Source organism: Phyllobates terribilis, unplaced genomic scaffold, assembly GCF_046119375.1.
Source record: "Phyllobates terribilis strain yellow unplaced genomic scaffold, ASM4611937v1 Scaffold_8__6_contigs__length_399053987, whole genome shotgun sequence".
Lineage (NCBI taxonomy): Eukaryota > Metazoa > Chordata > Amphibia > Anura > Dendrobatidae > Phyllobates > Phyllobates terribilis.
This window is the reverse complement of record NW_027362768.1, coordinates 159,203,771-159,275,859: the sequence shown is the minus strand read 5'-3', so window position 1 is coordinate 159,275,859 and position 72,089 is coordinate 159,203,771. Positions and strand designations below refer to the sequence as shown.

Genomic DNA, 72,089 nt, shown 5'->3' with positions numbered 1-72,089 from the left:
TATTGTAATAGCCCCCAAATAGCCCTCCATAAAGTATACTGCACTCCCCATACTCCTCCATATAATATGATGCACTCCCCATAGTCCTCCATATAGTAAAATGCACTCCCTATAGTCCTCCATATAGCATAATTCACTCCTAATAGTCCTCCATATAGTATAATGCATTCCCCATAGTCCTCCATATAGTATAATACACTCCCCATAGTCCTCCATAGAGTATAATGCACTGCCCATATTCCTCTATATAGTATAATGCACTCCCCATAGTCCTCCATATAGTATAATACACTCCCCATAGTCCATAGAGTAGAATGCACTCCCCATAGTCCTCTATATAGTATAATGCACTCCCCATAGTCCTCCATATTGTATAATGCACTTCCTATAGTCCTCCATATAGTATAATGCACTCCCATAGTCCTCCATATTGTATAATGCACTTCCCATAGTCCTCCATATAGTATAATGCACTCCCCATAGTCCTCCATATAGTATAATGCACTCCCCATAGTCCTCCATATAGTATAATGCACTCCCCATAGTCCTCTATATAGTATAATGCACTCCCCATAGTCCTCCATATAGTATAATGCACTCCCCATAGTCCTCCATATAGTATAATGCACTCCCCATAGTCCTCCATATTGTATAATGCACTCCCCATAGTCCTCCATATAGTATAATACACTCCCCATACTCCTCCATACAGTATTCTGACCACCACAATGTTCTCACTGATTTAAACAAAAAAGTACAATACTCACCTCTCCTCTTCTTTCCCCTTCTGTCCGGTCTCTGCAGCGAGCGTTCTGAAGCTACGTACATCTCAGTGCAGCGGGCGTCATGTAGTGATGTCATTGCGCCCACTGCGCTGAGACGTCAAGACGCCGAAGAAGTATGATAGGGGAGGGAGTGTCAACTGATGCTCCCTCTTTCATCATTGCTTTCAACTGTATCGGCAATGATACATTGTAATCATTCATGATACATTGTAATCATTCATGTCTTCACTATTGACATCATATTTTTTTTCAGTTTTTTAGTTTTCCACTGACGGATGGCTGCACAGTCGGGATCCAGGTCTTGCTCTTTACAGTAAGAGCAGTGGAGTTCTCTGCCACTCGATGTTATGATGGCTGATTTATTTCACACCTATAAGAAGGTCCAAGATCTTTTTCTTCAGAAAAATTTAAATTTGCATTCAGTAAATTCTGCTGATGGGCCATTGATCCAGGGATATATGCTGATTGCGGTATGGGAGCCTGGAAGGAATTTTTTACCTAATTTTCGGCAAATATCATACTTCTGCTTTCTTAGGAATTATAGATTGGGGATGATGAATCTGTGACTTTTTTTGAGCCTCATCAACTATGTGATATAATGATACATTGTAATCTGCCCTGAATTCACTGCTGATCAGCAGAAATACGTTGTAATCACACACGTTTCTACTCATTTTTAATACTGATACATTGTTATTATCTATATATCTGGAACATAAAGCTATGCATCCAGGCCATATAATGTAGAAAAGGCTTTACATGATATGAAATCTTGCCCCTTTCTCCTACAGACATCCCGCGCATTACAATCTTATCCCATAGAGATCAGTTTTCTCATACGATGCCGTGATCCTCGGTTAGGATTTGCTACTGAAATCCCTTCACCTTTGGTGTAAAATTGTTTGTGCTTGATGAACACTTAAGTCGTATCAGACGTGGGAAGCATTAGGATTGAAGTTTGCGTGCGCTGGTTTCTAAAAAATAAAAATCAATAGTACTGTGAATTTGAGGGTGACCTTTACCAGCCCTGGGCATGAACACATTGGCCCGGATGGTGCACTGGGAAAATCACAGGCGGTTTAACGTGCCGAGACACAATAGCAACCTTTATAATTAGGAAAAGGGCAATGTTGGCAACGTGATTCACCCCACTGACTCACTGAAGGTTCCTCCTTTCCTCTATGGCAAATATTAGTATTAGTAACTACCATGAAATCATTGCCAGGAACCATTTACAGCGCAAAATATATGATTTATTTATTAGGATTTTTTGCTTAACCGTTCCAATAAAAATATCCTGCCTGGTGTGGAACAAATGTCTCCAAAGGCCTAAAGATGACCGAAGCATAAGTCACAGCCCAGCAAATATACGGACTCTAACAAGACAAATGTCTATGAATGGTGGTCAGGAGTGGAGTCGTTGATTTTCTTAATGTATCATTGCTACCTTATAAGATAATTAAATTTCACTAGTGATCAGTAGTAGAGTCCTGGTTGATTGCAATGCATCACTATTGACTATTAGTGCACACGTGTATTGTTACAATGTATCGGTATTGACCAGCGATGCAGACCCTGATGCTTAGAATGTATCACTAGTGGCCAGTAGTGGAGTTATAAATGATTACAATGTATCGGTCACCAGGTTTTTGCTTCTCCATCTGAGAGTAGCATGATGTAGAGGCTGAGACCTAAATTCCAGCAATTTTTCACTTACTGGGCTGCTTGCTTCATTTTGCTAAAATCCCCATTGTATCTGCCGCAGATCTAGCAGTTCTCTGAATGTTGAGCTCTGCATAACCCCACCCACACCACAGATTGGCTGCTTTCTGTGTGCACTGTGTATAGGCAGAAAACTGCCAATCAGTGGTGGGGGCGTCATTATACAGAGATCATGACTCTGTAGGACTACATGGCAGCAGGTTTACAAGTGCTCTATTGATAATCTCCTGCTGTTAAAACTGTGATTTTATCAAATTACAGCAAGCAGACCAGTAAGTGAAACATCATTGGAATCAGGGACTCTACATTATGCTGCTCTCCGATTAGGTGGCAAAAACTTGGTGACAGTTTCCTTTTATGGGATGATTGTAAGTAATGGCTAATAGTAGCGCTATGCATGATTACTATGTATCAATGATGGCCAGGAGTAGAGTCCTGGATGTTTGTAATGTGTCACTTTTGACCAATAGTGAAAACATGGATGATTGCAATGCACTGGTGTTGACCAGCGATGTAGAGCTGAATACTTTCGATGTATCAGTAGTGGCCAGCAGTGGAATTATGGATGTTGTTGGCACTGCGGAATACAGCCAGGTCCTTTCAATATTACAGCGCTAAGAATCCAGCTATTTAAAACTGTGGTTTATCCGTCACATGGATCACATATAATTGCGCTGAAAATTCTGCCATTCCTGACCTCCATTAAAATTTTGTTTCAGTGTGTCAGCGAAGTTATTGACACGAGGTCGCTGTTAAAAATAGTTACCTACAGGCCAGCTATTTAAAACTGTTGATTGTCCGTCACACGGATCACATATATTTGCGCTGAAAATATTGCCATTTCTGGCCTCCATTAAAATTTTGTTTCAGTGTGTCAGCGAAGTTATTGACTCCAGTTTGCTGTTAAAAATAGTTAACTACAGGCCAGCTATTTAAAACTGTTGTTTGTCCATCACACGGATCACATATAAGTTCACTCCAAATTCAGCCATTTGTAGTGAGCGTGGAAGATACTGTCCTCCATTTAAAGTGGGCAAGGCATGTGGCAAGGGACGGGGAACTGGACGTGATGGTGATGGCGCATGCAGAGGCTGAGGCCGTGGGCAAGCCGAAATTGTGCCACAACAAACACCCACAACTTCTCACTCGACCTTCTTGTCCCAATTAATAGGGGACCGCAGAATACCACTATTGAACCCACAGCAGTGTGAAAAGGTTATTGGTTGGATAGCAGATAATGCTTCCAGTCACTTAGCCACCACCCCCCTGTCTTCCACACGGTCAAGTCTCAGTAGCCGTGAGTCTGGATCGCATATTCCTCACACTGATCCTCTTCCTCCCACCATGCCGAATGCCCGGAGACAACTGATCCCACACTTTGACACTCTGAAGAGCTGTTTACTTTTACATTTATAGATTTGGGCCTCTCGCCCGGTCCACTTGAAATGGGGCAAGAGGAGATCGCATGTAGCGATGCCCAAATATTTGAGCAGCCACAGTCACACGAAGGCGATGGTGGGAAAGTGTCACAAGAGGTGGACGATGATGAGACAAAATTGGCAGAAAGTCAGGAGGAGGACCGGGGTGCGGAAGTGGAAGACGAGGTGGTGGATGATATAGTAACTAACCCAACCTGGCAGGAGGACATGTAGAGCGAGGACAGGAGCACACAGGGGGAGGGAGGCAGAGCACCCCAACAGGCTGGAGGAAGTAGTGTGGTGGCCACAGACAGAAGGCAGGCAACCGTTCCCCGTAACACCAACACGAAGGAAGTTGCCAGTAAAACTGTTAGGTCTTCCCGAGTCTGGTTGTTTTTTAAAGACTCTGCCGATAACCCCAAAAAGGCCATTTGCAACACCTGCCAGGCCAGAATCAGCAGGGGTGGTAAAACGACCAGCCTGACCACCACCAGCATGATCAGGCACATGGCAGCAAAGCACCCGACTTTGTGGGCCGAACCCCAGGGTCCAGGGACATTGTCTGCGGGTGACAACACTGCTTCTTCCGCTGTTGTGCATGCGAGACAATCCCCTGTTCATAGTACATGCGAAGATGCCTCCTGCCCTGTACCTGTCGTTGCATACTCTCAACTAGCACCATCAGCAAGCACGTCCATGTCCTTGTCCCAGCGCAGCATTCAGTTGTCCATACCCCAGTCCTTGGAACGCAAGCGCAAATACGCAGCCTAAACTCCACAGGCCACACTAAAAAAATTCCCACATTTCGCGACTACTTGCACTCGAAATGTTGCATTTTAGGCTCGTGGAGACGGAAGCTTTCCGCAACTGGATGGCGGCGGCCGTCCCTCGGTACTCGGTCCCCAGCCGCCACTATTTCTCCCGGTGTGCCATTCCCGCATTACACATGCACGTGTCCCACAACATTAGCCGTGGCCTCAACAATGCAGTTACTGGGAAAGTCCACCTAACCACGGACACGTGGACAAGTACTTGTGGGCAGGGACGGTACATCTCGCTGACGGCACACTGAGTTAACATAGTGGAAGCCGGGACCCAGTCGGACCTTGGGACGGAACACATCCTCCCGACGCCGAGGATTGCGGGCCCTAAGTCAATCAGGGTTGCCCCCACAGTCTACAGCTCCTGCACCTCATCCTCCTCAGCCTCCTCCTCCTCTTCAGCCTCCATCTCTGAAATGACCACATCAGTCACAAGCTGGAAGCACTGCAGTACTGCCTCAGCTAACAGCAACAGGCTGTGCTGAAGGTAATATACTTAGGTGACAAACCGCACAATGCTGAAGAGTTGTGGACAGCTCTGAAAGAGCAAGCAGATCTGTGGCTGACACCGCTGAACTTACATCCAGGCATGGTCGTGTGTGACAATGGCCGGAACCTGGTGGCGGCTCTGAGGCGAGGCGAGCTCACACACGTACCATGCCTGGCCCATGTGCTTAACCTCGTGGTTCAGCGGTTTCTCAAAACCTACCCGGAGCTGCTGGATCTGCTTGTCAAAGTACGTCGCCTGTGTGCCCATTTTAGAACGTCAGCTACAACTTCCGCCGCCCTTGCCGTTTTTCAGCAGCGTTTGCAGCTTCCCGCTCAACGACTGGTGTGTGATGTCCCCACGCATTGGAACTCTACACTGCAGATGTTGGGAAGGATTTGTGAGCAGAAGAGGGCAGTTGTTGAGTACCAGCATCAACAAGGCCGTCGCTATTGAGTTCAGACTCCACATATAAGACCTCAGGAGTGGACATGGGTGTCAGACATCTGTACCATCTTCCAAAACTTTGAGGACTCCACCAAGATGGTGAGTGGCGATGACGCCATAATTAGCGTCACCATCCCGCTTCTCTGTCTTCTGAAACGCTCTCTGCTCACAATCAAAGAGGATGCATTGCAGGCGGAGCACGATGAGATGGAGCAAGGAACCATACAGGGTGATTACACACTGCTCAGCCTCATCTCATCCCAACGTGGATTGGGTGACAATGAGGAAGAGGAGGAGGAGGAAGAAGGACAGGAGCTAGTTTCATGCGCTATAGACGGTACTACCTGCACAACTGTCATACTGTCTGGCCAGCGTGGATGGCCTGAGGACAGGGAGGAGGAGGAGGTGGAGGAGGAGGAGAGCATGGTCAGTCGTCCTCTTGGTGAGGACACGAAAGTCTTGCCTGTTAGCAGTCTGGCACGCATGACTGAGTTTACGTTACGCTGCCTTTCCCGTGACCCTCGCGTTCTCAAAATTTTGGGTGACTGTCATTACTGATTGGTGACACTTCTAGACCCACGCTACAAGAACTTTACATCTCTTATTCCTGAGGCGGACAGGTCTACAAAAATGGGGCTGTACCAGAAGGCCCTTGTTGCAGAACTATTAAAAAAATTCCCATCTGAAAACGCTGGCGGCAGAGGGCACAGTTCGTTGGACAACCAAGGAGTACAGACGAGAGAGACACAACTCCAATCCAGCAGAGGCAGAGGAACACTGTCAAAGTTCTGGGAGAGTTTTCTTAGCCCCTCCCATCGCACAGGCACTGAGGTGCGGGGTACTCTCACAAGGAGTGCAAAGTTTGGGAAGATGCTGAGGGAGTACCTTGCTGACCGTACCAACGTCCTCCATGATTCCTCTGTGTCTTATAATTATTGGGTATCCAAGCTGGATACGTGGAATGAACTGGCTCTCTATGCCTTGGAGGTCCTGGCCTGCCCTGCCGCCAGCGTTTTATCAGAGCGGGTTTTTAGTGCCGCTGGTGGAATTATAACTGATAAGCGCATCCGCCTGTCAACTGAAAATGCTGACAGGCTGACTCTTATAAAAATGAACAAGGGCTGGATTGGGCCAGACTTCTCAACACCACCGAATGATAGCAGCGTAACATAAACTCAAATCCAGTGTCTTTTTTTGGGAGGTGTATTCCCATGCACCTCTTCACACCCACATATGGGTATACACTTCCTGATTTTGGCTATTTGCTCTTGTCCTCCTCCTTCTCCTCATCCTCCACCACCATAACAGCAGGGTGACCGTGGTCCGTGATGCAACACCCACATAATTTTTTGAAAGGGTGTTTATGATGCCCATAAAAAAATTTTTTTATACAGTATGTTCATGTATACCCCCCAGGGGTAAATGTTTGTCAGCCCAAACACTTAGTGCATGGGCATTACAAGTATAGGAGACCCGCTCCTTTCTAATGGGAACATTTTTTTATGAGGCCCTCCTCCACGTCTTTTCCAAGGTGCATTGGCGTGCCTCCCAATTTTTTTTTCAGCTCTTGCATTCACTGCATAGGCCAACACTATGGGAGACCCACTTCCTAATAATAGGAACATTTTTTCATGAGGCCCTCCACGTCTCTTCCAAGGGGCATTGGAGTGCCTCCCAATTTCTTTTTCAGCCCTTGCATTCACTGCATAGGCCAACACTATGGGAGACCCACTTCCTAATAATGGGAACATTGTTTTCAGGAGGCTCTCCTCTAAACCTCTTCAAAGGGGTATTGGGGTGCGTCCAAATTTTCAAAGGGGCATTGGGGTGCGTCCAAATTTTCAAAGAGGTATTGGGGTGCGCCAAAATTTTGGGCAGACCTGCCACTCACTGCATACGCAAGAACAGTATAGGAGACCCACTCTTTAGTAATGGGAGCAACAAAGCATAGCCGGCTGATGGCTCTCTAAGAATAGCGAGGGCCGACTGCTGGCCCTTTAAGAATAGTAAAGGCTGCCTGATGGCCCTATAAAAATAGGCTTTGTGACTTTCAGAGTCCCTCCTTCATAAATGAAACAGGATGTGTCTGATCATGTCTCACACACCACATGGGTAGTTAAAGTTGTAAAATGTTAAAATGACATTTCCCTGTGAATGCATTTGTCACGGTTGAAAGCAATGCAAAAGTGCAAAAACGCATCAAAAACGCAATGTGTGAACATAGCCCAAGGTGTGGAGGAGTATTTTTGTTTTTGGTTATTTATTTTGCCTTATATACAAGTCATTACCCTGGAAAGGATGTTCCTTAACATATTTCCCAGGAAAATCCATTTTGGTTTCGTTTTTGTATGTTTTATTGTGAGTCCGTAAAAGTGGTGTAATACTCTGACCACGTTGCTGACAGCAGTGACCTGGGAGTCAGAGATGCTTCCAGGGGTCTTCCCCATGCTGTTCCCATGTCCTTTGAGCACTGTTCCCATCGATTTGGGCAATTTTTAGGCCCTCTGCAGACCGCCGGGGGGAGCTGCCTGAAAAATGCTCGAGTTTCCCATAGACTTACATTGGGCTCGACCCGAGCAACGAGTACCCGAGCATTTTATTGCTCGCTCATCACTAATTACAATGTATCAATATTTGTATTGAGGGATTGAAAACATTCCAAGATTTATGTAGAGATACAGTATATTGTATCTATGATGCATTGAGAGCAACCAAACTAATGAGCTGTTCACTCTAAGAGCATCTCAAGATGCAAATATAAATGCCCAAGATATTTGCTTGAGTGTGCATCTTAGCTGGATGCAATATTTGTGGTTAATGAAGGATTTTTATCTATTTTTATGGCAGATAGGCTTTGACCTTGTGTTTTTAACTTCTATACAAATAGGGAAAAATTAGAAATATTTTATCTTTGTTCCTCTCCTTTTCTTTTTTTTTTTCAACCATAGCACTTGCCCTCAATGAAGCAGTTGTATATACGGAGGGGGTGCAGAATTCACAGCTGCACACAAGCCACCTCGGTATTATAAAGGGCACACAGTAGGGACCTGAAGCATCGCTGTGCGTCTCAGTCATAAAGATTGCATGTCACCCTGTCATTGATTCTGACTCTGTTGAGATTATTTAGCCTTGGAGGATCACATCAGTTACGACAAAATGGTGCCAAGGGAGGTTATTATATTTTGTCACCCTTCAGGCCATGCAGCAGCTCCAGACACTGACAATTGACGCCTCCTGGGGTGGAATATTCAGGACGGTCGGTCCTAATAACTATACATTTAATATCCTGACACTTGCACCCAGCAAGCAGAAGTGGTACTGTGAAATAAAGGCACTTACCAAGTGATTCTGTGTCGTCTGTAAGGAATAATACTGAGACTACTAAGAGAAGTGACACAGTACCGTTTATAAGGGCACTGTAACGAATATAGGGAAGTGGTATTGTGTCATTTGTAAGGACAATATGGAGAGAAGTGACTCTGATCACTCTATACTGGTAAATATTGATACTCTTAGTATTGTGCAGGGTTCACCTTAAATAAACTCATCTTGTCACAGGGTGTAGATACGCACTGCCGAGTGTTATACGTAGGAATCAATAATCATTTCCTCTCACCGGTGACCTTTTACTGCTGTCATATCACGTACTCTACATACAACCACGGCCTCCAGCTTGTGTCTCGTACTTCATTCTCCATTTCCTGTGATAATAAATGAGCAACCAGTGGAATACGCGCCTCCGGATGTGTTGGTATAAAGAAAAGGATGAAATCAATGACCTGTAGGAACCTAAAAAGTTTTAAAATTACTCTAAATAATCCCCCAAAAAAGAACATAAGTTATATTTTAATGCAATTTACTGTAATTGTTTTCACCTACCTCGAAACCTTCACATTCCTGACAAATGTGGTGTAGTATTATAGTAGTTACATTCTTGCACATACAATACAGACTAAATGTTTGGACACACCTTCTCATTTAAAGATTTTTCTGTATTTTCATGACTATGAAAATTGTACATTCACACTGAAGGCATCAAAACTATGAATTAACACATGTGGAATTATATACTTAACAAAAAAGTGTGAAACAACTGAAAATATGTCTTATATTCTAGGTTCTTCAAAGTAGCCACCTTTTGCTTTGATGACTGCTTTGTACACTCTTGGCATTCTCTTGATGAGCTTCAAGAGGTAGTCACCGGAAATGGTTTTCACTTCACAGGTGTGCCCTGTCAGGTTTCATAAGTGGGATTTCTTGCCTTATAAATGGGGTTGGGACCATCAGTTGTGTTGTGCAGAAGTCTGGTGGATACACAGCTGATAGTCCTACTGAATAGACTGTTAGAATTTGTATTATGGCAAGAAAAAGCAGCTAAGTAAAGAAAAATGAGTGGCCATCATTACTTTAAGAAATGAAGGTCAGTCAGTCCGAAAAATTGGGCAAACTTTGAAAGTGTCCCCAAGTGCAGTTGCAAAAACCATCAAGCGCTACAAAGAAACTGGCTCACATGAGGACCGCCCCAGGAAAGGAAGACCAAGAGTCACCTCTGCTTCTGAGGATAAGTTTATCCGAGTCACCAGCCTCAGAAATCGCAGGTTAACAGCAGCTCAGATTAGAGACCAGGTCAATGCCACACAGAGTTCTAGCAGCAGACACATCTCTACAACAACTGTTAAGAGGAGACTTTGTGCAGCAGGCCTTCATGGTAAAATAGCTGCTAGGAAACCACTGCTAAGGACAGGCAACAAGCAGAAGAGACTTGCTTGGGCTAAAGAACACAAGGAATGGACATTAGACCAGTGGAAATCTGTGCTTTGGTCTGATGAGTCCAAATTTGAGATCTTTGGTTCCAACCACCATGTCTTTGTGCGACGCAGAAAAGGTGAACGGATGGACTCTACATGCCTGGTTCCCACCGTGAAGCATGGAGGAGGAGGTGTGATGGTGTGGGGGTGCTTTGCTGGTGACACTATTGGGGATTTATTCAAAATTGAAGGCATACTGAACCAGCATGGCTACCACAGCATCTTGCAGCGGCATGCTATTCCATCCAGTTTGCGTTTAGTTGGACCATCATTTATTTTTCAACAGGACAATGACCCCAAACACACCTCCAGGCTGTGTAAGGGCTATTTGCCCAAGAGGGAGAGTGATGGGGTGCTACGCCAGATGACCTGGCCTCCACAGTCACCAGACCTGAACCCAATCGAGATGGTTTGGGGTGAGCTGGACCGCAGAGTGAAGGCAAAAGGGCCAACAAGTGCTAAGCATCTCTGGGAACTCCTTCAAGATTGTTGGAAGACCATTTCCGGTGACTACCTCTTGAAGCTCATCAAGAGAATGCCAAGAGTGTGCAAAGCAGTCATCAAAGAAAAAGGTGGCTACTTTGAAGAACCTAGAATAGAAGACATATTTTCAGTTGTTTCACACTTTTTTGTTAAGTATATAATTCCACATGTGTTAATTCATAGTTTTGATGCCTTCGGTGTGAATGTACAATTTTCAAAGTCATGAAAATACAGAAAAATCTTTAAATGAGGTGTGTCCAAACTTTTGGTCTGTACCGTAGGTGGCAGTATTATAGTACTGTAGTTATATTCTTGTACATAGGGGCAGTGTCTGGGGGTTTAGCTATTTTACCATTCAATTACACTGACATCACCTCTTCAATAGTTGTAGATTGTGAATTAGTAGGACATTTTGTTTCAGTTTCGTATTGTTCTTTAATGAATGGATATAATAGAAATACAAAATAAAGATTTCTTACAGACAGGACACACAACATCTTCAAGTAGAAAATCACACATTTTATGGCAAAAATCCTGTATAAATTTTCCGGCAGTGATAAAGATTGTCCCTCATCTATAGGTATGCATTCCCGTTCATTATAGATGACACACTGAGATGTTACATTTTATTTGCTTCCATGTGTCTACGGATGAGATCTCCTGAGCTTGTTCCATAATTGCTTATTTCCATAAACTCCACATGAAGAAGAGTTAATCTCTTCACTTCAGATCTTGGTTGGTCGACTCCATAGCCACAAATTTCATTTCGTTCTGGACAGTCCCGGAGGTGATACTTCCATCCCTCACTTTATTCCGGAACATGAAAGGGAAAGCTTTCTTAAAGGACTTCCTAAAGCTGGCACCCATGAACCCGTAGACAATGGGGTTGATGGACGAATTGGCATAAGACATACAATTGGCCCAGGTTTTTATTTTATAGGTAGCATAGTTGGCTTGAAATCCTGGGTAGAATCCTTGGAAGAGGCTGAATAGCTGAATGGGTCCCCAGCAGACGGTGAAGAGCAGAACAATCACTATCACCATTTTGGATATTTTGCTCCTCATGGCGATGGTTCTCTCAGAGAGCAGCTGCACCTGGAAGGACGGAGAAAAGTTTCAGAATAACTTCTAAATATAATCTGTATGGAAAACTGGGTCAACTATAAATGCTGTTCAATTACTTTAAGGTGCATACTGTATATAGGGAGGCTATGTGGGGGCACATACTGTATATAGGATGGCTATGTGAAGGCTCATACTGTATATAGGAAGGCTATGTGAAGGCTCATACTGTATATAGGAAGGCTATGTGGGGGCCCATACTGTATATAAAGAGGATATGTGAGGGCTCATATTGTATATAGAGAGATTATGTGGTGGCTCATACTATATATAGGGTGGCTATGTTGGGGCTCATAGTGTATATAGGAGGTTATGTGGGGGATTATACTGTATATGAGGGAACTCATACTGTATATAGGGTGGCTGTGTGGGGGCCCATACTGTATATAGGAGGCTATGTGAGGGCTCATATTGTATATAGAGAGGCTATGTGGGGGCTCATACTATATATAGGGTGGCTATGTTGGGGCTGATAATGTATTTAGGGGGGTTATGTGTGGGCTCATACTGTATATGAGGGAACTCATACTGTATATAGGGTGGCTATGTGGGGGCTCATACTGTTTATAGGGGGCTTTATGTGGGCTCATACTGTATATTGAGGGGCTGTGTGTGGGTTCATACTGGATATGATGGGGCTGTGTGTGGACTTATACTATAGGGGTTGTGTGGGGGCTAATGCTGTATATAGGAAGGCTATGTAAGGGCTCATGCTGTATATAGGGGGCTGTGTGGGGCTAATACAGTATATAGGGGGATATGTGAGGGCTCATACTGTATATAGGGGGCTGTGTGCTGGTTAATACGGTATAGAGGGGGGTGTCAGGATACTTAATTCTGCTCAGTATTAAGTGAAACAATTAATATTAGTATAAAATCATAATTATAATTAATTTATTAATATTGAGCAGAATTAATTTCAGCCTATTGGTTCAGCTCTCCACATCAGTCATGGTCTTTCATATGGCCCCTTGGGAAAATTCATTGCCCACTCCTGGTCTACAGCATCGAAATCTGTGAGATTAAATAGTTTAAACATTATCTCCAATAACTTGCAGGGGGCAGCAGTGATGTGAGGTCAGAGCTACGGAGAATTGTAAATGCAGCTCTGGATGTGACTAGAGAATACACAGCGTTGTGGTAATTGATGCAATGTGTTTCTGCAGTACTGGTCCCACTGTAACCCCCCTGTACAGTCACCTGATAGTTGTTGTCTATGGGCTCCACCACCGGTCGTCCGACCCTCTTCAGCATTAACGAGTAGCACAGACAGATGGTCAACAATGGCAGAAGGTAGACGGCAAGGAACTGGTAGAGGATACAAGCTTTCTTCAGGGTGTCTGATGGAAACTGCTCTATGCAGTAGGTTCTTGGCCCGTACCAGTAACCAATCTGGATCTTTTGGTAAGGAATGATGGGAGTGGACAGCAGCAAGGACCCTGTGGGGGGAGACACAGACATATTGTGGTATACTCTATATACAGTACCAGTCAGAGGTTTGGACACACCTATTCATGAAACGGTTTTACTTGTTCTTATTGGAATGTGGACATTGTTGATTCAGACTGAAGGCAGCAAAACCTCAAAAGCACACGTATGTAACCAAGGAATAAAAAACATGTGTGAAAGAATATATGTAAAACCTTAGTAATCCTCAATGTTATCCTAATGACAGAGTTACACCCCCTTGGCATTTTCTTAAGCAGCTTCATCAGGTCGTCACCTGGAATGGCGTCCAATGAACAGGTCGTCTTGTCAGCAGCTCATTTGTGGAATCACCGGACTTCAGAAAGTGTTTGCGACCATCAGGTGTGTTTTGCAGCGGCCGTGTTAGTGCACAACCCCATACAGTGCTGAGCTCTATCCCATAACTCCACAACTATTCTAAGCCAGAATATGGCAATAATCGCTCAATTAAAGAAAAGAAACAGCAGTTCATCATTTAAGACATGACGGTAAGTCAACCCATAAAATTGCTAAAACCTTGAAGGTATCCTTAAGTGAAGTCTTAAAAAAAATCAACCATTATGATGAAACTGGCTCTCCTGAGGACCTCCTCAAAAAAAGAATACCAATAATTACCTCTGCTGCAGAGGATAAGTTCATCAGAGTTAACAGCTTAAAAAAACACAAATGAACAGCACCTCAGATATCAGCCCTCATAAATGATGCACAAACATCAAGTAGGAGACACATCTCAACATCATCTGTCCAGAAGAGAATGGCCTTTAGGGTCGAATTGAAGGAGAAGGATGGAGTACTGGGTCAGTGACAAGGCCTCCACAATTACCGACAACAACCCAATCGAGGTGGTTTGGGATGAGTTGAATGCAGAGTGGAGGCTAAGCCGCCAACAAGTGCTCAGCACCTCTGGATCTCCTTCAAGACTGTTGGAAGCCATTCCAGGTGAGGAACTAATAAAGATGCTTAAGAGAATGCCAAGGGGTGTAAAGCTAACATCAGAGTACAAGGAGGGTAACTGAGGAATCTAAGGTTTAACACACTTTCTGGTTTGTTTCACAAGTGTCTCTTTACTCCTTGTTTCCATATGTGTTCCTCTGTGGTTTTGCTACTTTCAGTCTGAATATACAATGTACACATTCCATTAAGAACAAAGAAAATCAGTAATTGCCTGAACAGCTGTGTCCAAACTTTTGACCAGTACTGTAATATAGACTGAAAGCATGACTGTCCAGAGTGTCCAGACACTAAACAGAGAGACTGCACAGGAGGAAGAGACTTCACGCAATGATTATGTGCGTTCAAGTGACTGCACACAGCGGCTGCATGGAAGATAGAGATAGCATACAGTGACTGCACCACAGGAGGAAGAGACTGCAAATAGTGGCTGCACAAGAGGAAGAGACTGCAGTGACTACATCAGATAAAGAGACTGCTCACAGTGATTGTTGAGGAAGAAGAGATTGCACACAGTGACTGCACAGGAGGAGGAGACTGCACACAGTGACTGTACAGGAGGAAGAGACTGCACACAGTGACTGCACAGGAGGAAGAGACTGCACACAGTGACTGCACAGGAGGAAGAGACTGCTCATAGTGACTGTAGAGGAAGAAGAGATTGCACACAGTGACTGCACAGGAGGAGGAGACTGCACACAGTAACTGTACAGGAGGAAGAGACTGCACACAGTGACTGCACAGGAGGAGGAGACTGCACACAGTGACTGTACAAGAGGAGGAGACTGCACACAGTGACTGTACAGGAGGAGGGGACTGCACACAGTGACTGCACAGTAGGAGGAGACTGCACACAGTGACTGCACAGGAGGAGGAGACTGCACACAGTGACTGTACAGGAGGAAGAGACTGCAAACAGTGACTGCTCAGGAGGAGAAGACTGCACACAGTGACTGTACAGGAGGAGGAGACTGCACACAGTGACTGTACAGGAGGAAGCGACTGCACACAGTGACTGCACAGGAGGAAAAGAATGCACACAGTGACTGTACAGGAGGAGGAGACTGCACACAGTGACTGCACAGGAGGAAGAGACTACACACAGTGACTGTAGAGGAAGAAGAGATTGCACACAGTGACTGCACAGGAGGAGACTGCACACAGTGACTGTACAGGAGGAAGAGACTGCACACAGTGACTGCACAGGAGGAGGAGACTGCACACAGTGACTGCACAGGAGGAGGAGACTGCACACAGTGACTGTACAGGAGGAAGAGACTGCACACAGTGACTGCTCAGGAGGAGAAGACTGCACACAGTGACTGTACAGGAGGAGGAGACTGCACACAGTGACTGTACAGGAGGAGGAGACTGCACACAGTGACTGTATAAGAGGAGGAGACTGCACACAGTGACTGTACAGGAGGAGGGGACTGCACACAGTGACTGCACAGTAGGAGGAGACTGCACACAGTGACTGCACAGGAGGAGGAGACTGCACACAGTGACTGTACAGGAGGAAGAGACTGCACACAGTGACTGCTCAGGAGGAGAAGACTGCACACAGTGACTGTACAGGAGGAGGAGACTGCACACAGTGACTGTACAGGAGGAAGCGACTGTGTAGCACCCTGAGGATTCGGCTGCTACAGGGGTATTGCACCTCAACCCAGAGGTGTGATATTCCACTCCCGGGTAAGGATGGAGTGTGGATCTGAGCTCGGTAGGCTGCATGCACTACACACATCCCATTTCCGAGGAACAGACCAACGGTACTCCCACTTAGAAATGTGCAGGTACGACCGAGTCTGTTCCTGGCTGGAGTGGGAGGGGGGTGGTACATCCCAAGTAGTGTAGGGGCAGATAGGGGGAGCAGCCTGGGTAAAGATAGGAGCTCATTGGGTGCTGGTCACCTGAGCTCACACATAGAGGGTGTATATAAGGTGGGCACCAACTAAGAACAGGGTCAGATGCAGAGAACAGGTCAGATGCAGAGAACAAGCCAGTTGGAGACAGCAAGACAGCTGCAGAGGAGCAGACAGCAAGCAGAGAGGAAGTCAGCCTGCAGCAAGGGAGAAGAGAGACCCTGAGTGAGAGAGGAGCAGAGAAGGAGTACCCAGAGGGGAGAACAGAGAGGACCCAAGATCCCAAATTAAAGCACCGGGTGAGGAGTCGGCACAGGGTACCGGAACCCAAGCTGGTGGGGGCAGAAAACACACCCTAGCCAGAGACCGGAGGCCGTGGGCAGCATCTGCCACGGCCACCCATCACATCCACCCCGAAGGCACACCACATGAAGGGTCAGGGAACCCAAGGCCAAGGGTGTCCCAACAGAAGGCCCGAGGGAGCTGGACCTAGGTGGATCACTGGTGGGGACGGCCAGAGAACGGGACAGAAGGAGAGCTCAGGGCCACGCTCCGGACTTGTTTGGGGGTTGGCTGGATCCAGGACCTGGTGGACGCAGCACGGCTCGGGTGGTCACTCGGAGCTGGAGTGACCAGTACAACATCTGCAGTAAGTAAACACCCTTAACTGCACAACCCGACTCTGTCTTCATTGCCGTCTGCACTGCACCACCACAACCCCCATCCTCTGCACCTGTCCTCCCTGAGGCTATACCCCTCCCGTTGGGGGTTATCCCACCAAGCTGCGCACCCACCATCAGCCTCAGCGGACCCTGCTGCAGCGGCGGCCACAGTGACCGCATCACAACGGGTGGCGTAGTCGACACAAAAGAACTCTTAACAACATCTGTAGGACTGCCACATAACACTGAGCTTGACGCCCTGGGCACGGGGCCGGGTCACAGCCGCTCGGAGACTACAACCCCCCATCTGATCCGGTGCCGGGTATTCCCCTCAAAAAGGAATATGTCCCAGGGGGCGCGTCAACTTTGGCGTAGTCGGCAGGATTACGTGCCCGCAACAACCGGGTACTGCGTGCCTGAAGAAAAGTGCAAGTTTACCTCAGAAAGAAGTCTCCCGCCGGTTCCGGAGGGTCCACGCCATCGGACTCCATCACCAGTCGTTTCCCGCCGATTGTCCGCCATTTCCAACTTGTTCCCGCCATCTGCAGAGTTTCCCGCCACTGGGCGACTCTTCCCGCCAAAACCGCAGATTTCCCGCCTTGGAAGAGCAGCGGACGCCATTATGGGCGTGCCAAAGGAGGGCAAGAGGCCACCTCCCATCGTGGGCCAGGACAGAAAATGGCGCCAAAAGTGGAAACCGCCCCCACCAACAGAGACTGTGATGCTGGAGGTGTCTGTCAGCGTGAAAGAACTACCCCTGGAGCTGACAGTCACCGAGTTGCCCCGGGACCGCCCTCGAAGTGGGAGGAGACGAAAGAAAAGAGCGAAGATGGGTGCCGCCTGGAGCAGTCTGGAGCGAGCGGACCCGGAGGCAAGAGGTCTAACGAGGAGTAGCGGAGGAGCTCACCCGGAGATGTCCAGAGAGCAGAGCAGCACCGGCCCGCTGGCCAGGAGCCTGCTGGAAGAAGAGCAGAGCAGCACCGACCCGTTGGTCAGGAGCCTGCTAGACACCACGACCCCACTAGGCCTAGTGGAGGTCCTTGCACAGCTCCCCCGAGACCGGGAGTGTGCACAGACTGCCCTGGAGGGCCTCGCACGGAGGATGGCCCGGGTACAGCGCGAGATACTGGCGGAGTGGAGCCGGGAGATGACCCAGCAAGCAGAGACCAGTCAACGGAGCACGCTACCCTGGAAGAGGAAGCAGACCGCCTCTGAGGATGGCGCGGGAGGACCCAAGGCCGGAGACGACGCCGAGAAGGGAGCCGAACGCATGGAGGCAGGTAAAGGGGACGCCTATACCCCAAGCCGAGAAACCGCTCACCTGCCCCAGCTCCCCGTCGCAGAGCCCGAAAGTCCCCCTGCTGTGCCCGTAGCCGCCATGTCACCGCTATGGACTAGGCCCCGACCGGAAGCCGCCGCAGCGACCCCTGTGACGTCACGCGCCTCGACCCGGAGCGTGACAAAGCAGGAAATACCACCAGCCTGGTCGCAAGGCCTAGTACCCCCGGGCGCCGCATCACCAACAGCGCCCCCTACCTCCGAGGAGCCTCCGGCCTGGCCGCAAGGCCAGGTAGCCCAGGGTGCCGCCGTCCTAACGGTGCCCTTCACCTTCCAGGTGCCCCAGGCCTGGCCGCAAGGCCTGGGCAACCCGGGCGCCACCACCACCGCGCCCGCACCCGCAAAATCAAGGGTGCCGCATCTGGGAGAGGACTTGTTCAGCCAGCTCACATGGCCGGACGGGCGGCCCTTCATCTGGCCCGAAGGATACCATGAGCTGGAACGGCAGCAGAAACTAAGACCCCTGGATGAACCCCTGATTCCGGCTCCGAAGCCCGTGGCACGGATCTCGCCCCCGCTAGCGGAAGCACAGTTTGAGTGGGACCCCACCGGAGAAGATCTAATGGGGTTCACTCAGGAAACTAGGGCAGCTGCAGCAGAGCGCGCTGAGTGTTGCCGACAGCAGCTCGAAGAGTTCGCGAGGGAGCGGAGAGAGAGGCGGGTCCGGGAACAACAGGCCCAAATAAGGAGCGCCGAGCAAAAGAGCCGGACCAGGAGGGACCCCCGTGCAGCGCACAGTCCCCGTACCACCGGGACTGTAATCAAGTTTAACCAGCAGCACGGGTGGGGCTTTATCAGAGACAACAACACCCTCGGCGACGTCTTTGTCACGCGCAGAGACGTGGAGTCCCATCTGCCGGAGGGGCACAGAGGTCGTGACCTCTACATCGGAGACGAGGTCACCTTCACCCGGCACAAGTGTGCCAAAGGACCTTACGCCCTCCACGTACACCGCTTGACGGAGGAGGAGTTGCGGTACGGGGAGGAGGAGCCAGAGGACCCGGACGGGTCTGAAGCAACACCATATCACCAAGAAAAAGCAGGAGGGAGCCGTCGTTGAGGACGGGAGTAGAGACTGTATATAGTTGCCCGTCGGGGCACAGTGAACCGTTGCTGCTAAAATAGTCCCCGTTGGGACCAGTGAACTGTTTACCCGTTAACCCCTTCATCCTACAGGCTGAGGACTGTGAGCAGCCATTCCCTTCCCTCTACCTGGCCGAGGACTGAGAGCGGCCAACTTCCCTGTATATAGTTGCGCTTCCTAAAGCGCCCCCTACCGGTTTTATAGGAAAATCAGTTTTTCTAAGAGACTGTCGCACTTTTCCCGGACACACGTTGCACAGTGTCCGGAGGAGGAACCTGAAACAAGAGACGACGAGAATGTTATATGAAAAGTTTTATATATATAATGTTTTATATGTTTTATTATGTTTATATAAAAATTTTGTATGTTTTGGTGTTTTTGTCTTTACAGCCCGAGGACGTGCTGTGATTTACCGGGGGGGAATGTAGCACCCTGAGGATTCGGCTGCTACAGGGGTATTGCACCTCAACCCAGAGGTGTGATATTCCACTCCCGGGTAAGGATGGAGTGTGGATCTGAGCTCGGTAGGCTGCATGCACTACACACATCCCATTTCCGAGGAACAGACCAACGGTACTCCCACTTAGAAATGTGCAGGTACGACCGAGTCTGTTCCTGGCTGGAGTGGGAGGGGGGTGGTACATCCCAAGTAGTGTAGGGGCAGATAGGGGGAGTAGCCTGGGTAAAGATAGGAGCTCATTGGGTGCTGGTCACCTGAGCTCACACATAGAGGGTGTATATAAGGTGGGCACCAACTAAGAACAGGGTCAGATGCAGAGAACAGGTCAGATGCAGAGAACAAGCCAGTTGGAGACAGCAAGACAGCTGCAGAGGAGCAGACAGCAAGCAGAGAGGAAGTCAGCCTGCAGCAAGGGAGAAGAGAGACCCTGAGTGAGAGAGGAGCAGAGAAGGAGTACCCAGAGGGGAGAACAGAGAGGACCCAAGATCCCAAATTAAAGCACCGGGTGAGGAGTCGGCACAGGGTACCGGAACCCAAGCTGGTGGGGGCAGAAAACACACCCTAGCCAGAGACCGGAGGCCGTGGGCAGCATCTGCCACGGCCACCCATCACATCCACCCCGAAGGCACACCACATGAAGGGTCAGGGAACCCAAGGCCAAGGGTGTCCCAACAGAAGGCCCGAGGGAGCTGGACCTAGGTGGATCACTGGTGGGGACGGCCAGAGAACGGGACAGAAGGAGAGCTCAGGGCCACGCTCCGGACTTGTTTGGGGGTTGGCTGGATCCAGGACCTGGTGGACGCAGCACGGCTCGGGTGGTCACTCGGAGCTGGAGTGACCAGTACAACATCTGCAGTAAGTAAACACCCTTAACTGCACAACCCGACTCTGTCTTCATTGCCGTCTGCACTGCACCACCACAACCCCCATCCTCTGCACCTGTCCTCCCTGAGGCTATACCCCTCCCGTTGGGGGTTATCCCACCAAGCTGCGCACCCACCATCAGCCTCAGCGGACCCTGCTGCAGCGGCGGCCACAGTGACCGCATCACAACGGGTGGCGTAGTCGACACAAAAGAACTCTTAACAACATCTGTAGGACTGCCACATAACACTGAGCTTGACGCCCTGGGCACGGGGCCGGGTCACAGCCGCTCGGAGACTACAACCCCCCATCTGATCCGGTGCCGGGTATTCCCCTCAAAAAGGAATATGTCCCAGGGGGCGCGTCAACTGCACACAGTGACTGCACAGGAGGAGAAGAATGCACACAGTGACTGTACAGGAGGAGGAGACTGCACACAGTGACTGCACAGGAGGAAGAGACTACACACAGTGACTGCACACAGTGACTGTACAGGAGGAGGAGACTGCACACAGTGACTGCACAGGAGTAGACTGCACACAGTGACTGTACAGGAGGAGGAGACTGCACACAGTGACTGCACAGGAGTAGGAGACTGCACACAGTGACTGCACAGGAGGAGTAGACTGCACACAGTGACTGTACAGGAGGAGGAGACTGCACACAGTGACTGCACAGGAGTAGGAGACTGCACACAGTGACTGTACAGGAGGAGGAGACTGCACACAGTGACTGTACAGGAGGAGGAGACTGCACACAGTGACTGTACAGGAGGAGGAGACTGCACACACTTAGAGATGAGTAAATCCATTCGATGCAAATCAGAATTTGTGTCGAATGTTTGGAAATTCATTGGAGCCAGTGAAGCCCTCCCTGTAAGTGTTGTGTTCGGGTTGTGAAGGTCATTCTCAGGTCTTACCTATCCAGATGCAGATGCTGACAATCATGGCCACTTTGGGAGTGCGGTGCCTCAATGACCTCAGTGGATACAATGTAGCGTAGCAGCGGTCTGCGCTCATCGCTGTCAGAGTGATGCACGTGGCCTGGACTGTGACCTGCGATCACAGAGAAGAGACGCGGCACGTCATATCGATGCAGTGAATGATCACGATTGCAGCTACAAGACCTTTACAGAGGGATCCATACAATAGACTTTATTTCTCACCATTTTTAATATTTCTGCTTGCTGTTAGTGAATAGAAACATTCTTGGTTACTTCAAGAGGCTGAAGATCTATATAGTCTAAAATTGGAATTGTACTTTCAACATATTTTGCACATATCAGTAGAGCAATAGAATATGAGAAACTTTGTAATATATCCTAGCAGAGAGATTTACTTCTGTCCCTACCTATCAGCCACTTCTCCCCCTGCCTCCTGGACTTATCATCCACGCTGAAAAAGTTACTAAAATCAGGCAGCAATCTGTGGAGGAGGAGTGAGGAGCAGAGAGCGAAAACAGAGGGAGACACACACAGATCGTGCTGAGCTTTGTAACCAGTCTTCTACCTCAGAGGTCCCCAACCGCCGGTCCGCGGACCAGGACCGGGCCGTTGGGGTTTTTCAGCCAGTCCGCGGGGAGAGGGGGCCCCTCCAGCCTCCAGCAGGGCCGCCATCAGGGCATGACTGCCCTGACTCCAGTATGGGGCCCGGCCGGTAGGAGCCCCCTCGGAGCCCCCCTCTTGTGCGTCTCTCTCCTCATGGGGCCCCCGGCCGCATGCTAAGCGCCGGGTCCGGGACATCTTAGCGCTGCGCTGCTGCGGCAGCACCTTCATGATTCCCCTGACTTCCGGTCATGTGACGGCGCCGTCACATGGCCGGAAGTCAGGAGAACCTGGTGTCAGCGATTTGGACGAGCGCCAGGATTCTGCAGGGATCGCATGGGGGTAAGTATAACAAGTTTTATTTTTTTTTAAATACAATTAACTAGGAGTGGGGGGAATGGGAGATGCACATGGGGGAAGGGGAGAGATGAGAGATGCACATGGGGGAGGGGAGAGATGAGAGATCCACATGGGGGGGAGGGGAGAGATGAGAGATGCACATGGGGGAGGGGAGAGATGAGAGATCCACATGGGGGGGAGGGGAGAGATGAGAGATGCACATGGGGGAGGGGAGAGATGAGAGATCCACATGGGGGGGAGGGGAGAGATGAGAGATGCACATGGGAGGGAGGGGAGAGATGAGAGATGCACATGGGGGGAGGGGAGAGATGAGAGATGCACATGGGAGGGAGGGGAGAGATGAGAGATGCACGGGGGGGTGAGAGATGCACGGGGGGGTGAGAGATGCACGGGGGGATGAGAGATGCACGGGGGGTGGATGAGAGATGCACGGGGGGGGTGAGAGATGCACGGGGGGGTGAGAGATGCACGGGGGGTGGATGAGAGATGCACGGGGGGGATGAGAGATGCACGGGGGGTGGATGAGAGATGCACGGGGGGGTGAGAGATGCACGGGGGGGGTGAGAGATGCACGGGGGGGTGAGAGATGCACGGGGGGTGGATGAGAGATGCACGGGGGGGTGAGAGATGCACGGGGGGGATGAGAGATGCACGGAGGGGATGAGAGATGCACGGAGGGGATGAGAGATGCACGGGGGGTGGATGAGAGATGCACGGAGGGGGATGAGAGATGCACGGAGGGGGATGAGAGATGCACGGAGGGGGATGAGAGATGCACGGGGGGTGGATGAGAGATGCACGGAGGGGGATGAGAGATGCACGGGGGGTGGATGAGAGATGCACGGAGGGGGATGAGAGATGCACGGAGGGGGATGAGAGATGCACGGAGGGGGATGAGAGATGCACGGGGGTGAGCTGCACATGGGGGGGTGAGAGATGCACATGGGGGGGTTATGTTTACATAACTTTGTTGCCTTATGAAGGGCGGGGGGGGCCCCCAAAAATTTCTTGCACAGGGGCCCACTACAGTCTGTGTCCGCCCCTGGGATGAAGTAAATGCAGCTGAACAGCAGCTGTCAGGACAGCTGCCCTGTCCTGCTGCAGGGCGTGATGGGGCCTCAGTGATGCAGCTCCTGGCACAGCACATTATGTGGGGCTCCTGGCATAGCTCCTGGCGGGGACCTGGTCTACACTATATGATAAGTATGCACTAAACTCCAAATCCCTCCATTACCCCGCCCCCATATGACCAAAGCCCCGCCCACCCCACCCCCTCCTTGCTGGGCCATGGAAAAATGATCTTGCTTCAAGCCGGTCCCTGGTGCAAAAAAGGTTGGGGACCACTGTTCTACCTCACCCCAAAGCAGCATTCACAGCTACACTGCTCAGTGCTGCTGTATAATATCCTCCATGCTGTGGCTGTTGCTTCTCTTAGCCTGCTATAATTAAGCAATGAAGAGCAGGAATCCCTCTTTGTGTGCTGTGTACGGGAGACATTATAGCAGCTAGTCTCATCCCACTAGCTCAAAGTTAATTGCAAATTATAGCTTTGTCTAATCTTCTTTCTTTAAAGGCATACCGCTGCTCTGTCTCCCGGCTTCCTGCTTGCACTGCTGAATATTGAGTTTTGCAGCAATGGAGGAGTGCAGGAGTGCATGGAAGACTACAGAATTGGCCGATAACCTAAGCAATGAGCAGTAAACTATAAAACTAAAAATCCATAGGAGGTAAATTGCAAAGTTGCTTGTTTTTACAAGCACTTTGCAATTTTTACCCATTAAGCAGTTGAGACAACCCCTTAAACTGGTGAAAATCTCCCATATACACAGGCAGCTTATCCTAAAAAGTTAGTTTAAAGTATAGTTCCCCTTTAAAGGGAGTTTGTGAGCACAAAATGACTGTTCAAACCAAGCACAGGCTCTTGATGCACCCTTGATGTGGCCAAACAGTCCTTCCCACCTACTTGTTTTCCTTATATCTCCTCTGTTCTTTTCCTTGAGTGACAGATCTGGCTTTACAGGCGCCAGAGGAGGACATCTGATTGGCCATCAGCGTGTACTGCAGCGCACAGACTCGTCAGGTCTCTGCTCCGCAATACACTTGACATGCCCGGGAATTTATCAAGTGTAGTGATTCGCCAAATAAATGGTACCAAACACTCTTTGTTAATTTGTTTTTACGTTTTTCAGATTTTTCAATGGCACTATTTTGGGGTACACACAACATATCGATTTACTTTTATTTGCTTTTCCATAGCCATAAAAAAAAAAATACGCAAAAAAATGCAGCATGTGAACAAGCCCTAAAGCTTTATTATTTATCAACATGCGCTGTATAAATTCATATACAGAGAGCTCCCTCTAGTGGTGGCTGCAGGCAGGATAATTTCATCATATAAAATCTAAATAAAATATTGAAAAAAAAAATGAAGCTCGGAAGACTGCAAACATATATCATACAAAATGTTGAATCTGAGAATGAAAATATAACATTTAGAGAATGACTTCATTCTTTCTTGATGATATCAAATATCTGATATGGAGACATCACCCCTCTGCAAAACTCACCTGCTGCAGGTACGCCACAAACTTGCACATGAAGTCTCCAAACACCCAGCTGGGCAGAGGGTAGAGCGTTGCGGTGAAAGGCACGCAGCACACCAGGAACATGATGTCGGTGGAAGCCAGGTTAGCTGGGGGTGAAAGTAGCCATAATAGTCAGGGTCAAATAATCCAAAATCTCCCCATGTCTGGAGCTTCAATGTGACCCTGATCTGGCTGTGGATAGGAGAAGCCAGGTCACCCGATGCTGGAAACTAATCTTGACCTCGTACTTCTCACAGCTGAGGGTTTGTTACAGCAGTCTAGATCATCCTCTGTGAGGTCCACAGGCTGAACTACATTATGCCTGGACTGATGCCCTGCAGCAAAGGACTGGAGAGAGATTTGTGCTGCATGCTATAGTTACCTCTTAGATAATGTCGAAGTTGGATGCAATTGTAACAGTCCCTCAGTTGTGACAAATATCGGTTCAGGATTTTTTGGAGCAGAGTGAAGCCACTTTCCTCTTAATCCTAACATTCTCCCTATCCCATCAAAGTCCTACACTATGTTGTCCCCCATGCTTTACACTGTAGCTGGGCTTCATTTGGTGTGATTGGTGACTTTAACTTAACTGCATTATGACTTTAAGGGAAGAGTCAGACGGCCGTATAACTCAGACGAGGATTGCAACACAATGCTCGGACTGACCCAACCCGAGTATGACAGTATGTATTTCTATGCTCGGGTCCGGAGAGCCGTTGGCCAGTCCGAGCATTGTGTTGCGATCCTCGTCCGAGATATACGGTCGTCTGACTCTTCCCAGAGTCTGATATACACTAAATCCAATCTCATATCTCATCAGAGGCTGCATCTGCTGCACTGTCCATTATACTTTACACTGCAGCTCTCCTTCTTCAAAGTCAGCACATTGAGAGGATGATTACAGCAATAATGGAGAGATTCTTGCTGTAATCATTATTATGAAGTGCTATCTACTCCAATACCTGTCAATCTAGGTAGTATTTCAGGCGCAGGTTACATAGTTTTGTGGCCCCTTCATGGCGCAGGGTGGGACAGAGTCATAACATTACAGTTACAGCGGATCCACTGCCAGATTTCACTACACAACCTGCATACATGTATAGTTCCCTTATATCAGACACTTATAGAGGAATCCAAAGTGGTAAATTCAGAAGTTATAAAACTTTGTCACATGAAGGTGAAATTAGTGTCTCAGTGACTCTTGGTGCTTAGTGACACCTAGTGGCAATATTAGAAACTGCACCTAATACTCAACCCTTCCAACAGTCTAGACATGTCAGCAGGTTTTTGCCCCCTAATCTGAAAGCAGCATAATATAGGGACAGAGACCCTGATTCCAGCTATATGTCACTTACTGGGCAGCTTGCAGTAGCTTTGATAAAAATCACTAGTAAACTTGCTACCATGTAGTTCTCTATATTTATGAGCTCTGTATAATCCCGCCCACAGCACTGATTGGCAACTTTCTGCCTATGCACAGTGTAGACAGGAAGCTGCCAATCAGAGGTATGGGCAGAGTTATACAGAACTCAGTATTTGAGCACTTCTACATCTTCAGCAGAGAAAACAGGGATTTTAGCAAAAGTGCAGCAAGCAGCACAATAAGTGATATATCGTTGGAATCAGAGTCTCTGCTCCTACTTCATGCTGCTCTCAGATTAGGGGCCAAAAACCTTGTGATAGATTGCCTTTAAAGATCAGTGGTCAGGTGCAAATCTACAAGTATCACCCAGGTGAATGGTAAAGGATGACATGTCCTAGGATTCATTTATCTCTAGTATCAGCCATTTCAGTCATGTGAGGTCCATTTACACTGCACGAGTATTGGCAACATGCTGCCATTTACCTGACGAACCAGCAAAATGCTCATTAATTGAGTGAAATAATCTCTTTCTCGGGAGCACATTGTTCTGTGTATAGAGGAGTTGTGCTGCCGAGAACACTGAACGATCTATTACAGATCTATTACAGATCATTTAGAGCCGTCTTCCTTTGTAAACCAGCTATTAAACAGGTGCAGAACCGCAGACAAGTTGCCGATCAGCGTTCGTTTAATGCCGCCAAATATTAAATGTAGGACAGATGAGTGCAGTCTATTGCTCCCTGTTATCAGCTATTTCAGGCAGGAGATACATTGAATATAGGACCGGTGAATGTAGTCTATTTCTACCTGTTATCAGCCATTTCAGGCTAGGGCGAGACGATAACTGTAGGATAGGTGATGGCAATCTATTATTCCCTGTTATCAGCCATTTCAACCTCCTCATCAGACAAAAAAAAAGTCTGGTTCATCTACAGCAAGCAGACATCTTAAAAATGATGAATCACAAGTTTATTAGAAAGTTGCATAAGAATGACAATGAAAGCTATATTTACAGGCTTTTTATATGTAAAAGTGCACATGTGAGAAATAACAGGGGTCCATCTATAGCTCTCCCTCCAAAATAGCTGGAGACTTTGTACTTTCTGTAATTTTTTTGTAATGCTTTACCTGCTGAGAAAACTAATCAATGAAGGACATTTTAGCAATGAGGGATTTTGTTGTGGAGGTTGATATGAGTCAATGTGACAAATAATGTAATTTACTTTCATACGTCCAAAGTTTGAAAGTTAGGAAACCGGGACACATACTGTGCAGCGCACTGTGGCAGCTTTTACTATGTGCTAAGCCATTTCCCAACCCTCACCCAGTCTTGTATATGTGCCCACATAGAAATATGACTCCTAGTAAAGGCCATCAGTGTTCACGCACAACATGATACCACTTTCATGGTCTCCACACAGTATGATGCTCCCACATAGTACTACGCCCCCCACAATTCCCACACACAAAGATGCCTCCACTGTTTCACCAAACAACATAAATACCCCATAGCTGCTCATACACAATATAAAGCCACCAAAGCCCCCACACATAGTATGATGCTCCCATAGCTCCATACACATAGTATGATGCTCCTGTGGCACCCCAGGGGTCCAGTTGCCACAGTGGCATTGCCTCCCTCACAAGAGGTGATGCCATGCCTGGAAGCAAGCAGGGGTTCCCTAGTCAGGTATACTAGCATGCAACACTTTCCTGGCTCCAGACCAGCAAGGGGAGCTCCTCCCCTTAGCAACTGGAATCTGGAGGCGGGGTTAGTGAGAGTTAGTGAGAGGAGTTGAAGACAGGACAGCGAAGAGGAAAGACCTGGAGAGTGGAGCTGCACAGCAGTTCACCCCAGAGAGGAGCGTAGAAGAACCAGACACCGGAGTCTGAGGTTGTGGGTCACTGAAGACCCAGCAGCAGAAACCGGAAGGCAGGAGACTGCAGGTCTCCTAGCCCCATCAGACGCCCGGAGGCTCAGCAGCACGATAGGGCCCAGCACCGCCATGTAGGAGCAACACTCCAGGAAGGCCCGAGCTGCCTGCCATACGGGTGAGCACAAAGACATTTTACTCAGGGACGAGGACCACAGCACAGCTATAAGCAGCAGGGCCAAAGAGATTAGCGCAAAGGGAAGGCCTCAAACTTCACCTGGCGAGGTGGATTCCCAACTTGCTTCCAGGCCGCCCGGACCTCTACTACCAGCTAGTACCCGTGTCCCGGTCTGCCTAACCACCGCAAGTAAAGATAAGAGGAAACCGCCATTAAGTTGCGGATGATCTGCAACATGTACTAAAGACTGGTTATTATCTGCGCCATCCCGTGCACTACACTGCACAGCAACATCTATAACATCACCATTTCCTGCCCTGGAGCTAAAGTTCTGCCTGTGGAGAGCTGTCCCAACTCTGCTGCGTCACCATTAGCTCCAGAGGATCTGCACAGCAGCGGCGGCCCCATATAGCCGCATACCACAGGTGGCGTCACGAACATTAAACTATAAAAACTGTAATCCCCTTTTATTGACCGCCCTGGGTCACAGACAGGGTCACTGCCACTGTTACATCCCCCAGCATCGACCGGCCCGGCACCGAGTACCCCACGGCCCAGGGGGCGCGTCAACTTGGCGTCATAAACAGGATTAACGAAGCCCAGTATAACCGGGTACTGTGTGCCATAGACTTGACTGAACTGTGTCATCACGTCATTTGCCGTCTGCCGAGGGGAAGCAAGAGGCCCCGATCCGGAACCGCCGGGTAAGCGATCTCTCCCGCCTGCAGAGCAGCATATTGGTACGTCAGCAGACACCCAGGACCTGGCTGAGGTTCACTAGGGGAGAGGATTCAGCCACAGGCGCGGCCGCCGCCACTGTCATGCCGTTATCAATGCCGTATATATCAGGGGCCGCGTGGTTGCCCGAGTACTCAGGGGAGTTGCACACCCTAAACGACTTTGAGGAGAGGCTGCGCAGTTTGTTTAAAGTGTACCCCCTGTCTGAGGAGCAAAAAGTCAGCATCCTCATAGGCCAGCTAATCGGTGCAGCCCAGAGAGAGGTGAAGTCCTGGCCGAGCAGGGACAAAGGCACTGGTAAAGAAATACTGGCCCGGTTGAAAGATACTTTTGACACCCGCACCGCAGCAGAAATTAAGATGAAGTTCTACGAGTGCAAACAAAGGGTGCAGGACAGTGTACGGGACTATGCTCTAAATCTGCAGGAGGCGCTGCGGGCCATTAAACAGGTGGACCCCGACAGTGTGCAAGACGAGGACAGATTGCTAACTGAGCAGTTTATCGAGGGGCTCCTGTCTAACGCCCACCGGACACAGCTGCGCATTATGACTCTGCAAAACCCTAATCTGGACTTTGCGCAATTTAAAGACTGAGCCATCCGGGTGTTACGAGAACCAACCCCTGGTGGCACTGCATCCCTCCGGCGCCCAGCTATCACATACCACCAGGAGGCGGCGTCCTTTTCCCCAGCACCTGTGGAGGCAGACGCGCAGACCCTAGATAATGATCCGTCTGCTGACCTACACCTTTGGGTCCAGGAGCTGACCAAAAGTATGGCTACACTAACCAAAACTGTGCAGGCCATGTAAGTGTCTCCAAAGGAAAGGATCCAGCTGGCTTCCAGTGCAGATGACGTCCCGTGGCGATGGCAGAGAAGGATTCCACCAATCAGAGGGAGGAACAGCGATCGCTACGACGAGGATGGACAACCCATCTGCCTCCGCTGTCAAAAGGCGGGACACTACGCAAGCTTCTGTAATTTAAAACGAGCAACACCTGGGGCAGAGGGCCAACCCCCAGGAGTAAGGCGACCAGGCCCACAAAGCTGGCGAGACAAGTACGTGGGAGGACGACCGGTCCTACCTGTCGTGCTTGATGGCATCCCAATGAACACGTTACTGGACACTGGTTCCCAGGTGACCACGATGCCTTATATCCTTTATAAACAATATTGGACTGATTCAGACATTACCCGCAGTCCAGATGAACATCTTAGTATCTATTCCAGCAATGGTCAGCCCTTGCCTCAGGAGGGGTATAAAGAGGTGACCATAAAAGTCAGCCGAGTAGAATTGCCATCACAAGGAATGTTTATTGTTGATATTGATCGCCGAGAAAGTCATCCTATGATAACCTTAGGCACCAATGTGATAGAGAATTGTCTTGGGGAAATTATTGTTTTGTTACAACAGGTCGCGGAGACCGCCAGTTCCAGTCAGCAGCGAGTTCTGGAGAAGGAGATCAGAGCCCTGATGCAGAGACAACAGGTAGAGCTGTCTGGTGGAGAAGTCGGCAGTGTCAGAATGAGTGATCCATTCCCCATTGCAATGCCCCCTAGGAGTGAAATGATAATATGGTGTCGGGCAGCAATTGGTCTCAGGGGTCAAGATTATCAGGCTAGAACCCGTGTACTCTGATAGTAGGCCCACCATCTTGATGGCCAGGGGGGAGATCGATGTCTGCAAGGGGAGAGTACCTATATGCATCCTGAATTGTGGGGAGAAAGAGGTCCATTTACCTCGGTATGCTACCCTTGCTAAGCTGTTCACTGTCAGTAACAATGCAATAAAGACAGTGGAACCCTTGCCTCCATCCAAACAGGCAGAGGATAATGGCTCCAAGGGGCAGATGGAGGATTGGTGTCAGAAGCTACACGTGGGCACTGACTCCACCCCTTTGCACCAAAAGCATGGAGTATACTGGGTGGTCCAAGAATATGAGCGAGTCTTCAGCAAACACCCACTAAATTTTGGGCAGGTAAAAGGGGTCCAACATCATATCCCCACAGGAGATCATCCGCCTATTAAAGAGAGGTACCGGCCTGTACCTCCAGCTCACTATCAATGTGCCAAAGGAATGTTACGGGAGATGAAGGAGGCTGGGGTGATCAGAGATAGTTGTAACCCCTGGGCAGCTCCATTAGTTCTCTTTAGAAAGAAAGATGGTACAATGAGGATGTGTGTTGATTACAGGCAGATTAACCCAGACAGCTCCAAAAATTCATGACTAACTCCCACTTGATCCAGGAGGTTTGGGAAGTATGGGCTTCATGTCCATCAATATAGATGTACAGTAAACAGGTGTCGAGTTTTGAGAGGGGAAGTTATACAGGGTGTACGGTGTCTACAGGGTACAGTATGGGGTGTAGTATATATAGAGTTTTGTATATAGAGGGTATAATACTGTATATAGAGGGTGTAGTTATTTTTGTTATTTATAACACCCTGTTTTTTTATTACATACCGTCCTCTCTTGTTAGATATATAATGCAATGACGGCTGATGGAGCATGGGAAAGCTTCTTTTCTGATGGAGGAGCTGAAGGACTGGACTTCTGGTCACCGGCTGCCCCATCAGCAGTCATTATATATCTAACAAGAGAGACAAAAAGAAAAAAACAAAAAGAATGAGAATACACTATGTAAGGGACAGCGCTGTACATGACCAGAGACGATACTATGTAATAATGGATGGCGCTCCACATAACAACAGAGGACGCAATATAATAAGGGACAACCCCATATATAGCTAGAGAGAATGGTACTTAATAAAGGACGGTGTTATATATAATAAAAGAAACTATGTAATTAACGATGGTGCAGTACATGACAAGACATGATACTATGTAATAATGGATGGCGCTCCACATAACAACAGAGGACGCTGTATAATAAGGAATGGCCCCATTTATAACTACAGTAGAGAGGATGCAACGTAATAAGGGACGGTGTTATATATAATAAAAGAGGAAACTATGTAATTAAGGACGGAGCTGTTTATAATAAGAGCGTATACTATATATTATGGGACTGTGCTATACATAATAAGCCTACATTCCTGTATCCGTGTGCCGTGTCGGTGTGCTGCCTGATTTTTTCTCGGACCGCACACAGACCCATTGAGTATGTCTTCAAAATCGGATCAGAAATAGACATGCTCTAAGTCTCACAGATCTCATGCTGTGATTCTCACAGATATGTGAATGGATCTGTAAACCTCTGAGCCGTTCCGCTGCGGTCCCAGTGTTATGACTAGACAATAACGTCACATCAGCTTGTCACATCTCTAGCCAGTCCCTGAGCTCAGTGTTTGTGCAGAGGTGGACGGCACGTGACGCAGAGCTCAGTTACTGGTTAGAGCAGTGACGCGCGCTGTTGACGTCACATCACCCTTCTTGTCACAATCCCAGGACTGCAGCAGGGGCGGAAGCCGGCACTGGACCATGGTGGGGCGAGTACCTGATGAGTTTGATATGTATTTTACACACTTTGGGAACCACTTTACTGAAAGTGGACAACCCCTTTAAGAATAGCAGAACTAAGAATTAGTGATCCGATGGGAGATATTAATATCTATATGTCACTTCTTTGTGAGAAATTCTAGAATTATGTATGTATCAGACGGCAGGGTGTAATCGATGTAGGGCATTAACAGTAGGGCAGAATTCAGACGTCCATGTATCACAGTCCGAGTACAGAATGCGAAGCACAGACCGGCAACAGGTCTCCTGACCCAGACTTACCAGAACCACACCACCTAACTACCCCTGATACAGAGGTACTATCCTGAATTTGGGGATTTGTATCACTGGATGTAGGGGCTATGTCCCGACTTCAGCTTTATCTGTCATCTCAGGACAGTTACTACTGAATATAACGGTGGAGCAGGGAACCATCAGATCTCTCCTCCACCATTCAGTGACTGGAGATTCGGCCAGGACCCATTGGTGCTTTGAGCCCAATAAAAAAAAAGTGCAATATGAATGTTTTGTTGTTGTTTGTTGTTGTCACGTGACATTCTCACATCACCCATAGGTCCTGGCAGGATATTCAGTCTCTGCATAGACTGAACCGTGGCGGAGAGATCCAATAGCTAGGCAGCGGAAACGAGGAGCAGGACACGTCAAGGTAACAGATCTGTGTGTACACTGTGGGGACATCATACTGTGTTTGGAGGGGCATCATACTGTATGGGGGGCACAGTGGGGGCCAAGAAAAGGGTACCATACTGTGTGGGAACACAAATGGGCTTCACTAGGATCAATATAAAGGATGTTGAGGGTGAGGTTACTGACTTGGCATAAAATAAAAATTGCGACGTCGCAGTATGTGACCCTCTTTCTTATCTCCCATAGTTGGGAGGTATCTATATCCCTATGAGACTGTCGAGTTCAGGAGACCCGCGGTTGCTCCGTACATCATGGTCCGTGCTCGGACTGTAAAGCACAGATGGCTGAAATCGGCAAAAGGCCCCAGACATCCATATATCACAGTCTGAAACCGCCATTTAAGGACTAACTGCAGTTTTTTTAACCTGAACTTAAGAGTCTTATATACTGTGCCTATGTGGCTGTTTAATTCGGGTCAGGAGTCCAGCGGTCAGTCCTAAAACTCATGGTGGGACCATGATATACAGGTGTCTTAATTTAGAGTTGTCCACTACTTTTTAAGATTGCCCCAATGTATTAACCCTGTGATTATAAGACTTTGTGTAATTACCTTTGGTAGTATTTATTGCCTGTGAGCGGCGCTATCCTTGGGCGCTCACAGGCATCATGTGACCACCCGCTGATGTCACGTCAAGTGAGGCGTGACATCAGTGACGCGGTCCCTGCGGTGGATGCTGGGCTTTGGGCGGGGTTACACCGCGCGTCACACCCAGCATCCACCACGCACTTTCCCAATGAATGAGGAGAGGGAAAGCTCGCAGTGGATGCTGGGTGTGACGCTCAGGGTAACCTCGCCCACAGTCCAGCAGCCATCGTGGAACGCAGCACTGATGTCACGCCCGGCTGCAGCCGGAACTTGACATGACATCAGCGGATGCCAGAGCCGGCTTCAGCCGGGGGTCACGTGATGCCTGTGAGCAGCCAAGGATAGTGCCGCTCACAGGCATTATCTGCAACGGAAGGTATTTACAAAACGTCTTATAATCACAGGGTTAATACATCGAGGGACTCTTAAAAAGTAGTGGACAACTCCTTTAAGCATGCAAATTGTCTCTTTAGACTCTCTAACGAGCCTTGTCACATGACTTAGAATTAAAGACAAAACCAAAATCTAAATTTGCAGACACTGTGTTTCGGGGTACTGCCCCTCATCAGTGCAAAGTGTGAGATCTGGTTTGGCTGAGTGAGAGGCTTCAGACTGGGATCCAAGGGGTAATGTTTCTCCTTGCGGAGAGTGACAGATCTCACACTTTTCTAAATTTGCGGACAGCACTGAACCAAGTTTTACAACTGAATATAGCTGAGTAAAGAATAGTAGATTCCCCCCAGAATAACCTTTAATGTCCAGCTATCCATGATTGGTCGCAATATGGCTTCTACAATTTCTTTTCATAGATTGTGGCTCACAACCATCTCTCAGAGCTGAATGTGGCTCTCAGCGTAAAAAAAGGTTGAGGACCACTGATGTAGTATATAGATAGTGTAGCATAGAGAAGGTGTAATATATAGTGAGTGTAGTATAGAGGGTGTAGTACCGCATCTTGCGAAAGTATTCACTCCCTTGGCTTTTTGTTACATTACACCCTGTGTTTAAATATTTCTGCAATCCGATTTGTGTGTGATGCATCAGCATTATTTTATTTTTAGGCACTTTTGTTATTTATTTATTTACTGCAGGGTTATTGGCTTATTATGTTTTTATCTTGGGCTTTGTCTGTTTAGTTGCTGGTGTGAACATGCGCCTACATGCAACATGCATACCAACTTGTATTCCAGTTCATCTCTTTAGGTTTTTGTTTTTTTTCAGTTTTTTTTCCCACTCTATACAAATAAAGATGTGGCCTCCCTTTTCTTTGAGCTGGACATTACATTCTTGTAGTTTCCCATGGCTGCCTGTCCATTAGTCGGGTCTCAGTCCATCTCAGCCCTTATCCACATGTGCTTCACTTGACAAATGGTAAGGTTTTTATTACTAGAGGGTAGGACCATCCCGAATAGGGTCACCGTGACATAGTACCCTATGTTACTTTTATGAACTATTGCTGTTTGTTTATTTACTGCAGGATATTTGCTTATTATGTTTTTATCTTGAGTTTTGTCTAAATAGTCTAAATTGGTTAAGTGAAGTGAGAAAAATATAGAAAAATTATATTTATCTGATCAAATAACTAAAAATTGGCATGTGCATATGTATTCACCCCTTTTCGATGAAACCTCTAAAAATTTCTGGTGCAAGCAATTATCATCATAAGTCCCATGCTTACAGAAAGGAAGTCCACCTGTGTACAATCTAAGTGTCACATGGTCTGTCTGTATATACACTTTACCTTTTCTGGAAGGCCACAGAGGCTGCAAAACCACTAATTAAACAACACCATGAAGACCAAGGAGATCTCCAAACAACACCATGAAGACCAATGAGATCTTCAATCAACACCATGAAGACCAAGGAGATCTCCAAACAACACCATGAAGTCCAAGGAGATCTCCAAACAACACCATGAAGACAAAGGAGATCTCCAAACAAGTCAGGGGCAATGTTGTTGAGAAGTACAAGTCAGTGTTGGGTTATAAAAAAAAATATCCCAATCTCTGATGACCCCATCGGAGCACCATCAAATCCATTATCATTAAATGAAAAGAACATGGTACCACAACAAACCTGCCAAGAGAGGGCGCCCACCAAAACTCTCAGCCCGGGCAAGGACAGCATTAATCAGAGAGGCAGCACAGAGACCAAAGGGAACCGTGAAGGAGCTGCAGAGTTCCCAAGCAGAGACTGGAGTATCTGTCCATACGACAACAATAAGCCATACATGCCATAGAGGTGGCCTTTATGTAAGAGTGGGCAGAAAAGACCTTTTCTTACACACAAAAATTGTAAGGCTCGTTTTGAGTTTGCGCAAAGACATGTGGGAGACTCCCCAAATGTATGGAGGAAGGTGCTGTGGTCAATAAGACCAAGATTGAACTTTTTGGCCACCAATGTAAATGCTATGTCTGGTGCCAAACCAACATAGCTCCTCACCCCAAGAACACCATCCCCACAGTGAAACATGGTGGTGGCAGCATCTGGCTGTGGGGATGTTTTTCGGCAGCAGGGAAAATGGTCCGAGTCGAGGAGAAGATGGATGGTGCGAAATACAGGGATATTCTTGAGCAATTTTAGTCTGGCAGTGATTTGAGACTGGGATGGAAGTTCACCTTCCAACAAGACAACGACACAAAGCATACTGTTAAAGCAACACTTGAGTGGTTTAAGGGGAAACGTGTACATTTTTTGGAGTGGCTGAGTCAAAGCCCAGACCTTAATCCAACTGAGAATCTGGGGTCAGACTTGAAGATTGTTGTTAACCAGAGGAAAACATCTAACTTGAAGAAGTTCGAGCAGTAGTCACGGATGTGTCAGAGGTAATAGACAGTCGCTCTGAATCTGGCTGTGGAAGGTCACTGCGCTTGGCATTGCAGACACCTTCTTAATCCTTCTTCCTTTAAGACCCAGCGGCGACCTCCCTCCTGCTGCTGATTGACACACCCTTGCATGGGAGTTAAAAACTCTCAGTTTGCTCCAAGCAATTGCTGGTGATACTTCTATGTTTCTTTGTACATGCTTGGAGCATTAGCTGTTGGCTGTCTTCTTCTCTGGTAACCTTGAGGGACAGTTGGCGTTACTCCTCTGGTGTCTGCTCAAGCTAAGTTAATCTCCTTCGTTTGTCTTCCTTGTTGTCTTTAGTTTGTAGTGGGGCCTGACCTATCTAGGGCCAAGCTCTAGGGATATACAGGGTTTAGGGTCCTGCTCGGCAATTGGTCTGTAACCAATATAGGGACGGTAGGGTAGGCAGGGTGTTATTAGATCTGCCTAGGGGTCTCCACTCCCCCTTTCCCTAGTGTCTGGACTTCCTCCCCCTCTTTCCTTCGCCTTGCACTTAGTGTTTTCCACACTTTTTGTGACAGCAGTTTTGCCTTGAAGAGTGGGCAAAAATTCCAGTGGCAAAATGTGGAAAGCTCATAGAGACTTATCCAAAGCGACTTGCTGCTGTAATTGCTGCAAAAGGAGGTTCAACAAAGTACTAACTTTAGGGGAGTGAATAGTTATGCAGACTGAAGTTTTCAGTTATTTTGTTCCATATGTTGTTTGCTTTACAATAAAAAAAACAAAATGTTCACAGTTTTAGGCATGTTCTTTACATGAACTAATGCAAACCCTCAAAAAAACCAGTGAAATTCTAGGTTGTGAGGTAGCAAAACACAATAAATGCCAAGAGGGTGAATACTTTATCAAGCCACTGTATATAGAGGGTGTAGTATATAGAGGATGTAGTATATAGAGGATGTAGTATATAGAGCAGGGGTCTCAAACTCAGCTGGGCATATGGGCCGCACACGGAAAAACATTTAATTTGGGGGGGCCGCATTATTTGCATGACAAAGTGACATTTTTAGTGATACCATTTTATTTTCTATACGCCTTTTGAACTGGTCATCTTGCAGACATGGTCTCCCCTCCAGGTCCCCCATCTTGCAGACATGGTCTCCCCTCCTGGTCCCCCATCTTGCAGACATGGTCTCCCCATCCAGGTCCCTCCCCATACTGCGCACAGGGTCCCCGCCCCCCCCATACTGCGCACAGGGTCCCCGTCCCCCCATACTGCACTCAGGGTCCCCGTCCCCCCCATACTGCGCTTAGGGTCCCTGTCCCCCATACAGCGCACAGTGCCCCTCCCCTATACTGAGCACTGGTCCCCTGTGCTGTATTTCACATGACAGAGAAAAAAAAAAAAAGATTCTCACCTGTCCTCCGTTCCCTCGGCGTCCTTTCTGCACCTGTGGCCCGCAGGCACAGACCCCATAACGATCACGGCTCTCTCCAGCAGCCGCCAATATCAGACCGGCTCTCTGCACAGCAATACCAGTGTCAGCCGCCGGCCTATCAGAGGCCAGCAGCTGACATCTGCGCATGGCAGTGACATCATACGCCGCTGCGCTGGGACACAGATGTCAGCTGCTGGCCTCTGATAGGCCGGCGGCTGACACTGGTATTGCTGTGCAGAGAACCGGTCTCTGCGCAGCAATACTCTGCATTACAGAGCTGATGTCGGCGGCTGCTGGAGAGAGCCGCGGTCGTTACGGGGTCTATGTGCCTGCGGGCCGCAAGAAGCAGCCGGAGGGGCCGCACGCGGGCCGCGTGTTTGAGACCCCTGATATGGAGGGTGTAGTATACAGAGGATGTAGTATATTGAGGGTGTAGTATATAAGGTGTGTAGTATATAAGGTGTGTAGTATATAAGGGGTGTAGTATATAAGATGTGTAGTATATAAGGTGTGTAGTATATACGAGGTGTAGTATATAAGGGGTGTAGTATATAGAGATTGTAGTATATAGAGTGTGTAGTATATAAGGGGTGTAGTATATAGAGATTGTAGTATATAGAGGGTGTAGTATATAAGGGGTGTAGTATATAGAGGGTATAATATATAGAGGATGTAGTATATAGAGGGTGTATTATATAGAGGGGTGTAGTATATAGAGGGTGTAGTATATAGAGGGTGTAGTATATAGAGGATGTAGTATATAGAGGGTGTAGTATATAAAGGGGTGTATTATATAGGGGGTGTGGTGTATATAGGGGTGTAGTATATAAGGGTTGTAGTATATAAGGGGTGTAGTATATAGGAGTGTAGTATATAGAGCGTGTAGTATTTAAGGGGTGTAGTATATAGAGGGTGTAGTATATAGAGGATGTAGTATTTAGAGGATGTAGTATATAGAGGGTATAGTATATAGAGGGTGTAGTATATAGAGGGGTGTATTATATAGGGGGTGTAGTGTATATAGGGGTGTAGTATATAAGGGATGTAGTATATAGAGGGTGTAGTATATAGAGGGTGTAGTATATAGAGGGTGTAGTATATAGAGGGGTGTATTATATAGGGGGTGTAGTGTATATAGGGGTGTAGTATATAAGGGTTGTAGTATATAAGGGGTGTAGTATATAGGAGTGTAGTATATAGAGGGTGTAGTATATAAGGGGTGTAGTATATAAGATGTGTAGTATATAAGGTGTGTAGTATATACGAGGTGTGGTATATAAGGGGTGTAGTATATAGAGATTGTAGTATATAGAGTGTGTAGTATATAAGGGGTGTAGTATATAGAGATTGTAGTATATAGAGGGTGTAGTATATAGAGGATGTAGTATATAGAGGGTATAATATATAGAGGATGTAGTATATAGAGGGTGTATTATATAGAAGGGTGTAGTATATAGAGGGTGTAGTATATAGAGGGTGTAGTATATAGAGGATGTAGTATATAGAGGGTGTAGTATATAAAGGGGTGTATTATATAGGGGGTGTAGTGTATATAGGGGTGTAGTATATAAGGGTTGTAGTATATAAGGGGTGTAGTATATAGGAGTGTAGTATATAGAGCGTGTAGTATTTAAGGGGTGTAGTATATAGAGGGTGTAGTATATAGAGGATGTAGTATATAGAGGATGTAGTATATAGAGGGTATAGTATATAGAGGGTGTAGTATATAGAGGGGTGTATTATATAGGGGGTGTAGTGTATATAGGGGTGTAGTATATAAGGGATGTAGTATATAGAGGGTGTAGTATATAGAGGATGTAGTATATAGAGGGTGTAGTATATAGAGGGTATAGTATATAGAGGGTGTAGTATATAGAGGGTGTAGTATATAGAGGGGTGTATTATATAGGGGGTGTAGTGTATATAGGGGTGTAGTATATAAGGGTTGTAGTATATAAGGGGTGTAGTATATAGGAGTGTAGTATATAGAGCGTGTAGTATATAAGGGGTGTAGTATATAGGGTGTAGTATATAGAGGATGTAGTATATAGAGGATGTAGTATATAGAGGGTGTATTATAAAGAGGGTGTATTATAAAGAGGGTGTAGTATATAGAGGGGTGTAGTATATAAGGGGTGTAGTATATAGAGAGTGTATTATACAGAGGGTGTAGTATATAAGGGGTGTAGTATAGAGAGGGAGCAGAATATAGGGAGTGTAGTATATAAGGGGTGTAGTATGTAAAGGGTGTAGTATATAGAGGGTGTAGTATATAGAGGGTGTAGCATATAGGGGGTGTAGCATATAGAGGGTGCATACTCCTTCTTCTTGACCTGTCCTCTGCTTTCGATACAGTTGACCACTGCCTCCTACTACAGATCCTCTCTTCCTTTGGCGTCAAAGACCTTGCCCCATCTTGGATTTCCTCATACCTTTCTAACCGCACATTTAGCGTCTCCCACTCCCACACTACCTCCTCACCCCGCCCCCTCTCTGTTGGAGTCCCTCAAGGCTCTGTCCTAGGACGCCTACTCTTCTCAATCTATACCCTTGGCCTGGGACAGCTCATAAAATCCCATGGCTTCCAGTACCATCTGTACGCTGATGACACCCAGATCTACCTCTCTGGCCCAGATGTCACCTCTCTGCAGTCCAGAATCCCAGCATGTCTATCAGCCATATCCTCCTTCTTCTCCTCCCGCTACCTCAAGCTCAATATGGACAAAACTGAACTCATTATCTTTCCTCCATCTCACATATCTTCCCCATCTGATCTATCTATCACAATAAACTAAAACACGCTTTCCCCTGTACCAGACATCCGCTGCCTCAAAGTAACCTTTGACTCTGCCCTGTCCTTCAAACCGCACATCCAAGTTCTTTCCACCTCCTGTGCCTCCAGCTCAAAAATATTTCCAGAATCCGTCCTTTCCTCAACCCTCAATCTACTAAAATGCTTGTGCATGCCCTCATCATCTCACTCCTGGACTACTGCAACATCCTCCTCTGTGGCCTACCTACTAACACTCTTGCACCCCTCCAGTAGTGTTGAGCCACCCCCCTAGTGTTCGGGTTCGGTTCTGTTTGTCGAACACGGTCGTACAGCGTCGAACACCGTTAAAACCAATGGCAGGCAAACAAAAACACATAGAAACATATAGAAAACACCTTCAAAGGTGTCCAAAAGCTGACAAACTGCTCAGAATAGAATAGAATAGAATAGAGCATTAGTGTTTTCATGCACCCGTCTCTTTAAAAAAGCCGGCAATTCATCAGCGGCATACATCGGTACCCGACAATTTAGAACAGAAAGAATAGAGCATCACACATAGATAAGATAGATAGAAACATGTCAGTCACATATATAAGAAGTACAGTGACAGTGCTGGTTACTGTTCTTCTCATTTAGTGTTAAAATAAAGGATTTATTAAAAAAAAAATTGGTGTGGGGTTCCCCGTAATTTTAGTCTCTAGCGGAGGTTAAGCAGATGGCTGGGGCAGATGTTTGAAGCCTGGGAAGGGGGTAATACCCACGGAGCTTCCCAGGCTACTAATATAAGCCCCCAGCTGAATACCTAGCCTTTACTAGCTATTAAAATGGGGGACCCCCCAAAAAAATGACGTGGGGTCCCCCCTATTTTAATAGCTAGCAAAGGCTAAGCAGACAGCTGGGGGCTGATATTAATAGCCCAGGAAGGGTGCCATGAATATTGGCCCCCTCCCAGGCTAGAAACACCAGCCGTCAGCCGCCCCAGAAATGGCGCATCCATAGGGGGTTGGGGGCAGCCCGTTCCTGGATGCTGTACCTGGCTGGCATGCAAAAATATGGCGAAGCCCATGTCAAAATTTTTGGGAAAAATTGATTAAAAAATAAAAAATAATTTAGGGACTGCATCTTTATTAACCCCTCAAGTGGAGAGGTTAATAAAGATGCAGTCCCTAAATGTGTTTTTTTTTAAAAATGTTATGAATTTTTTACCAAAAATTTGACGTGGCCTTCGCCATATTTTTGTGTCCAGCCAGGTACAGCAGGCAGGAACGGGCTGCCCCCAACCCCCAGATGCCTATTTGTACCTGGCTTGAAACAAAAATACACGGAAGCCCTTTTTTTAATTATTTAATGAATTTCATGAAATAATTAAAAACAAATTGATGTGGGGCTTCGCCCTATTTTTTTTTGTGTCCAGCCAGGTACAACTAAGCAGCAGGGGGCTGGAATCCGCAGCGCAGGGAGGCCCAAGCTTTCTGCCCTCCCTCGCTGCGAATTGCAGTCCAGAAAATGGCACCTTCATAGAAGCGCCATCTTCTGGCGCTGTACCCAGCTCATCCAGGGCCCTGGTGCGGTGGCTCACTGGGTAATAAAGGGGTTAGGGCCAGCTTGGTATTATCAGCTGGCCCTAAGCCCGAAATTCATGGGGTCACGCCAATATTAGACATGACCACCATGAATTTCTAGTAAAGTATTTAAAAAAAACACAACACCCAGAAAAAAGTCCTTTAATTGAAATAAACACACAATTCTTTATTGTTCTAAATTAAACTCTACTTACCGTATCGCCCATTCCAGCTGAAGCCAATGTCTTCTGCAATAAACGTAAAATAATAAACCAACCTCATCCTTACCTTTCCATGGTTCCCAGGACAGCTTCAGCTCTGCTACATTGACATGACAGGCTGGATCTCAGCAGAAAGCTGCCATCCAGCCTGTCATCCCGCAGACACTGAGAAGCGCAGGCATGCTTGCGCTCCTCAGTGTCTGGCTGTGACGGCATCCAGATGAGCCGAGTTCATGTCCAATGAACTCAACTCACCTCATGCACGTCACTGACAGCGTGGGAGAATTCTCCTGCGCATTCGGTGCCGGCAAACGACATCACCGCTTGAGCAGGAGAATTTTCCCCCACTGAGATGGCATTGAGATGGTAGGCTGGATGGTAGCAGAACGCTGCCATCCAGCTTGTCATCCTTCAGAGATATTGCCTGCGCCTCGCAGTGTCTCTGAAGGATGGCATGCTGGATGGCAGCGTTCTGCTACCGCCCCGCCTGCCATCTCAATGCCACACAAGCGTGGGAAAATTCTCCTGCTCAAGCGGTGACGTCATTTGCCGGCACCGCATGCGCAGGAGAATTCTCTCACGCTGTCAGTGACGTGCATGAGGTGAGCTGAGTTCATTGGACATGAACTTGGCTCATCTGGATGCCATCACAGCGAGACACTGAGGAGCGCAAGCATGCCTGCGCTTCTCAGTGTCTGCGGAATGGCAAGCTGGATGGCAACTTTCTGCTGCGATCCAGCCTGTCATGTCAATGTAGCAGAGCTGAAGCCGTCCTGGGAACCATGGAAGGTAAGGATAAGGTTGGTTTATTATTTTATTTTTATTGCAGAAGACATTGGCTTCAGCTGGAATGGGCGTGATGGTAAGTAGAGTTTAATTTAGATCATTAAAAGAATGTGTCTTTATTTCAATTAAAGGACTTCATTCTGGGTGTTTGTGTTTTTTTTACCTTTGACTATGGGGTTAGTAATGGGGGTGTCTTATAGACGCCTCTCCATTACTAACCTGGGCTTGATGTCAGCTGGCATTATAAGCTGACATCAACCCCAACCCTATTACCCCACTGCCACCGCTACAGGGCAGTGGGAAGAGCGAGGCTAAGTGCGAATTGGCGCATCCTATGGATGCGCCATTTCTGGGGCGGCTGACGGCTGGTGTTTCTAGCCTGGGAGGGGGCCAATATTCATGGCACCCTTCCTGGGCTATTAATATCAGCCCCCAGCTGTCTGCCTAACCTTTGCTAGCTATTAAAATAGGGGGGACCCCACGTCATTTTTTTGGGGGGTCCCCCATTTTAATAGCTAGTAAAGGCTAGGTATTCAGCTGGGGGCTGATATTAGTAGCCTGGGAAGCTCTGTGGGTATTACCCCCTTCCCAGGCTTCAAACATCTGCCCCAGCCGTCTGCTTAACCTTCGCTAGAGACTAAAATTACGGGGAACGCCACGCCAATTTTTTTTTCAATAAATCCTTTATTTTAACACTAAATGACAAGTACAGTAATCAACACTATCACTGTACTTATTATATATGTGACTGACATGTTTCTATCTATCTAATCTATGTGTGATGCTCTATTCTTTCTGTTCTAAATTGTCGGGTACCGGTGTATGCCGCTGATGAATTGCCGGCTTTTCATGTTTCACTGTGAGCACTGTTCCCATCGATTTTGGCAATCACTGTAATGCCACAACCACCTTGGCTGTGACATTACAGTGAGTGGCAGACAATCCCTGCATGATTGGTGCTCTAAATAGCGCCAAACATGCAGGACGGGGACCCGAGCTCCCGCCCGAGCATCTCGAGTACTGAGATGCTCGGGCGAGTACCAAGCAGTGGCGAGCATGCTCGCTCATCACTAATAACAGTATTACTGTGAAAAAATCCAGTTACACTTTTGGTGCACGAACAGTTATTGAACATAACCTCGAACAGCCGAATTTTTTGCAAATCGTTCGTGTTCGTCGAACGACTCGAACACCGCCCAAAACAGCTCGAATTTGAGATTGGCGAACAGTTCGAGTTGAATACCGCTCATCTCTACCCCCCAGTCCATTCTTAACTCTGCTGCGTGACTTGTTCATCTCTTGCCTCGCTATTCCTCTGCTTACCCCCTCTGAAAATCCCTTCACTGGCTACCAATTCCCCAGCGTATCCAGTTCAAACTACTAACACTGACCTACAAAGCCATTCATAACCTCTCTCCTCCGTACATCTCTGAACTAATCTCCCGATATCTTCCCTCACGTAATCTCTGGTCCTCCCAAGACCTCCTTCTCTCCTCCACACTTATTTGTTCCTCACCCAATCGCCTCCAAGACTTTTCCCGAATATCTCCATTCTATGGAATTCTGTGCCCCAACACGTCCGATTATTCACCACATCCGGATCCTTCAGACGGAACCTGAAAACCCATCTCTTCAAGAAAGCTACAGCCTGCAATGATCTCGCTGCCGCCTCACCACCACTGGATCTGCTGCCTCACCAACACCGGAGCTGCTGCAACCCCTCAACCTACTGTCTACTTCCCCGTTCCTGTAGAATGTAAGCCCGCAAGGGCAGGGTCCTCTTCCCTCTGTATCAGTCTGTCATTCTTAGTTTGTTTACTGTAAGTGGTATCCGTATTTGGTATGTAACCCCTTCTTATGTACAGCACCATGGAATAAATGGTACTATATTAATAAATAATAATAGTATATAGGGGTGTAGTATATAAAGGGTGTAGTATATAGGGGGTGTAATATATAGAGGTCCTGGTAACTTGTATTCGGGATGTTCATATTCAGTAATTACTTTCTCTCTGATCCATGTTACATTCGTCCCTGCGTCGCTCGGTTTCTCCCCGTCATCAGTTATTCTTCTTTACTATACAATTATTGTGGTTGGTGCTGCTGCAGGCTAAGCTGGGAGTTGTAGTTCCAAGAGTCATATATTACTGAAGACAGAAAACTGAGATGGCATCAGGGTCAGTTTGCCCATGTTACAGCTACATAGTGACTATTACTCCCAATTTCTGCACACAACACTGATGTGAGTCCTGTGATCACCTACAGATGAAAACTTGAGAGTCCTTAAAGGGCCATACACATAGTGCAGTGAATAATAGCATTAGTATAGTGCACTCATATTCCTTTATGCTTTACAGTACAAAATGCATCAGGATGATTCCCGGACCCGTCACAAACTAACACACATACGACATAGAGCTACACCCTCGCCACCTGAGCTTACAGTCTACTAGCACTCCACCATAATGTGTATCTAGAGGTTTATAGTGATTACGGGGGGCAGGGAGTATTCAGGACTCGTTCCAGAACTATGCAATCATCTTCTCCTTAGATTGGAATGGCGGATAATGGTCCTTTATATTGTATTCGCCTGTCCTACAATTATCTTCTTTCGAAACTTTTCAGATTGCGCTATTCTGGTCCCTGCACATTTCCACCATCTAGCCACATACGTAAAAGGCTCTGACTATAGTGCTGCCCCATGAACTCTGCTGCCCTAAGCACCTGCCTTCATGGGTTTAGTGGCAAATCCATCCCTTCCTGAAATAACTGATAACAGGGAGCAATAGATTGTATTCAGCTTTTACTACAATCAGCCTCTCTCCAGGCAGAAATTGCTGATAACAGGGAGCAATAGATTGCTGTTATTTGTCCTACAGTCATCCTTTCTGAAAAAGCCCAGATGACAATAGATTACATGGACCTGTCAACCTCTCCTCAGCTTGAAATGGTTGATAACAGAGAACAATACATTGTTTGCACCATAAATCAGCCTCAGCCTCTTCCAAACTTGAAATGAGTGATAACAGAGAGCAATAGCTTACATCTGAAATCACAGCTCTGGAGAGAAGCATCTACGTCATGTAAACCCGACACATGGTGACATAAGCAGACGGTACCCCGACCCACGAGACAATGTATCAGACGTGTAACTGAGCCTATGCATAACTCCGCACCAATCTGGGGGGGCACTTACCTATGTAGAAGTTGGTGGCCGTTCTCATTTGTCTGTGCTTGGAAATTACATAAATGACAAGAGAATTCCCAATCAATCCCACCAACATAAGGAGAGCAAAAAAGAGGGGCACCAGCCAAGCATCCGTCAGAAACGGTGGCTGTCCGGTCTCTGTCCGGTTCACCATGGACTCGTTGGTTCTGCTCTCATTCCATAGGACACTATCATTCATGTACTCCCATGATAGGTTCAACATCTCATTTACCATACCCTCCCCCAGTGCCATTAACAGACCGGCACAGAACTAATCCAGAAATGACCTTGTAAATCCAAGAACAAGACTGCCGGAAAAGGTCAATGAAAACTCCACCAGTCCTCAGAAATGAGTCTGAATATTAGTTATGTGACTCCAGGGATGTCTCAATGACTGGACCTTATCTTCAGTAGATGTCTTATGGACTGGACGTTATCTGTAGATATCTCAACAATTGGAACAAATCAGCTGTAGATATTTCAGTGATAGGAACTCATCTTCTGTGGATGTCTCAGTGACAGGACCTCATTTTCTGTGGATGTCTCAGAGACTGGACCTCATTTGTAGATGTCTTACTGAATATAACTCATCACCTATAAATGTCTCAGTGACAAAAGGTCATCTTCTGTAGATGTCTCAATGACTGGACCTCATCTTTTGAAGATATCTCAATGACAAGACCTCATCCTCTGTGGATATCTCAGTGACAGGACCTCATCTTCTGTGGATGTCTTACAGACTGGACCTCATCTGTAGATGTATCACTGAATGGAGCTCAAGAGCAGTAGAAGTCTGAGAGACAAAAGGTCGTCTTCTGTTGATGTCTCAATGACTGGACATCATCTTCTGTTGATGTCTCAATAACTGGACTTCATCTTCTGTGGATGTCTGGAAGATTGGACCTCATCTGTAAATGTCTCAATGAGTGGAACTCAAGACCTGTAGATGGATCAGTGACTAAAGGTTATCTTCTGCAGATGTATCAATGACTGGATCTCATCTTCTGGAGACATTTCAGTGACAGTACTTTATCCACTGTAGATGTTTCAGAGACAAGACATCACCTGTAGACTGATCCTCACCTCCTGTAGATGTCTTACAGACTGGACTTTATCTCCTGTGTATGTCTCAGAGGCTGGACCTTATCTCTTGATGATGTCTCAGAGACTGGACCTTATCTCCTGTTGATGTCTCAATGACTGGACCTCATCTGTAGATGTCTCAGAGACTTGATCTCATCTGTAAATGTTTCATAGACTCAACTTCATCTGTAGATGTCTCAATTACTGGATTATCTGTAGATGTCTCAATGTCTGGACCTTATTTGTAGATGTCTCAATTACTTGTCCTCATCTTCCTTGGGGATCTCCTCCTGGGCCCAGCTCCATCACTTCTAGGTTTCAGAGTCTTGGGTCTTTCTGCTTTGATGTGACAACTCTGCAATGTTTTATAGTGTAAGTCACACGTGTATTGTGAGCAGAACGATGCAGCCCCGTATACAGTTTCCAAGCAACAAACCCCGTCCTGATGGATGCTCTGCGCCTGGATAGGACCTGTCTCCGCTCTGTGAGAGCGTCACGAGTGAAGGCGAGACATCCAATCAGTGATGGGAGGACGCTCACAATACAACATTGTTTTGTAGGAACCCAATTAAGCTGTCTTTATCCCCCCGGCCTTTCACAAATCCCAGCGCCGGAGTCTCACACAAACCTTAAAAGCAATCATTCATTTTGTTACACTAACAAATTTCATTGACATATAATGAAAAGTTCTGCAACTTTCTAAAATGATCTGTTTCAATGCCCCTATTACATCATCTAGGGACATTCATGGACCTTACACAGCTGAGGGTTTGCTACAGTTGTATCCAGTCTAGACAATGTTCTGCGAGATGACTGCTGATCGCATTGTTTTCCCAACAACAACATGGAAAGTTATGAAACTTTGCAAATCACTTTATTGAGGGACTTGTCTTAATCCCTGTATAGAAATTGCACAGAAGTGGCTTCCAAACCTCGGCTTTTCCCCAGTCTATCTCCCTGCCTTTAGCTGCATTGATATCAGAATAAACTCATGTGGAGTACAGACGATGGCAGTGATGGGTCAGCACTTGTCTCCTCCTCTGGGTTCTCTGCTTATCAGGACAATATCCCGCTGCAGATTGTCCCCAGAGTTAGTGAGACCCTGGAGCTGAGCTGACCCATCACTGCCATTATCGGTACTCCAAGTGAGTAATGTTCTGATATCAATGCAGCTAAGGGAGCAGTCAGACGGCCGTATGAATGAGACTGAGATTGGACCGCAATGCACAGATTGGCCGGCAGCTCTCTCGGCCTGAGCGTGATAGTTGCATTGAAATGAATAAAGCTTTCATGCTGGGATCGGAGGAGTCGCAGCCAGTCCGTGCATTGGGGTCCGATTTATACAGCCGTCTGACTGCGCCCTAAAGGCAAGTAAATAAAGTGGAGAAAAGCTGTAGTTCAGAAATCACTTACTTGCATTATTGTTTATGAGGAATGCTAATAAAGTGTTTTGCAAAGTTTCATAACTTTCCATGCTGGGCAAAATTATATATACAGCTCTGGCAAAAATTAAGAGACCACTGAACAGTTATCTATTGGAAAGCATGGAAAGACTGGTGGAAAGCATGCCAAGACGCATGAAAGCTGTGATTAAAAATCATGGTTATTCCACCAAATATTGATTTCACAGTTAAAACATGAGTAATTTGAGGTCTGAAATAACTTTCTTTTTTAGTATTTTGACGCTTTATCATTTGCTGCAAATAAATACAAAATTTTTAGCTTTGAATTTTGGAGACATGTTGTCAATAGTTTATAGACTAAAACAACAATGTACATTTTACTCAAAAATAGACCTATAAAGAGAAAAATCAGAGAAAATGAAAATTTTACAGTGGTCTCTTAATTTTTACCAGAGCTGTATATATATATATATATATATATAAAAAACATTAGAAACTGTATAAGTGTGATGTGGGGGAAAATTGAGAGAGTCTGGAATTTGGGATGATGGGAGTGAAACTTTGTAATGTTGCAAAAGAGCATGTCCAAGTCCAAGGGCATTGACTGATGTGAATGAATTGTAAAAAGAATAATAATTTATTTTATACTCACTTATATAGCACCATTAATTCCACAGCTCTTTACAGATATTAACATCACTGTGCCCATAGGGGCTCACAATCTAGATTCCCTATCAGTATGTCTTTGGCATTTAGGAGGAAGCCAGAGAGGCTGGGGGAAATCCAGGGAGAACATACAAACTCCTTGCAGATGTTGACCTTGGTGGGATTTGAACCCAGGACCTCAATACTGCAATACTGCAGTGCTAACCACCGAGCCACCGCGCTGCCACTAATCATAACAATAATAATTATTATTACTATTGTTATTATTTTTGCCTTTTTAATAACCCTCTACCCAGTGCTGGTGCCAGGCAGCTTCTGCATCATGCATTATGAGCAGACACTATTGCAGTTTGCTCTCTTACCTTTAGAGGTCAGTATTGAGCGCAGTGTTTGCAGGGAGTTTAGTCAGTGACCAGAGATATCCACATGGTTATTCCAATCATCCATATTGCTTGACTATGATGTGCGAATGTTCGTAAATCTTTTTTTCCATGCGATGATGACGATTGTCCATCACAACACTATTTTCAGAAAAGCTGGCAGAGAACATAGTGCTCTCCGGGTTCTGTGATGTATAATGAGTTCATTCTCTATGAAGCTGTAAGAGGAATTTTTCATTCTGTTCGGTGTTAATGAATCAGATATTTCATGACACAAAGAGAAATGATGTTGTGTGAAGGCACTAATATGATCCTCATGAACGATAGAACAGGGGAATGGCCATCAGTCACACAACGCCGACATGTGGATAAAGTCTGCTGACATCACAGCACAGAAGAGATGTGTATATATATATATATATAGAATATAACTGAGCAAAACCAGGAAATAAACCGAGAAAATACAGCTCTCCCTGATAACTCTGCCTGCTACTACAACTCTAATAGCACAACCAGTAAAACTGCCCCTATGTACAAGAATATAACTACTATAATACTGCCCCTATGTACAAGAATATAACTACTATAATACTGCCCCCTATGTACAAGAATATAACTACTATAATACTGGCCTTATGTACAAGAATATAACTACTATAATACTGCTCCTATGTACAAGAATATAAATACTATAATACTGCTCCTATGTACAAGAATATAAATACTATAATACTGCTCCTATGTACAAGAATATAACTACTATAATACTGCTCCTATGTACAAGAATATAACTACTATAATACTGCCCCTATGTACAAGAATATAACTACTATAATACTGTGCCTATGTACAAGAATATAACTACTATAATACTGCTCCTATGTACAAGAATATAACTACTATAATACTGCCCCTATGTACAAGAATATAACTACTATAATACTGCTCCTATGTACAAGAATATAACTACTATAATACTGCCCCCTATGTACAAGAATATAACTACTATAATACTGCCCCTATGTACAAGAATATAACTACTATAATACTGCCCCTATGTACAAGAATATAACTACTATAATACTGCTCCTATGTACAAGAATATAACTACTATAATACTGCCCCCTATGTACAAGAATATAACTACTATAATACTGCCCCCTATGTACAAGAATATAACTACTATAATACTGCTCCTATGTACAAGAATATAACTACTATAATACTGCTCCTGTGTACAAGAATATAACTACTATAATACTGCTCCCTATGTATAAGAATATAACTACTATAATACTGCCCCTATGTACAAGAATATAACTACTATAATACTGCTCCTATGTACAAGAATATAACTACTATAATACTGCCCCCTATGTACGAGAATATAACTACTATAATACTGCTCCTATGTACAAGAATATAACTACTATAATACTGCCCCCTATGTACAAGAATATAACTACTATAATACTGCCCCCTATGTACAAGAATATAACTACTATAATACTGCCCCCTATGTACAAGAATATAACTACTATAATACTGCCCCTATGTACAAGAATATAACTACTATAATACTGCTCCCTATGTACAAGAATATAACTACTATAATACTGCTCCTGTGTACAAGAATATAACTACTATAATACTGCTCCCTATGTATAAGAATATAACTACTATAATACTGCTCCTGTGTACAAGAATATAACTACTATAATACTGCTCCCTATGTACAAGAATATAACTACTATAATACTGCCCCTATGTACAAGAATATAACTACTATAATACTGCTCCCTATGTACAAGAATATAACTACTATAATACTGCCCCCTATGTACAAGAATATAACTACTATAATACTGCTCCCTATGTACAAGAATATAACTACTATAATACTGCTCCTGTGTACAAGAATATAACTACTATAATACTGCCCCTATGTACAAGAATATAACTACTATAATACTGCTCCCTATGTACAAGAATATAACTACTATAATACTGCTCCTGTGTACAAGAATATAACTACTATAATACTGCTCCTGTGTACAAGAATATAACTATTATATTACTGCCCCCTATGTACAAGAATATAACTACTATAATACTGCCCCTATATACAAGAATATAACTACTATAATACTGCTCCTATGTACAAGAATATAACTACTATAATACAGCTCCTATGTACAAGCCTGCAACTAATATAATATTATTTTATAGACAATTATAATGATAGACAATTTTAACAAAAAGCTTAATTTTCTTGGAAAACATCCCATATTTTGTGAAACCCAGAATTTCTTTCATTATGACATTACATTTAGTTTCCAGGAATATATATATATATATATATATATATATATATATATATAATTTATATACAGTACAGACCAAAAGTTTGGACACACCTTCTCATTTAAAGATTTTTCTGTATTTTCATGAATATGAAAATTGTACATTCACACTGAAGGCATCAAAACTATGAATTACCACATGTGGAATTATATACTTAACAAAAAAGTGTGAAACAACTGAAAATATGTCTTATATTCTAGGTTCTTCAAAGTAGCCACCTTTTGCTTTGATGACTCCTCTTACGCTCGCGCCCGGACTGACTGGCGTGAGCGTGATTAGTGATCCCACTAGACCATGAACCGAGGAGTGGCTGGAGGGGCGTAACTAAGTATCAACCCGGTCCGACCAAGGTCGCACGGCGGCTCAGTCGACTCCGTGAACCAGGGAGAAACCGAGCAGAGGGACCAGGTGTTACTCCAGGTCAGACCCCAGTCACAGCTGTTGACCCACACCGGGGAATGCAGGAACAGGCAGGTTAGACTGGCATATAGACAGGTGGGTATTGGCAGGCACGGCTGGTATGCAGACAGGTGGGTATTGGCAGGCACAGCTGGTATGCAGACAGGTGGGTATTGGCAGGCACGGCTGGTATGCAGACAGGTGGGCACTGGCAGGCACGGCTGGCATGCAGACAGGTGGACACTGGCAGGCACGACTGGCATGCAGACAGGCGGGTACTGGCAGGTAGGAACGCAGGCAGGATAGGGACCAGTACAGACTGGGATACAGGAACGGAGCCGCAGGTGCGGTAGACAAGCAGAGCAGAGCAAAACCCGCAGGTGCGGTAGACAAGCAGAGCCGAGCAAAACAAGCAGGTGCGGTAGACAAGCAGAGCAGAGCAAAACCCGCAGGTGCGGTAAACAAGCAGAGCAGAGCAAAACCCGCAGGTGCGGTAGACAAGCAGAGTAGAGCAAAACCCACGGGTGCGGTAAACATGCAGAGCAGAGCAAAACCCGCAGGTGCGGTAAACAAGCAGAGCAGAGCAAAACCCGCAGGTGTGGTGAACAAGCAGAGTAGAGTGAAACCGCAGGTGCGGTGAACGAGCAGAGCGAAACCACAGGTGTGGTGAACAAGCAGAGCAGAGCGAAACCGCAGGTGCGGTGAACAAGCAGAGCAGAGCGAAACCGCAGGTGCGGTGAACAAGCAGAGCAGAGCGAAACCGCCTGTCCGGTGAACAAGCAGAGCGGAGCAGAGCAAAACTGCTGGTGCGGTGGACAAGCAGAGCGGAGCAAAACCGCAGGTGCGATGGACAAGGAGAGCAGAGCAAAACCGCAGGTGCGGTGAACAAGCAGAGCGAAACCGCAGGTGCGGTGAACAAGCAGAGCAGAGCAAAACCGCAGGTGCGGTGAACAAGCAGAACCAGATACACACAAGGTACTTACAATGAAGTAACGAGTGGACACAAAACTCACAAACTGGAGTTCAGAGACAACAAGTTGGAGTTAGGTGCAGGTTCAGACACTGCAGGAAAAGGGAAGGTTCGAACAAAGAGACAAACAGTTAACGGGCTAGGACACAGTTCAGACAGGGACTGAACCAGGAACAAGATACAGGAACGAGCCTGGGAACTCAGCCCCCAGGGTGGCGGAAACAGACTAGAAGTCATAGATACAGGTAACAGACCTGGGTATACAACCCCCAGGGGCGGAATAGACAAGATACAGGACAGGACCTGGCAACTCAGTTGCAAGGAACACACTGAAGAAAAGTGTTGCTCAGGCACCCACTACTGGGTGGAGGGAGTTTACGTATCCAGTGACTCACAGCAAGAGGCTGGGGAGGAATTAGGAGTGCGCACACAGTAACTATAAGAATCAGGCAGTAGCCGCGCCGCCGCCCTAAGCAATCAGACAAGAGACACAGCAGGTACTGGAGCAAAGTGTGCAGCCTGGATTGATAGGTAAGATGGCGGTCTTGCATGGTGGGAGGCGGTAAGCCATGCCAGCACGCCGCCAGGGATGTTACAACTGCTTTGCACACTCTTGGCATTCTGTTGATGAGCTTCAAGAGGTATTCACCGGAAATGGTTTTCACTTCACAGGTGTGCCCTGTCAGGTTTAATAAGTGGGATTTCTTGCCTTATAAATGGGGTTGGGACAATCACTTGTGCTGTGCAGAAGTCAGGTGGATACACAGCTGATAGTCCTACTGAATAGACTGTTAGAATTTGTATTATGGCAAGAAAAATGCAGCTAAGTAAAGAAAAACGAGTGGCCATCATTACTTTAAGAAATGAAGGTCAGACAGTCCGAAAAATTGGGAAAACTTTGAAAGTGTCCCCAAGTGCAGTTGCAAAAACCATCAAGCGCTAAAAAGAAACTGGCTCACATGAGGACTGCCCCAGGAAAGGAAGACCAAGAGTCACCTCTGCTTCTGAGGATAAGTTTATCCAAGTCACCAGCCTCAGAAATTGCAGGTTAACAGCAGCTCAGATTAGAGACCAGGTCAATGCCACACAGAGTTCTAGCAGCAGACACATCTCTACAACAACTGTTAAGAGGATACTTTGTGCAGCAGGCCTTCATGGTAAAATAGCTGCTAGGAAACCACTGCTAAGGACAGGCAACAAGCAGAAGAGACTTGTTTGGGCTAAAGAACACAAGGAATGGACATTAGACCAGTGGAAATCTGTGCTTTGGTCTGATGAGTCCAAATTTGAGATCTTTGGTTCCAACCACCGTGTCTTTGTGCGACGCAGAAAAGGTGAACGGATGGACTCTACATGCCTGGTTCCCACCGTGAAGCATGGAGGAGGAGGTGTGATGGTGTGGGGGTGCTTTGCTGGTGACACTGTTGGGGATTTATTCAAAATTGAAGGCATACTGAACCAGCATGGCTACCACAGCATCTTGCAGCGGCATGCTATTGCATCCGGTTTGCGTTTAGTTGGACCATCATTTATTTTTCAACAGGACAATGACCCCAAACACACCTCCAGGTTGTGTAAGGGCTATTTGACCAAGAGGGAGAGTGATGGGGTGCTACGCCAGATGACCTGGCCTCCACAGTCACCAGACCTGAACCCAATCGAGATGGTTTGGGGTGAGCTGGACCGCAGAGTGAAGGCAAAAGGGCCAACAAGTGCTAAGCATCTCTGGGAACTCCTTCAAGATTGTTGGAAGACCATTTCCGGTGACTACCTCTTGAAGCTCATCAAGAGAATGCCAAGAGTGTGCAAAGCAGTCATCAAAGCAAAAGGTGGCTACTTTGAAGAACCTAGAATATAAGACATATTTTCAGTTGTTTCACACTTTTTTGTTAAGTATATAATTCCACATGTGTTAATTCATAGTTTTGATGCCTTCAGTGTGAATGTACAATTTTCATAGTCATGAAAATACAGAAAAATCTTTAAATGAGAAGGTGTGTCCAAACTTTTGGTCTATACTGTATATGTATATATATATATATATATATATATATATATATATATATATCCATGAGTATCTCTAGGTTTAGAGACTGACATGTCATATTTTTCGGGTTCAGAAGTACAATGGAAATGATAAGAAGGACAGATTCTTTTTCTTCTTTGATGGCTTCTTTCTCTTCTTTAAACAAAACAAATGTGACAATGAAATCATATCAAAGAAATCTTAGGATGAAGAGAAAAGGAGCAGGAGAAATGAGCAAATATCAGAGAAGAATGATGGGGACAGATTGGGAGTGCGTCCCCGTCCCTCCCTGCGTGTTCTGTCTGTTCCTATAGGACGCGCACATTACCCTGCAGAACACTCGGTGCATAATAATCAGCCAGAGCTGAATGAAAACTCCTGGATCCGCTCTGCTGCATTCATCTTCATAAGACACAATGTAAGCTGCATGTCCAGAGGAAATTATTAATAATTGTTACTATATATAAAAGGAGCAGGGGAGGAAAAACTGGCAAAGGCGTCAGAGGGCTGGACAGCGGAGGGAATATGACTCTGGGTCGTATTTTAAGACAATGAATGCAGATATGATAATTATCCTGTAATCAAAATAAAATATATCATTGTCATTGTATTATACCCCAAGTGTCAATGTCCAATATTGCAGGAGTCAATATATCAATGTCAAGTGTACATCTGTCATTGTTCCGTATCTCAAGGGTTAATATGTCATTATCCTGAATCCCAAGTATCAGCAAATCATTGTACAATACAAAAAGTGTCAGTGTCTTATTGTTCCATTCAGATATATAATGTTAGTGATTTCCTGATTACTGGAAAAAAAAAACAAGTGCAGAACAGATTTGCATAAAGTAATCGTCCGGGACTGGAGCTCACATTTATTATTCATACATAAGAATTGCTGATTTCATTTGTTTGTAAAAATCATCAACCTGAGGAATTGAGGTCAAGATTAGTAAATGAGGGATAACTATACACATTCTGTCTCCAAGAAAAGGAGCTGAAATAATCCTGGGGACACCGGAGACTGCACCCCATTAATCTGAATCACAGAAGAAGACAATCTAATTATGTGCTTTAATCAATAAATGTCCCAGCTGAGAAAATAGAACCTGACAGCCATTAATAACAACTTTTCCAATGCAAATACACTGATCATCTACATTAAAGAAGTTGTCCAGTACTTTATATTACCCCCCCCCCCCAATGTATCCCCCCAGGGCCACTAAGGATTTTTGTAAATACCTTCTGTTGCTGATAATGCCTGTGAGCGGCGCTATCGGTGGCCGCTCACAGACATCACGTGACCCCGCGCTGACGTCACGACACAGTACTCAGCTCTGGGGTCCCCGTGTGCTTTCCCAATGAATGGGGAGAGGCAGAGCGCACGGTGGATGCTGCGTGTGACACGGGGGGGGGGGTAACCCCGCCTACAGCCTGGCATCCACCTGGAACGCAGAAGACAGAGACCCCCGGCTGCTCCCAGCACTTGTCGTGACATTAGCGGATGTCAGAGTCAGCTGCAGCCGGGGATCACGTGATGCCTGTGACCGGCCAGTGATAGCGCCCCTCACAGGCAGTATCTGCAATGGAAGCTAATTACAAAAATCCTTAGGGGCCCCGGGGGAATACATTGGGGGGGGTAATATAAAGTACTGGACAACCCCTTTAACAAAATGCATCTGCTAGTATACTGCCCTCTATAATTCTATAATAATATTACTTCATATGTGCAAAAATATAACTCCTGTACTAAAAATAGAATATAAATAGAATCTAACTATTATAATACTGCTTCTATGTACAAGAATATAACTACTATAATACTGCCCCCTATGTACAAGAATATAACTACTATAATACTGTCCCCTATGTACAAGAATATAACTACTATTATACTGCCCCTATGTACAAGAATATAACTACTATAATACTGCCCCGATGTACAAGAATATAACTACTATAATACTGCTTCTATGTACAAGAGTATAACTACTATAATACCGTCCCCCTATGTACAAGAATATAACTACTATAATACTGCCCCCTATGTACAAGAATATAACTACTATAATACTGCCCTCTATGTACAAGAATATAACTACTATAATACTGCTCCTATGTACAAGAATATAACTACTATAATACTGCTCCTATGTACAAGAATATAACTACTATAATACTGCTCCTATGTACAAGAATATAACTACTATAATACTGCCCCTATGTACAAGAATATAACTACTATAATACTGCTCCTATGTACAAGAATATAACTACTACAATACTGCCCCTATGTACAAGAATATAATTACTATAATACTGCTCCTAGGTATAAGAATATAACTACTATAATACTGCCACCTATGTACAAGAATATAACTACTATAATACTGCCCCCATGTACAAGAATATAACTACTATAATACTGCTCCTATGTACAAGAATATAGCTACTATAATACTGCTCCTAGGTATAAGAATATAACTACTATAATACTGCCACCTATGTACAAGAATATAACTACTATAATACTGCCCCTATGTACAAGAATATAACTACTATAATACTGCTCCTATGTACAAGAATATAACTACTATAATACTGCTTCTATGTACAAGAACATAACTACTATAATACCGCCCCCCTATGTACAAGAATATAACTACTATAATACTGCTCCTATGTACAAGAATATAACTACTATAATACTGCCCCCTATGTACAACAATATAACTAGTATAATACTGCCCCTATGTACAAGAATATAACTAGTATAATACTGCCCCTATGTACAAGAATATAACTACTATAATACTGCCCCTATGTACAACAATATAACTAGTATAATACTGCCCCTATGTACAAGAATATAACTAGTATAATACTGCCCCTATGTACAAGAATATAACTACTATAATACTGCCCCTATGTACAACAATATAACTAGTATAATACTGCTCCTATGTACAAGAATATAACTAGTATAATACTGCCCCTATGTACAAGAATATAACTACTATAATACTGCCCCTATGTACAAGAATATAACTACTGAAAGACATTCAGTGCTCACTAACAAACTTTCAAGTCCGATAAATAAAATGATTAATCCGAGACATAATACATCTTAATAAGTTCTATTCATTACTCATACTTAATGTTCTCACATTGTTAGATTGTTGCCGATAACAAAGGAAGAAATCAGCAGCAGCAGAAGATGAGGAGGCAGCAGCGCACGTTATGTCCATGTAGATGATGAAAAGCTCACATTCTGCTAGAAACTAAATACTTATAATACAATGTCCTGAGCTAAGAAGACAAATGTGTGGGAGTGTCCAATAATTTATTGATAAAACCAGCCCAGCTTATTACTGGGTCCCTCTGATTCCAGATTTCATGATTCTTTGAGTCTTTCTTATTCTTCTACAACTTTTTATTTTGTTTTATATTTTCTTCTTTCATCATTTCTTCTTCTTCCCTCTCTTTTCATACTTCTTTTTTCCTCGTATTCTCTTCTTCTATTTCCACTAGTTCTTCCAGTTTATGTTTTTCCTTTTGTTCTTCACATTCATCGTTTTCTTTTTCTTACCTTCTTGTTCTTCTGCATCATCTTTTTTTATTCTATGTGGTTTCTTGTTCCTCTCTCTTTACTTCTTTCTCTTATGGTTTTCCCCGGTCCTCTTCTTCTACAATGTGTGGGTGCAGTATCATCAAGTCCATTGTATATAATAATCTAACTTTGTTTTGCCCCCAATGTACAAGAATATAATCTCTTTCTCTCTCTCTCTTATCTCCCTTTTTTCAGTCTCTCATTCTCTCTCTTCTTCTGTGAGTATGGGTGACATTCCTGCTTGTATCTGGACCTGGTGATATTGCAAGGACCAAAATAAATAGTATATAATAATGATAATGTGTAGGAGAGACCTGCAAACTCTTTTCAATCCCCTCCATAGACTTCAATGGGGAGAAGAGCAGAGAACCAGCTGGGCATATGGGACCCTTTTGTCCAACAAGTGGAGATCTATGTGGTATCACCTCCACTGATCAGAAATACAGTATATAGCATATTCTAAAGATGCATAGCAGGAGAATTATGAATGCAGCTCTGGATGTGACTATAGTGTCCAGGGGTGGATTAAGAGTAGCCAGGGCCCCAGGCAGTTTAGATGGTGTGGCCTCTCCCAGGTATCAGATGTATCATGTGACATGTCACATGATCCCCTTTGATAGATCATGTCATTGGTCATGTGAGCAACACACAGATGTTCTGATCACATCTATAGACAGAGAATGACAAAAACAATGTTGCCATTATGTACAGCCCTATAAAGTATTGGCACCCCTGCAATTCTGTCAGATAATACTCAGTTTCTTCCTGAAAATGATTGCAATCACAAATTCTTTGGTATTATTCTCTTCATTTAATTTGCTTGCAAGGAAAAAACACAAAAGAGAATGAAGCAAAAATCAAATCATTGATCATTTCACACAAAACTCCAAAAATTGGCCGGACAAAAGTATTGGCACCCTCAGCCTAATACTTGGTTGCACAACCTTTAGCCAAAATAACTGCGAACAACCGCTTCCGGTAACCATCAATGAGTTTCTTACAATGCTCTGCTGGAATTGTAGACCATTCTTCTTTGGCAAACTGCTCCAGGTCCCTGATATTTGAAGGGTGCCTTCTCCAAACTGCCATTTTGAGATCTCTCCACAGGTGTTCTATGGGATTCAGGTCAGGACTCATTGCTGGCCACCTTAGAAGTCTCCAATGCTTTCTCTCAAACCATTTTATAGTGCTTTTGGAAGTGTGTTTTGGGTCATTGTCCTGCTGGAAGACCCATGACCTCTGAGGGAGACCCAGCTTTCTCACACTGGGCCCTACATTATGCTGCAAAATTTGTTGGTAGTCTTCAGACTTCATAATGCCATGCACACGGTCAAGCAGTCCAGTGCCAGAGGCAGCAAAGGAACCCCAAAACATCAGGGAACCTCCTCCATGTTTGACTGTAGGGACCGTGTTCTTTTCTTTGAATGCCTCTTTTTTTTTCCTGTACACTCTATGTTGATGCTTTTTGCCAAAAAGCTCTACTTTTGACTCATCTGACCAGAGAACATTCTTCCAAAATGTTTTAGGCTTTCTCAGGTAAGTTTTGGCAAACTCCAACCTGGCTTTTTTATGTTTCGGGGTAAGAAGTGGGGTCTTCCTGGGTATCCTACCATACAGTCCCTTTTCATTCAGACGCCGACGGATAGTACGGGTTGACACTGTTGTACCCTCGGACTGCAGGGCAGCTTGAACTTGTTTGGATGTTAGTCGAGGTTCTTTATCCACCATTCGCACAATCTTGCGTTGAAATCTCTCGTCAATTTTTCTTTTCCGTCCACATCTAGGGAGGTTAGCCACAGTGCCATGGGCTTTAAACTTCTTGATGACACTGCGCACGGAAGACACAGGAACATTCAGGTCTTTGGAGATGGATTTGTAGCCTTGAGATTGCTCATGCTTCCTCACAATTTGGGTTCTCAAGTCCTCAGACAGTTCTTTGGTCTTCTTTCTTTTCTCCATGCTCAATGTGGTACACATGAGGATACAGGACAGAGGTTGAGTCAACTTTAATCCATGTTAACTGGCTGCAAGTGTGATTTAGTTATTGCCAACACCTGTTAGGTGCCACAGGTAAGTTACAGGTGCTGTTAATTACACGAATTAGAGAAGCATCACATGATTTTTCAAACAGTGCCAATACTTTTGTCCACCCCCTTTTTTAGGTTTGGTGTGGAATTATATCCAATTTGGCTTTAGGACAATTCTTTTTGTGCTTTTTCATTGAAGACAAATTAAATGAAGATAATACCAAAGAATTTGTGATTGCAATCATTTTCAGGAAGAAACTGAGTATTATCTGACAGAATTGCAGGGGTGCCAATACTTTTGGCCACCACTGTACATAACATAGCGCTATATATAGTAGAGCAGGGATGGGAGATTAATTTTCCCGAGGGGCCACATGAGAGACCATGAAATTAATTCTGTTCAATATTAATATTAACAAAATAATAAAAAATAATTATATTAATTGTATGATTTAATATTGAGCAAAATTAAGTATGCTGACATCCCTGTATACAGTATGAGCCTCCGCATAGCTCCCTAGATACAGTATGAGCCTGCACACAGCCCCCTACACACAGTATGAGAGCCCACACACAGCCCTCTACACACAGTATGAGCCCCCACATAGCTCCCTAGATACAGTATGAGCCACCGCATAGCTCCCTAGATACAGTATGAGCCACCGCATAGCTCCCTAGATACAGTATGAGCCCCACACAGCCCCCTACACACAGTATGAGCCCACACAGAGCCCCCTACACACAGTATGAGCCCACACAGAGCCCCCTACACACAGTATGAGCCCACACACAGCCCCCTACACAAAGTATGAGCCCCCGCATAGCTCCCTAGATACAGTATGAGCCTGCACATAGCTCCCCAGATACGGTATGAGCCCCCGCATAGCACCCTCGATACAGTATGAGCCCACACACAGCCCCCTACACACAGTATGAGCCCACACACAGCCACCTACACACAGTATGAGCCCACACAAAGCCCCCTACACACAGTATGAGCCCACACACAGCTCCCTACACAGTATGAGCCCCCCACATAGCTCTCAAGATACATTATGAGCCCCCACATAGCCTCCTATATACAGTATGAGCCCTGCATAGCTCCCTAGATACAGTATGAGCCCCCGCATAGCCCTGTACATATAGTATGAGCCCCAAAAAGCCCCCTACATACAGTATGAGCCCCCACATAGCTACTTAGATACAATATGAGTCTGCACATAGCTCCCTCTATACAGTATGAGCCCGCACATAGCCTCCTATATACAGTATGAGCCTGTACATAGCTCCCTATATACAGTATGAGCCTGCACATAGCTCCCTATATTCAGTATGAGCCCGCACATAGCTCCCTATATACAGTATGCGCCTGCACATAGCTCCCTATATACAGTATGAGCCTGCACATACAGTACAGACCAAAAGTTTGGACACACCTTCTCATTTAAAGATTTTTCTGTATTTTCATGACTATGAAAATTGTACATTCACACTGAAGGCATCAAAACTATGAATTAACACATGTGGAATTATATACTTAACAAAAAAGTGTGAAACAACTGAAAATATGTCTTATATTCTAGGTTCTTCAAAGTAGCCACCTTTTGCTTTGATGACTGCTTTGCACACTCTTTGCATTCTCTTGATGAGCTTCAAGAGGTAGTCACCGGAAATGGTTTTCACTTCACAAGTGTGACCTGTCAGGTTTAATAAGTGGGATTTCTTGCCTTATAAATGGGGTTGGGACCATCAGTTGTGTTGTGCAGAAGTCTGGTGGATATGTGGCACCCCAGGGGTCTGGTTACCACAGTAATAGAGATATTATGTCTGAGAGCAAGTGGGAGGTTTCTCTGGTCAGGAGCCCTAAGCATGCAACACGGCCCACCCAGACCTGGGAGGGGAGGAATCTGCCCTTATAAACTGGGTCTGGGGCGGGATTAGTGAGTGAAGTTCCAGACACAGGGAGAGTTACAACTGGAGCTCTGTAGGAGCAGGAGCGAGTGCCAGAGGCTGGAAGCTAGATAGCTCGCCTTGGCTGAAGACACTAAACCCGGACACGGAGTCCGAGGCTGTGGGGACATCCAGGTCCAGCAGCAGAATCCAACCGGCAGGGGATTCCATGTCCTCTGGCCTTAGAAACCCGAAGGCACGGTCACAAGCAAGGGACCAGCACCGCCATCGTGAAGCGGAGGCTAACGGAAGGCCCCAAGTCACCGGCCATACGGGTGAGCACCACACGGTATACTCAGGGACGTGGGCTACTTCTACCCGCATAGAGCAAGGTAGCCAGGAAAGAGTGCAGATAGTCGGGAAGGCCTACAACTCCACCTGGCCATGGGAGATCCCGCTTGCTCACAGACTGACCAGGCCCCAACTGCTAACCAGTACTCCCGGGAGGGTCTGCTTTATACCATCAGTAAAGACCCTGAACTGCACCACACGTCTCTGTGTTTCATCGCCGCACCAGCACCATTACTACTGGAACTCTCACACCATCACTCCCATCATCCACATTAGCTGCCCTGAGGCAATACTTCTCCCGTAGGGAGTTATCCCATACTCGGCTGCGCAAACTACATCAGCCTCAGAGGTCTGCAGCGCCGCGGCGGTCCCCACTGACCGCAATCCACGGGTGGCGTAGTCGGACATTGTTATTACTTAAGACTGCCACTGGTTTGACCGCCCTGGGCACGGACCGGGTCACCGCCACACTGAGACTACAACCCCCAGCGATCCGGCTCCGGGTATCCCCCTGCACAGCACAGGCCCAGGGGGCACGTCAGATACACAGCTGATAGTCCTACTGAATAGACTGTTAGAATTTGGATTATGGGAAGAAAAAAGCAGCTAAGTAAAGAAAAACGAGTGGCCATCATTACTTTAAGAAATGAAGGTCAGTCAGTCCGAAAAATTGGGAAAACTTTGAAAGTGTCCCCAAGTGCAGTTGCAAAAACCATCAAGCGCTACAAAGAAACTGGCTCACATGAGGACCGCCCCAGGAAAGGAAGACCAAGAGTCACCTCTGCTTCTGAGGATAAGTTTATCCAAGTCACCAGCCTCAGAAATCGCAGGTTAACAGCAGCTCAGATTGGAGACCAGGTCAATGCCACACAGAGTTCTAGCAGCAGACACATCTCTACAACAACTGTTAAGAGGAGACTTTGTGCAGCAGGCCTTCATGGTAAAATAGCTGCTAGGAAACCACTGCTAAGGACAGGCAACAAGCAGAAGAGACTTGTTTGGGCTAAAGAACACAAGGAATGGACATTAGACCAGTGGAAATCTGTGCTTTGGTCTGATGAGTCCAAATTTGAGATCTTTAGTTCCAACCACCGAGTCTTTGTGCGACGCAGAAAAGGTGAACGGATGGACTCTACATGCCTGGTTCCCACCGTGAAGCATGGAGGAGGAGGTGTGATGGTGCTTTGCTGGTGACACTGTTGGGGATTTCTTCAAAATTGAAGGCATACTGAACCAGCATGGCTACCACAGCATCTTGCAGCGGCATGCTATTCCATCCGGTTTGCGTTTAGTTGGACCATCATTTATTTTTCAACAGGACAATGAACCCAAACACACCTCCAGGCTGTGTAAGGGCTATTTGACCAAGAGGGAGAGTGATGGGCTGCTACGCCAGATGACCTGGCCTCCACAGCACCAGACCTGAACCCAATCGAGATTGTTTGGGGTGAGCTGGACCGCAGAGTGAAGGCAAAAGGGCCAACAACTGCTAAGCATCTCTGGGAACTCCTTCAAGATTGTTGGAAGACCATATCCGGTGACTACCTCTTGAAGCTCATCAAGAGAATGCCAAGAGTGTGCAAAGCAGTCATCAAAGCAAAAGGTGGCTACTTTGAAGAACCTAGAATATAAGACATATTTTCAGTTGTTTCACACTTTTTTGTTAAGTATATAATTCCACATGTGTTAATTCATAGTTTTGATGCCTTCAGTGTGAATGTACAATTTTCATAGTCATGAAAATACAGAAAAATTTTTAAATGAGAAGGTGTGACCAAACTTTTGGTCTGTACTGTAGCTCCCTATATACAATATGAGCCCGCACATAGCTACCTATATACACGGAGCTCAGTTGCAGCGGACACTCTGTATACTCAGAGCGGTGACAGAACCGGCACTGCCCCCATGACTGAAACCGAATGTTGGCAAGGAGAATAAAGTTAATTTTCTCCCTGCTGCATTCAGCTGCTGAGCAGTATAATAACGCTGTTTACCTGCATGCAGGTTAATAGCGTTATTTCTGATCAAAGGATCCCTCTAATTTTGTAGCACAATACTTCAATGAAATGGTGCCGGAGTCAGTGCATGCGCATACCACTCTATCCGGCGCCATTTTATTGAAGACACTATATATGATGGATGGGAAATTTTTAAAAATGGATGGATGGGAAATTTTTAAAAATGAGATTGTCAAAGCACAATCGTTAACAATCCCGAAAAGTAGGAAGAATGGGAAGCATTTAAGGAAACCAAGATGGATGAACACAGAACTTAAACACATGCTAAAAAGAAAGAAAGAAATGTTTGTCAAATGGAAAGAGGGAGGCATATCTAAAGAAGATTATAATGCAGTCTGCAGAACCTGTAGGGCACGTATCAGGCTAGCTAAAGCTGACAATGAATTAAGGCTTGCAAGAGATGTCAAAAGCAATAAAAAAGGATTTTGGGGGTATGTCAAAAGTAAAAGAAAAGTCAAAGATGCTATAGGATTTTTACAGGATGAAAATGATGAAATGGTAAGAAAGGATGTTGAGAAGGCCGAACTTTTTTATTCCTATTTTGCATCAGTTTTCTCTCAGAAAGAAAATGTAACATCAACTGATCTTCACGGTCCTATTAAGAATCCAGGTTATCTGTAAACAGAAAGACTGTGAGGGAATATTTAGCTAACATAAATGAGTTCAAGTCTCCAGGTCCAGATGAATTACACCTCAGAGTACTGAAGGAGATCGTAGAAGAAATTTTAGAACCATTCTCCATAATCTTTTAAAATTCTTGGGGAACAGGAGAAGTCCCAGAAGACTGGAGAAGAGCAAATGTTGTTCCTATCTTCAAAAAGGGGAAGAAGGTGGACCCAGGGAACTATAGGCCGGTGAGTCTGACTTCTATACCAGGAAAAATCTTTGAACAAATTATTAAACAACATGTATATAAGTACCTGGATAAGAATGAAGTGATTAACCAGAGTCAGCATGGGTTTGTAACTAACAAGTCATGTCAGACTAACTTAATTTCCTTCTATGACAGAATCACTGACTGGGTGGATCAGGGAAATGCTGTAGATATAGTATATCTTGACTTCAGCAAAGCATTTGACAAAGTATCTCACACCATCCTTATTGAAAAAATGACCAAGTATGGAATGGACAAGGCAACTGTTAGGTGGATTCATAACTGGCTTAGTGATTGGACTCAAAGAGTGGTCATAAATGGCTTCACATCCAGTTGGATGAATGTCTCAAGTGGGGTACCACAGGGCTCTGTCCTGGGACCTGTATTGTTCAACATTTTTATCAATGATTTAGATGAAGGAATTGAGGGTAAACTGATTAAATTTGCTGGTGACACTAAGCTAGGAGGGATAGCTAATACTAGAGAAGAGAGAGAGAGGATTCAAAAAGACCTAAATAAACTGGAGCAGTGGGCAGCAACTAACAGAATGGTTTTTAACAGGGAAAAAATGCAAAGTACTACATCTGGGCAATAAAAATGAAAAAAAGCATATACAGAATGGGAGGAATAGAGCTAAGCAACAGTAAATGTGAAAAAGACTTGGGTATACTAATAGATCACAGGCTGAACATGAGTCAACAGTGTGATGCTGCAGCAAAAAAAGGCAAATACAATTCTGGGATGTATTAACAGAAGCATAGAGTCTAGATCACGTGAAGTCATTATCACACTTTACTCCTCTTTGGTCAGACCTCATCTGGAATACTGTGTCCAGTTTTGGGCACCACATTTTAAAAGAGACATTGACAAACTGGAGCAAGTTCAGAGGAGAGCCAACAGAATGGTGACCGATCTGCAAACCATGTCCTATGAGGAACGGATACAGGATTTGGGAAGGTTTAACTTGCAAAAAAGAAGTCAGAGAGGAGACTTAATAGCTGTCTACAAATATCTGAAGGGCAGTCACATTGTAGAAGGATCATCTTTATTCTCATTTGCACAAGGAAATGTGGCACCCTGCTATTACAGGTACCACAGGACCCAAAAGGGTGCATGGACGGACTTCTCCACAAGAGGCCCTCATTACATAACAGACACCTCCACCCTTCCACCTCATACCACCAGAGGGAGCCCTGTTAGGGATATATATACGGAGGGTGGAGTTAGGTAGCGAGAGTGTGCTGACGCTTCAGATCAGTGAAGGAGCAGCACGTCTGCTGCTGTGTGTTGAGGGCCCCGAGTGTGGCTGGAGGCAAGGAGAGAGGAGTTGAGGGGGCAGAGGAGCATCTAAAGCTCGCCCAAGGACACAAGCCGGACACCAGGTCCGCGCCTACAGAGTCCTCTACACCGAGTAGGGACAACTGGCATACCAGGAGGATTCCAGACCCCTGGTCAACCTGAAGCTATCATCATTTTACAGAACTAGGAACCACGAAGGCCCCAACATCCAGGGATAGTGGTAGCCGGAGAAAAGTTCTATTACCAAGCAGATAGGGGAGAGAGTGAAACAGCATAGAAGCTAGGCCTAGTTCCAGGCTGGCCAGAAGCTTTAGAGAGAGGAAGAAACGGACCAGGAGGCCTACTACACACTCACTGGGGAGAGTCCAGAAGTGCACCCTTCCTACTAGGTATGCTGGACCATACCTGCCGTTACACCAGTAAAGGTACTGAAGCGAATCCCCTGTGTGCGTGTCCGTCATACTCCCTGACCCGACCGGGCCACCTCTCACCTGCATCCCTTCCATCAACCCTGCCCCGGGGGCCTGCTCCGCCTGTGGGGAGCAGAAACATCCCAGCTGCCATCCCATCACCCCCGGAGGTCTGCAGCAGCTCTGATACCCATTACCAGGAGCCACAGGTGGCGTCACGAGACAAACTGTTAACAAAACACCTTTTAAAAAGTGACCCCAGAGGACGGGACCCGGGAGCCGACTGCCGTGACATCCCAAGGAGGTAAAGGCCCGGGTACCGAGTCCCCCATATCCCCCTGGGCGAGTCATCGCTCCCTGGTGTCACAAACAGAATTTTGTGCCCGTTGCCACCGGGTACTGTGTGCCGTAATTGAACTGTGTGTAATTGAACTGTGTTTGAACTGTGGTGAACATCGCTGCGTGGGAAGAAGAGGGGCGTAACTGCGGGAACCAGAGAGGCGTGACCGTTGGTAGCACGCGAAGCCCAAGCCCCGCCTCGCGCTCTGATGTTGCACCAGGAAGCGTCAGGTCCTGGAAGGAGACCGTGATCTGCGGAGCTGCGGCCTACCTGATAAAAGTAAAGAAGGTAGGCTATGGTTTACTAGGGGTGCGCAACCATGGCCGACGACCAGCAAAACGCCAGAGCACCGGTTAACGCTCCCGATGCTCAACTCGCGGCCGGCGCTGCTCAGGCCGGAGCGACCACCCCACCAGCAGGGGTCATGACTCCAGTGATACCCATGGCCCTGCCGTACGTCCCCGGAGCGAAATGGCTTCCCCAGTATGACGGCAAACCAGACACACTCTCTGGGTTCAAAAGAAAAATATGCAGTGTATTGGACATGTACTCAATGACTGGTAAACAGAGAGCCGCTGTTGTGCTGGGACAATTGGCTGGTGCCGCAGAGCGGGAAGTTGAAATCTGGCCAGCCGCAGACCAGGAATCAGTATCTACTATCTTTAAGAGACTGCAAACTGTGTTTGAAAACCGCACTGAGACAGATCTTCGGATGAGGTTCTACCACTGTACACAGAAACCTGAGGACAGTATCCGGGACTATGCCTGGCGTTTACAAGAGGCCCTGCGGGCCCTGAAACAGGTTAGTCCAGCCAGCATACATGATGAGGACAAAATGCTGATAGAACAATTCATCCGGGGGTTAAGGTCCCAGGAGGAGAGCAGAACTGTACGGTGGTGGGCCTTAGATCATCCAAATGCCACCTATGACGCCCTGAAGGACATGGCTATTAAGGGCCTTCAGCCCCCAGGAAATGTCAGATACCGCTATCCAGCGTTACCAGGGTGGGGCCACCCCAATGCCCACAGCACTCACTGCTCCTTCATTAGCGGCTGAGGCAAAAGTGCAAACAGCGTCCCCTAGCGAGCTGGACAGCCTGCGCTCTGAAGTGCGTCAGCTAAGTAAAACCCTGGCCATTGTCCTGAGCGCCCTGCAGCTACAGGCGGAGCCCGAGCTGGATGGAAGGATCCTACTCGACGACAGTCCGGAGGATGTCCCCTGGATGAGGAGAAGAGGGAGGACAACGCCACCCCGTGGGAGGACCAACGACCGACCTCGCCCTCCAGGTGAACTCATTTGCTACCGTTGCCACAAGGCAGGCCACACCACACGGACCTGTCCTTTAAACGGGCAAAACCCTGGGGCCAAGGGCCAACATCGAGGAGTAGACCAACAAGGCCCATCAGGCTGATACGACCGGCTTGTAGGAGGAAAGCCTTTCCTGTCCATCGTGCTGGATGGCATAGCAACACCTGCACTACTGGACACTGGGTCACAGGTAACCATCAAACGTGATGTCCTCTACAAAAGGTACTGGTCCATAGATGAACTCCACCCGCCAGACCCAAACCTCTCTGTGTATGCCTCCAATGGCCTTCCTCGTAACCTAGTCGGGGTTAAGGACGTGACAGTGAAGGTGGGAAGAGTGGAACTAAAGGACCAAGGACTGATTGTAATAGAGTCTAACCCTGGTGATACAAACCCATATATGATACTTGGTACAAATGTTGTTGGTAACTGTTTGGGAGAAGTGTTGTTTTTACTCCAACAGATTGCTGTTACTGCCAAACCAGGGCAGAGGAAGGTGCTCCAGAGAGAGATTCGAGCCCTCCTCTACCAGCAACAGGTAAAACTAACAGGTGGTGAGATTGGTAATGTACGGGTGACAGACCCGATACCCATTGTGATTCCCCCAATGAGTGAAATGCTGATTTGGTGTAGGGCAGCAATAGGTCTCAAGGGACAGAACTACCAGGCGGTAGTGGAGCCCATTAGCTCAGAGCACCGACCTACACTCTTAACTGCTAGAGGGGTAGTTGAGGTGCGCAATGGGAGGGTACCCGTACGTCTCCTAAATTGTGGGGAGAAGGAAGTCAAATTGCCAAGATACGCCACTGTTGCCAGGCTGTATACTGTGAATAATAATGCCATACACACAGTGGAATCCTTGGCCCCACCAGATACAGTGGAGGACAATGACTCCAAAACCCAGCTGGAGGAATGGTGTCAACAGCTCCATGTTGGAACTGACGCCACTCCTGTCCATCAAAAACACGGTATTTACAGAGTGGTTCAGGAATATGAACAAGTGTTTAGTAAACACTCACTTGATTTTGGAAGGGTCAAGGGGGTACAACACCACATACCCACAGGTAACCATCCACCCATTAAGGAGCGTTACAGAGCCATACCACCAGCACATTACCAAAAGGCAAAAGAAATGTTGCATGACATGAAAAAGGCAGGGGTAGTAAGGGATAGCTGTAGCCCCTGGGCAGCTCCCCTGGTCCTGGTCAGAAAGAAGGATGGTAGCATGAGGATGTGTGTAGATTATAGACAAATTAATCGAATAACACATAAGGATGCATACCCTTTGCCCCGTATAGAGGAATCCCTGGCTGCACTAAAATCTGCCAATTATTTCTCTATATTGGATCTCACTAGCGGGTACTGGAAAGTCTCTGTTGCTGAGGAAGACTGGGAGAAGACAGCCTTCACCACCCCGATGGGATTATGCGAATTCAACAGCATGCCGTTTGGACTCTGCAACACCCCCGGAACGTTCCAGAGGCTGATGGAGTGTTGCTTGGGACACCGGAACTTTGAGACAGTGCTGCTGTACCTGGATGACGTTATCGTGTACTCGAGGACATATGAAGACCATCTGAAGCACCTGGCGGAGGTATTTGAGGCATTGTCCCGGTATGGGATGAAACTAAAACCTTCCAAGTGCCACCTGCTCAAACAGAAGGTTCAGTACGTGGGACACGTAGTCAGCTCAGAGGGGGTAGCACCAGACCCGGA

General features: G+C 46.1%; 1 protein-coding gene across 1 annotated transcript; it reads right to left on the bottom strand.

The window, feature by feature from the left end:
• Nucleotides 1–11,461: 11,461 nt before the first annotated feature.
• LOC141156449 (G-protein coupled receptor 54-like) lies at nucleotides 11,462–48,555 on the bottom strand. The gene is made up of 5 exons (XM_073642646.1): nucleotides 46,943–48,555; nucleotides 25,255–25,379; nucleotides 21,704–21,839; nucleotides 13,294–13,532; nucleotides 11,462–12,066 (listed from the first exon to the last, which is right to left on the bottom strand). The coding sequence occupies exons 1-5, from the start codon at nucleotides 47,205–47,207 to the stop codon at nucleotides 11,692–11,694; spliced, it is 1,140 nt and encodes a 379-aa protein (XP_073498747.1). The 5' UTR covers nucleotides 47,208–48,555; the 3' UTR covers nucleotides 11,462–11,691.
• Between the last annotated feature and the right edge of the window lie 23,534 nt (nucleotides 48,556–72,089).

Coding starts and splice junctions, on each gene's coding strand:
- LOC141156449 (XM_073642646.1), bottom strand. CDS start 47,207: ATGGCACTGGGGGAGGGTATGGTAAATGAGATGTTGAACCTATCATGG. Junction 13,533..21,703: donor CAGCATCTGCATCTGGATAG/GTAAGACCTGAG, acceptor CTCCCCCCACAG/GGTCCTTGCTGCTGTCCACT. Junction 12,067..13,293: donor CCATAGACAACAACTATCAG/GTGACTGTACAG, acceptor CCGTCCTTCCAG/GTGCAGCTGCTCTCTGAGAG.